This window comes from Salvia miltiorrhiza, chromosome 8 (genome assembly GCF_028751815.1).
Source record: "Salvia miltiorrhiza cultivar Shanhuang (shh) chromosome 8, IMPLAD_Smil_shh, whole genome shotgun sequence".
Classification (NCBI taxonomy): Eukaryota; Viridiplantae; Streptophyta; class Magnoliopsida; order Lamiales; family Lamiaceae; genus Salvia; species Salvia miltiorrhiza.
In genome coordinates this window covers 28294649-28366280 of record NC_080394.1, presented here as the reverse complement: position 1 = coordinate 28366280, position 71632 = coordinate 28294649, and the positions used below count along the sequence as shown (strand labels likewise).

The following is a 71632-nucleotide window of genomic DNA, read 5'->3' as shown; positions in this document are numbered from 1 at the left end:
TAATAATAATAATAATAATAATAATAATAATAATAATAATAATAATAATAATAATAATAATAATAGAAACATTAAATTCCAACTAAATAAAAATTATAATTTACATTTTATTATAAAATAATACAAATAAATAAGAATCCTGAGAATGGGGAAAAAGAATACCTAAGAAAAGCTAGGGAATAAGAATCCTGGAAAGTTGCACTACTTTCCTTGTTTTCAGGATTCTTATTACTTTCCTTGACTCATAAAAATTTAACCAAACACATGAATTTAATATTTTGGAATCAGATTACTTTCCCAGGCCAGAATCCGTGCCAAACAAACATGCCCTTAGGGTGTGTTTGTTTTTTTATCCCTCTAAATAGAGGGATAACAAAAATCAAGTGTGATAATATTATCCCTCCTTGAAGTGAAAATAAGGAAGAAAAAATGGTGTTTGTGTAAAATGTGGGATAAGAAAACACACATTTAAAGGCACAAATTTTTGTTATCCCTCCATTTAGAGGGATAAAAAGCAAACACACCCTTAAAATTTAAAATTCATTATCTATATATGGTAGATCATTAATTATTTAAAAGCTTGACTAATTTAACCCTCAACTAAACGGTTCTTTTTTCTTTTTCTATAAATATTTTAGGAAACAAATTATTTGATTATTTTAAAATAACCACCACTACAAAAAAACGCGTGTTTACCGGCGTAAACTACCGGCGGCGCTATTGCCGTCGGTACACAACGGCGGCACGGCGGCGGCATTTCAGGCGACCCGAACCTTCGAAATTACCGGCCAGTTACCGACGGCAAACCCGCCGACGTTAACTAGCGACGGCGACGCCGCCGTTAAGTTTTGAATATTCAATAAAACATTATTTTAACACAATTACCGACGGCGTTGTTGCCGTCGCTAGATAGCGGCGGCACTTGCCCTCGGTAATGTCTAATATTAGGGCACGCGTAACCTCCTTTTTTTAGTTCTGCGCAAAACAGATCCCCCCCACCCCCCGCCGCTTCTGCTGCTGCCTGCTGCTGCCACCAGCCGACCGCCGCCGCCGAACCCCGCCGCCGACCGCCGCCGTGCCCAGCCGCCCGGTAACTCTCTTTCTCTCTCTCTCTCTCTAGATATCATTTAATTTTAATTATATATATATATATATATAATTTTTAAATTTAATTTGACTTATATTCTTTATTTTAGTTCGACGATTTCGTTTCGCCGCTTTCTTCACGACACCCGCCGGAAACCACCACCGTACGTACGCTTCTCTTGTTTAATTATTTATTTATGAATTTTTTTATGTATTTATATGTTAATTAAATAGATTTATTTGTTATATATAGTTAATAATTAATTTATAATTAGCTTTGTTTATAAATAAATTATATGAAGCATGAATAATTTTAAATTATATCAAGCATGATTAATTTTAAATTATATATATTAATCAATTAGTATATGTTGTTAGTTTAATTTTAAATTATGAAGCATGATTAATTTTAAATTATATTTTAAGTTGTTAATTTGTTAGAATAATTTATATATGTTGGATAATTTTGTTAAATTAAATGTTATGTGCTATGTGTTTATGAAATGTTATATTATTATATATATATATATTGTGGGATAGATTTAATCAATTTCTTAAGGATCTTCTCCCTTTGGGATAGAAATTGATATAATCTTAAGGATCTTCTCCCTACAAATGATTGTTTTTAATTTAATTACCATGATTTTTATTGCTTTTATTTGTATTGTATTATTGCTTCGACATTGGGGGGTCGGGTAGACCTAGTATAGGCTTAGTAAATTAGGACCACTATGGTCACTATAGTTGCTGGTAGAGTCGAGCACTTGGTAGTTAGGATAGTGGGGTTATGCTGTCGAAATTTTGTTAGATTTCAAGTAATTTATTATGTTTTATTTGTTTTTTTCAATTAGAATTTGCAAGAATGAGTGATAATCGTACGTGGATGTACGCGAGATACAATGATCGTACCGCATTTGAAACGGGGCTTGAGTTTTTCCTTGAGTGGGCGTTCAATCAAACGGCGTACACAGATGGACAAGGTAACATTAGGTGCCCGTGTAAGAAGTGCAAGAATCAAGCGTATTTAGATGTACCTACGGTCAGAGAACATGTTAGTAGGCGTGGATTTGTCCTGAATTACAAAGTTTGGGTTTGTCACGGGGAAGCACCGCTGTCTATGCCGAGAGAACATGCTATAATGAATGAGGATGATGGATTATACAATAACTACGAAAGGATGGTGCATGACCATGCTGGACCTAGTAATTATCAAGATCCTCCAAATCTGGAGCAGCCGCCCAATAATGACGCTCAACAGATTTATAACATGTTGGATGCAGCGGATACTCCATTGTACGCAGGATGTGACACGTACTCACAATTAAGTTGGATGACTCAATTCATGAGCATAAAGACTGAAAGCCACATGTCAGAGAGGACTTACAATCAGATGTCTTCGATGATGAAAGCTGCTTTACCAGAGGGTAACAACTGTCCAGAAGACTTCTATAGTACGAAAAGAAATCTACGTGGTTTGGGTTTGCCAGTAGAGAAGATCGATTGCTGTGTTAATAACTGCATGTTGTATTGGGGGGAAACTAGTGAGCTACATAGTTGTATGTTCTGTGACCAATCACGATATAAGGACAGCTTGCGTGCATCTGGGAGTCGCAGAAAGAAACAAGTGCCCGCTAAACAGATGCACTATTTTCCCTTGACGCCCCGATTGCAGAGATTGTTTGCATCTCCTGCAACTGCTGAACATATGCGGTGGCATGCGACCTCCACAGACGATGGGATAATGCGCCACCCGGCCGACTCTCCGGCATGGAAACATTTGAATTCAGTCTTTCCTGGATTCGCCGATGAGATCAGAAATGTGAGATTGGGCCTCTCTACAGATGGTTTTGCCCCATTTGCACAATCAGGGCGTCAATATTCTTCTTGGCCAGTTATTGTCACGCCGTATAACCTGCCTCCGTGGTTGTGCATGAAAGAACAATTCATGTTCCTCACAGTCCTCGTGCCTGGCCCATCAAACCCAAAGATGAAGTTGGACGTATTCTTACAGCCATTGATACACGAGTTAAAATCTCTGTGGGAGGTTGGTGTGAACACTTACGACATATCGTTGAAGCAAAATTTCCAGATGCGAGCAGCTCTGATATGGACTATCAGTGATTTTCCAGCGTACGCTATGTTGTCTGGGTGGGGTACAGCTGGGAAATTGGCATGTCCACATTGCATGGAGAATACAGAAGCATTCACTTTGCCGATGAGTGGAAAACAATCGTGGTTTGATAATCATCGGAAGTTCTTACCTCCTAACCATGTGTTTAGGAGAAACAAAACTTCATTCTTGAGGAATAAGACATGCAATGTTGGTCCACCAGAACAAAGATCAGGAATACAAATCTTGAATCAAATCGAGGGGTTAGGCTTCGTGAAGGTTACCGAAGACTTCGATGGCAGGAACGCTCAACTCGCCAAATATCAAGATGTAGGGTGGAAAAAGAAAAGCATATTTTGGGATCTACCCTATTGGAGATATCTTTTGATTCGACATAATCTGGATGTTATGCACATTGAGAAAAATGTGTTTGATAACGTGTTTATTACTGTCCTGAATGTGAAGGGGAAGACAAAAGATACAGAAAAATCTAGAGAAGAATTGAACACCTTCTGCAAGCGGAAAGAGTTGAAGAAAGTGGCTGGAACTCGAGGGTATCCGAAAGCATGTTATACGCTTGACAGGGAAGAGAAGAAGATCTTACTCCAATGGATCAAGAGTCTGAAGTTTCCCGATGGGTACGTGTCAAATATTAGTAGATGCGTTGACATGAACGCCCTGAAGATGCACAACATGAAAAGTCACGACTGTCACGTGTTCATGCAAATCCTTCTGCCTGTTGCATTTAAAGAACTTCTTCCTAAGAATGTTTGGGAGGCAATTACAGAGTTAAGTTTCTTCTTCAGAGAATTAACATCCCGCAACGTGGCCATATATGACATGAGAATACTGAGTGAGAAGATAGCTGTTACTCTTTGCAAACTTGAGCGTATCTTCCCGCCTAGTTTATTTGATTCAATGGAGCACCTACCAGTTCATTTGGCAGATGAGGCACGATTGGCTGGTCCAGTGCAATATCGGTGGATGTATCCTTTTGAAAGATATTTGAGGACATTAAAAAATCATATAAAGAACAAAGCCAAGGTTGAGGCGTCCATCGCCAATGCATACTTACATGCAGAAATGTCAACCTTCTCTTCGTTTTACTTTGAAGATCAAATATCTACAAAGTGGACAACTTTGCCTCGCAATATTGAGATGCCCGTTGCTGAAAATGATGATCCTCTTTGTCTCGCCATATTCAAACCTATTGGGCGTTCACTTGGCCGAGGGACGAAGAGATACATGGATGAGCGCGAATGGCATGCTGCACACATGTATATTTTGAGCAATTGTGCAGAGGTTGCAGAGACATATAGCAAGTGAGTATTCTCGTTCAATTTACGTATAAGAAGTGTTCATCATATATAGGTGTTAACATATTTATTTGATTCTTTGTATCCAAGGATCTTCAAGGAGGAAAAACGATATGCAAATCCTTACATGACTGATGCAGAGTTTGAAGTCGCGTTTCACAACGAGTTTATTCTGTGGTTTAACCATTACGTAAGAGACGATAAATTTATGTTAAATATACATTTACTTACTCTAAAATTGGCTAGCAAACTTAAATGATATTTGTGTGAAACAGGTTTGTCGTCCTTGTAACGACGAGTTGAACCCTTATATTAGATCGCTTGCAGCTGGACCATTAAGGGAGATTGAAACATACTCCGGCTATTTCGTGAATGGCTACAGGTTTCACACAACTGATCATGATAGAGAGAGTGCGACTGTGAACAGTGGCGTTTGCATAAAAGGTTCGGTCTATGGTAGTGATAGAGATGTGCTAGACTTTTATGGGCGTCTGCAAGAGGTTTGCGTGCTGGAGTATCCGGGGTATCCAATTAAGCAGACAGTCTTGTTCAACTGTGAATGGTTTGACTTGTCGGCTCAGGGAACTTCTATTGATACAGACTTCAAGTTAGTTTCACTGAACCACACACGAAGATATAAGAAGTATGATCCCTTTGTTTTGGCGAGTCAAGTAGTTCAAGTGTTTTACTGTCCCTATCCCAGTACGAACCAATCAAAGAAAAATTGGTGGTCAGCATGCAAAGTCAACGCAAGATCTAAGGTTGAAGTGTCTACTGCAGCATCTACATCAACATTAGATCAACCATTTCAAGAAGAAGTGGTTACTATTATGCCTACTCACACAAGTGTAGGCATTGAACAACCACTTCTCCTTCATCCCCTCGGTGGAGTCGTTGAGATTGAAGATGACGATGAAGCAGAAGACGATGATTCCCCGTTGACATCTAACGATAGTGATGATGATAGTAGTGATGCTTATGAATAAATGTAAATGCACATTTTGGTTGAATTTGATTGCAAATTTGTTATGTTTGTTTGTTACTGTTAATGTTATGTGTCGCTATATATTTGTTAATTTAATTGTATGCAACAGGCATCATGTCTACCTCTCGAGGTTTGTTGGGATTTGGGAGGCGATATGGCGTTAATGCGCCAGAAGCTACAGCAGATACATCTGATGGGTCTGGGACGCATATTTCTGGGACTCCCGAGACTCCCCAGGCTTCTAGTAGTTCACGGGCTAGAAGGCCTAGGGGCCCTACAGCTGCCGCTATCAGAGAGAGAGAGGTTAAGGCACCTGATGGGAGGACGGTATTTCAGAGGCATCCTGAGACTGGGTAAGTACATTAGTTAAAATTATTGTTTCTCGTACACCATGATTAAGTTAATCAATTACTTGTACACAGTGTTTTGTTGGAGCCCACTGGCCTGTCCAAAGCTTGCACGTGCACATTTAAGATGTTTGAAAACCCAGGCGGGTACACATGGAAGTTGACGCCCCCGGCGATGAAGGATAAATTTTTTGATGAATTACAGGTACAATTAAATTTATAATACATATAAATATATCATATTAAATTGTTAAAATGTTTGATATTAAATTAATTCTCTTTCTTTCAACAGAAAGAGTTTACGTGGCAGCCCGATGATGAGCATGACGTGAGGATCATGTGGGAGACAAAAGCCCGCAAAAGGTACTCCGACATGATGAGCGACTACAAGACAACTCTCAAGCAGTGTATCAGCCAAGGGAGAGAGATGTCTAGGCCCGCCTGGATGACTCCCGATTTCTGGACTGGACTCCGGGATTACTGGCATCAGCCCGAGGTTGAGGCTGTTTCAACTCGAGCTCGTGCCAACCGGATGTCCGAGCCCGATGGGGAGGGTACAGGGATCAGTAGGCACGTGGGCGGGTCCCAGTCGACTCGTATCCTGCAGCAGTATATGGTATGTAATTAACAAATAATTAAGTATATAAATTAAATTAATATATTGACTAATATAACTTATTTATCTTATATAAATGCATATACAGAGCTTGGATCCTGGTACTCCCCAGGATGCACCGAACTATGCCACCTTCCTCCGCCTCCACACGTACGCCGACGGAAGTTATACGTCGGAGAGAGATGCTAGAATTGACGTAAGTGTTTAAGTTTATTCAAATATTTAGTGAATGTATTTATTTTCTAACAATTATGCATTGTTATGTATGTATTAGGCCGAGGTTCATCGACTGGCCGCTGCCACAGGACGACAGGAGCGGCTAGACGAGGTGTATTTGGAGGTGGTGCAAATTGATAGGTCACGGATCTACGGCGTCGGGAGTGCCGGGCAGAGTCAGGCTAGTAGGGGGTCTATCCGCAGCACGGGCACTTCTGCGGTGTCTCAGCAGCTTTATGAGACACGGATCTCCACGCTGGAGGAGCGATTGGCGGCAGAGCAAGCACAACGCCAACAGATAGAGGAGCGCATGGCGGCAGAGCAAGCAGAACGCCAACAGATGCAGGACCGCGTGGCTCAATTGGAGGCGTTGCTCCGCCACCTCCACACCCTGATGCCGATGATGATGATGATGATGATGCTTAGACTTATGTTTATGTTTTCAAACAAAATTACATTTGCACTTTCTTTTCAAATTTATGTTTTATTGAACTATATATTTCAAGTGCTTTAATTATTAAAACTATAAATGTTTTATATATTTATGGCAATGATGATGATGATTGCATTTAACATAAACAAATAAATTCAAATCACATTATAATAACCAAATTAAAACACTTTTGGTGTATTAATGTTAAAAAAAAAAATTAATTAATTAATTAATTAATTAATTAATTAATTATTAAATATTAATTAAATATTTTACCGACGATAAAAATAAGGACCGAAACGAACTCGCTCACTAATTAACAACATATTTAAGGTATTATCTCCACATATTCAAAAATTATAATTATATGAGTGAGTATATAGCATTTAAATGAATTAATAGATGTAGATATATCAATAATACGAGTGTTCTGTACTGGTGATCACTCGAAAAGAATTTCAAAGTTAAGCGTGCTTGACACATAGCACAAGCAAGATGGGTGACCCACTGGGAAGTCGGGTCGCCGACTGGGAAGTTCGTCTAAAGTATACAATACCGTATAAATACGGAAATAAATTGTGGATATACAATATACAATAAAATAAATAAATAAATAAATAAATAAATAAATAAATAAATAAATAAAATAAAATAAAATAAAAAAATAAAATAAAAAATATTACCGTGGGCAAAACGCCGTCGGTAGTTACCGACGGCAATTTCCCCTCGGTAAATACCCGGCCATCCTCCGGCGTGAACCACCGGCCGGCGGTTGATTTTTACCGACGGCGATTCGCCGCCGCTAGTTAGCGGCGGTAATCGCCGTCGGTAGTTTTCCGGCAAGGTCAGCCGGACTCCGGTGGCTCTCTACCGACGGCAAGATAGCCCTCGGTAACTAGCGGCGGTGTCTGCCGCCGCTATTTCTCCGGCTAGGCTCCGCCGTTTAACGGCGACAATTCCGGCGGCAGCGCCGCCGTTAACTGCCGACGGCGGATGTTCGCCGCCGTTATTGTCGTTGCCGACGAACCGTTTAGCGGCGGGAGATTGCCGCCGTTATCGCCGCCGGTAACACTATTTACCGGCGGCCGTCTTTTTTTACCGACGGCATTTAGCCGTCGGTAATCAGCGCTTTTTTTGTAGTGCACTATCATAATTCATACATATTCGGTAATATACAATTTAATCGTGCATAGCATTAATTTGTATTTTCAACAATTAATCAATATGAGTATACAAAACAACATAAATTAAATATCCACTTAAATGTTTTTTATAATTTTTATTACATTTTTTCTTTGTGAATTTTTTTGTGAGTATGTGTGCAAGGTAAAAATAATGTACTTATTAAAATAGTGAAAATAATACTCCCTCTGCCATGCTAGAAGTGGCTCGTATTTTTTTTTTTTTGGTTTGTCTCTTTAAAAATGACTCAGTCTATAAAAAATAGTGAAAAATGTGGATCCTACCACTTTTATTTAATTTACACATTTTTTTAAATCTCCATATATATATAAAAAAAAGACAATTTTAGTGGGATGAGCGAGTAATTTATATGAATTAAATGATGAGAATCTGGCATATATTCATCAATGATTGGTTATACTTCCCCCATCCAACGAAATTAGTTCCTTATTCCATTTTGAAATGTCCCAAAAAGATAATATACTTTTAAATAAGATTATATAAAAATGGTCTTGATCCATGATGATAAAAGGTAGTACTTAGTAATATTATTCAAATGTGTTAAAAATTATAAACTACTCAGAAAATAAAATAAAATTATGAGTACTACCTATATTACAAAATTATAGTATATTAATAAAAAAATTGAAAAAAATATAAAATAAAAAAAATTAATATAATTGTGACAAAGTACCACATATTATTCGAGTATTATATAAATCATAATATAGTAGTACAAAAAAGTTTGTATAAGATATTAGTGAAATTAAGCTCAAAGATTATAAACATGAAAGAAATCACTACTGTCACATGTTAGCCACATTATTCGAATGTTTCATAAAATTATTTTACAATACAAAATATATTATATTATTAAAGTTGGAAATTTAAAAAAAATAGAAAAATTGTAAGAATCACTATAAAATTGAAGCCGCGTAGCTTTATTATGCATATTCACGAGTGTCTACATCATACATTTTCATAATACAATCTAATACATGCAATATTTTGAGATATAATACATAATCATATTTTATTAAATTTAATATTATTTTAAAACTAAACTGTAAGACCAATAATGTAAATTAATGTTTAGATATATATCATAACTAAATTAAATTAATATTACAATTAATTATTGTTGGGATTTTAATAACAATGAAAATATATGTATGAAGGCAACGAACATAAAATTTATAACAAAAAAAGGACCCAAAAAAAAATTAGTTGCCCCGCAAACCACATAAATAAAACAAACCAAATAAATCACATAAAAAAATCATGATGGAGTTGCATATCATTATTTTTTATATTAGTGGAATTAGTTATTTTAATTTATGAATATAAAATATTTTATTATTAAAGAAATTTGAAATTTAAATTGGAAATGCTTTTGTTGATTCCTTAACTGCCGTGAAGGATAATTATGTAACATATAGTTTCAATTAAAAGGGATTAATTTTTTATTTTTGAAAATATGGTAAATTGTCAACAATATCCAATTATGTATATACATAATATGTACATTTAGCACTACTCTTAATAAAATTTAAACCTAAGATATTTGATTTGAAAAATACTCCTTGAGACTGTTTTCATGAAAGAATGCATACATCATCTCTTATTTCATTGGACATCCACAATAAAAGAAGAAAAGAGAAACATAATTTATCCACAAATATATTATTTTAATTCCTAAAAAGAGGCTTTATTTTAATGGGATGATATATTTAAATAAATAGACCTCATCTAAAGTCGCTATGCTTAACTTGCATTTATAGAAACGCTCACACACAGAGAGAGGAGAGAGAGAGAGAGATGGAGGGGATTGAGCACAGAAGAGTGAGCGTAAACGGCATAAACATGCACGTAGCGGAGAAAGGGGAAGGCCCCACGGTGCTTCTCCTCCACGGCTTTCCCGAGCTCTGGTACACGTGGCGCCACCAGATTGTGGCGCTGGCCGCCCTCGGATACCGCGCCGTCGCCCCCGATCTCCGCGGCTTCGGCGACACGGACGCGCCGCCCCACGCGTCCAGCTACTCCTGCCTCCACGTCGCCGGCGATATCGTAGCCCTCATAGAGTCTCTCGGCGGCCAACCGGTTTTCCTCGTGGCTCACGACTGGGGCGCCATGGTGGCTTGGTACCTCTGCCAATTCCGCCCAGATTTGGTCAAGGCCTTCGTCTCCTTAACGGTGCCCTTTCGCCCCCGCCATCCCACCGTCAAGCCCATCGCCGCCATGCGAGCTTTCTTCGGAGATGAATATTATATGTGCAGATTCCAGGTTTAATTCCTTCTCCCCACTCTTTTTTCGATTAATTGCATATAAATTAAAGGACTTTCAACAAACTCTTTTACTCGCAAAATTTAATTTTTTTTATTTAAAATTGCTCAATTACTATTAATTTTTTTTCCATACATCTCTCAATTTTCATTGTTGTGATATGACATGGATATATTCCTTTGATATAAATATGCTCGTGTGATATAAATATAATCATGTGAGAAGGTAGAGCAGACATCGTATTGATAATTGAATTGAAATGACAGTATTTTAGGTCCAAAGTTTGGCTAAGAAATTGACAAGTAACATGCGAAATTTAGAAAAAATTAATAATTAAGTAATTTAATAAAGATTTTAAAGCTCATTTACAGAATAAAAATTAATTAAAAGTTATATACGATTAACTTTTTTTTTTTTGAATATTTGAATTCTTCGCATCATATTATATTTAAAAAATATTTTAAGACCACCATGTATCACCAATTAATTTCAACAATTTTCTAAACAGCTGGCAGAGAAATTAGCATTTTACGCGGGCATTTTTATACATGAACGAATGAACGTATACAAAATCTTGATTTTGAAATTTTCATTTTGAATCCTTGTAGTAGGTCCGCTTCAAGTTTGAATTCGTATAGTAATATAAGTGTAATCGTATAGATAGTGACTGATGAAATGATGAAATAGATTATCGACATTAATGCATGTACGACTATTGATGATTGATAAATTGAAATTTAAAAGGTATAATTGGTGAATTAGGGTGGCAGGGGGTTGGACTTCTACACTAAATTTTCATTAAAGTTACAGCTGGCAAACCCCAAAGTTGTGATCGTATTTCTGTGTGTTGTCTGTCTATGTCGCTTTGTTTTGGAATAGCTAAATAAATGACTTCCCGCAACTACCTCCTTTATTTTACTATTATTTCCCAATATTTAATGATCATCCAGATAGTCAAGTGTCACTTTCACCTATAACTTATCGATTTATTAGTAAAACATAATTTCTCATTTACTCTCTAATTTATTTCCCAGTGTTGACTCTATAATTTTGGCGACCAACCACGTGGCTCCATTACTAAATTGTTTTTTTTCTTTTTCATCCTCCTTTGCTTTTCTGTTTTCAACTTGTACTCATGGTAGTGGATTATGTTTTATTTTATCAAATACACTTAAGTCCAATTTTGGTGCTCAGTAAATATGATAGTATACATATTTTTGGGCTTAGTAATTTTATTCTCCTATCTAATGGCCCAATTTTTGATGTATTAGGTGTCCAACACAATATCTGTATCATAATGAAGTTTCAGAACTTAACAAACCACCTTTTTTTTCTTGATAAAACTGAATATATATTATAATAAATTAATCAAAAATTCGGTAAAACTTAAAACAATGAAAAAAGGATTAAATTAAGAAATAGTAAAATGTACTAAAAATGACTTAAACCCAACAGGAATAGTAAAATGTACTAAAAATGACTTAAACCCAACAGGAAGTGGGAAAAGTAGAATCAGAGATGGCAGAATACGGAGCGGAAGCAGTGATAAAGAAGATCCTAAGCGACCGAACACCCGGGCCGACCCGTATGCCGAAGGAAAAGCCATTCGGAGCGGACCCGAAAAGCATCAAGCTGCCGCAGTGGTTCACTGAAGAAGACCTCAAATACTACGCCGATAAATACGAGCAGAAGGGGTTCACCGGCGGCCTCAATTACTACCGGGCGCTGGATCTGAACTGGGAGCTGACGGCGGCGTGGACGGCGGCGAAGGTGAGAGTGCCGGTGAAGTTCATGGTGGGAGATCTGGACATGGTGTATACGACGCCGGGAGTGAAGGAGTACGTGCACGGCGGCGGATTCAAGCAGGACGTGCCGTTGCTGGAGGAGTGCGTGGTGGTTGAGGATACTGGCCACTTCATCAATCAGGAGAGACCTAATCAAGTCAATGCTTGTCTTCATCAATTCTTCACCAAGTTTGCAGCTTAATTACCCTATGCTTTCTTCTACTACTGGCTACTGCTGTCTGTCTAATTTCCAAATTCATCTCTAAATATATCTTAATCCAAATTATCATTCAAACAATTACAATCCAAATAATCGCGATTACTAATTAGATATGTACTTTTAATAATGAAATGATATTGGATATGGATGAGAGTGGTCGACTAAAATTAAATGCGCGCCCGCCAACCATCGATCATCTTAATTAAATGTACATTACATTTGTATATACTATATGCCCAACTTGATTCCTAAACTTAACATTTTCTTTAAGATCAATTGTTTAATTTAATGTATAGTAATAGATATAATAAATCTACACACACACACACACACATATATATATATATATATATATATGATTTATGTTTTATATTTTAATAAAGCAGTAGTATAATTTAGAACTCTTCATCCACGTAAATTATTGTTTTTATTATGTAAATATAATATTTTGGAATTACAATACAAATGATTTATTTATTAGTTTTATTATATAGAAGTTTAAATTACTAGAATCTTTGGAATTAAAATTAAAATTAATTATGTAAAGATGAAACCTAATAAATAAACATGAATTGTATATCAATTTTCTTTTCTTTTTGGTCATTTTTTATAGAAAAAATTAAGTGATACTTAATTAATTAAAATTGTTTATATTAAATTTTATGATTTTTTTATCAAACTTTATTCAGTAATTGGTTAAAAAAATACTATATTAAAATAATAAATTTTACTATAAATTAAAATAAAATAAAAATTTATATTCATAGAAAATTATTTATTAAAATAATTTATTTTTACATGTGATACAAGGCGTCTCTTCTAGTAATACATAAATAAAGGTATGCATGTAAAGTTATACTCCTTAGCATGTTTAATTTTATGTCATATGACCGTTATATATTTGAAAATAGAGGGTGTATCTCTTTCTTGTTCGCGATGCCTAATTAATTAGTTTAAGTTACACTCCTTTCGTCTTTGAAAATTGTGACCTTATTAACATATCGGGACATCTCTGAAAATTATAACGTTTTTTTATTTGGAAATGACTCCACAAACTTTTTCTCTCACTATTTACAAAAAAATGTAGAACTCAATCTCCACTCAAATACAACTATCATATTTTTTCTTAAAACCAGTACTATCTTCTTTGGATTACAATTTTTAGGGAGTATAAAACACAAACGTGACACGATATTTATTTATATTGTGAAAACAGATTGCATCGTCAACTCTTTGAGTAACTTAATCGGTGGAGCACCGATCTCATGTGTATATTCACTTTAAATATCTCATAAAAGAAAAAGAAAAAATATTACTCTCTCCGTTTCATTCTATTTTCATTCTATTGATAATGGCCCAATTGATAATGGCCTACTTCAAAAATAATATTTATTTTACACTATAAACTTACTTTACACCTCATTTTTATATGTAGTCTCTAATTATCTCTATGTACTTTACACTGTAAAACACTTTTTATTTAATTTTTGTGTCCAAATCAAATGAGTCATTATCAATGAGGGAGGAGTACATAAACAAAAAGCAGCGTAATGACAAATTAATTAGTGATTACACTACAAAAAAATCGTTGATTACCGACGGCGAAATGCCGTCGGTAACAAAAGACGGCCGCCGATAAATAGTGTTACCGGCGGCGATAACGGCGGCAAGCTCCCGTCGCTAAACGGTTCGTCGGCAACGAAAATAACAGCGGCGAACATCCGCCGTCGGCAGTTAACGACGGCGATGCCGCCGGAATTGTCGCCGTTAAACGGCGGAGCCTAGCCGGAGAATTAGCGGCGGCAGCCATCGCCGCTAGTTACCGAGGGCGATTTTGCCGTCGGTAGAGAGCCACCGGAGTCCGGCAGTCCCTGCCGGAAAACTAGCGACGGCGATTACCGCCGCTAACTAGCGGCGGCAAAATGCCGTCGGTAACAGGCTACCGCCGTCCGGTGGGTCTTTGCCGGAGGATGGCCGGGTATTTACCGAGGGCAAAAGCCGTCGGTAACTACCGACGGCGTTTTGCCCACGGTAATATTTTTAATTTTATTTATTTTATTTTATTTTATTTTATTTATTTATTTATTTATTTTATTGTATATTGTATATCCACAATTTATTTCCGTATTTATACGGTATTGCATACTTTAGACGAACTTCCCAGTCGGCGACCCGACTTCCCAGTGGGTCACCCATCTTGCTTGTTCTCTGTGTCAAGCACGCTTAACTTTGAAATTCTTTTCGAGTGATCACCAGTACAGAACACTCGTATTATTGATATATCTACATCTATTAATTCATTTAAATGCTATATACTCACTCATATAATTATAATCTTTGAATATGTGGAGATAATACCTGAAATATGTTGTTAATTAGTGATCGAGTTCGTTTCGGTCCTTATTTTTATCGTCGGTAAAATATTTAATTAATATTTAATAATTAATTAATTAATTTTTTTTAACATTAATACACCAAAAGTGTTTTAATTTGGTTATTATAATGTGATTTGAATTTATTTTTTTATGTTAAATGCAATCATCATCATCATCATTGCCATAAATATATAAAACATATATAGTTTTAATAATTAAAGCACTTGAAATATATAGTTCAATAAAACATAAATTTGAAAAGAAAGTGCAAATGTAATTTTGTTTGAAAACATAAATATATAGTTTTAATAATTCTAAGCATCATCATCATCATCATCATCGGCATCAGGCCCTGGAGGTGGCTGAGCATTATACATCCTCATAAACGCCTCCAATTGAGCCATGCGGTCCTGCATCTGTTGGCGTGCTGCTTGCTCTGCCGCCATGCGCTCCTCCATCTGTTGGCGTTGTGCTTGCTCTGCCGCCATGCGGTCCTCCATCTGTTGGCGTTGTGCTTGCTCTGCCGCCAATCGCTCCTCCAGCGTGGAGATCCGTGTCTCATAAAGCTGCTGAGACACCGCAGAACTGCCCGTGCTGCGGATAGACCCCCTACTAGCCTGACTCTGCCCGGTACTCCCGACGCCGTAGATCCGTGACCTATCCTGATGCACCACCTCCAAATACACCTCGTCTAGCCGGTCCTGTCGTCCTGTGGCAGCGGCCAGTTGATGAACCTCCGCCTAATTCATACATAACAATGCATAATTGTTAGAAAATAAATACATTCACTAGATATTTGAATAAACTTAAACACTTACGTCAATTCTTGCATCTCTCAGAGACGTAAAACTTCCGTCGGGGTACATGTGGAAGCGGAGGAATGTGGCATAGTTCGGTGAATCCTGGGAAAAATCAGGCTCCAAGCCCTGTAGATGCATTTATATAAGATAAATAATTTATATTAGTCAAGATATTAATATAATTTGCATACCATATACTGCTGCAGGATACGAGTCGACTGGGACCCGCCCATGTGCCTACTGATCCCTGTACCCTCCCCATCGGGCTCGGACATCCGGTTGGCACGTGCTCGATTTGAAACAGCCTCAACCTCGGGCTGATGCCAGTAATCCCGGAGTTCAGTCCAAAAATCGGGAGTCATCCAGACGGGTCTAGACATCTCTCTCCCTTGGCGGGTACACTGCTTGAGCTCTTTCTTGTAGTCGCTCATCATGTCGGAGTACCTTTTGCGGGCGTTTGTCTCCCACATTTTCCTCACGTCACGCTCATCGTCGGGCTGCCACATAAAATCTTTCTGTTGAAAGAAAGAGAATTAATTTAATATCAAACATTTTAACAATTTAATATGATATATTTATATGTATTATAAATTTAATTGTACCTGTAATTCATCAAAAAATTTATCCTTCATCGCCGGGGGCGTCAACTTCCATGTGTACCCGCCTGGGTTATTAAACATCTTAAATGTGCGCGTGCAAGCTTTGGACAGGCCACTGGGCTCCAACAAAACACTGTGTACAAATTATTTTATCACTTAATCATGGTGTACGGGAAACAGTAATTTAAACTAAAATACTTACCCAGTCGTAGGATGCCTCTGAAATACCGTCCTCCCATCAGGTGCCTTAACCTCTCTCTCTCTAATAGCGGTAGCTGTAGGGCCCCTAGGCCTTCTAGCCCGTGAACTACTAGAAGCCTGGGGAGTCCCAGAAATATGCGTCCCAGACCCATCAGATGTATCTGCTGTAGCTTCTGGCGCATTAACGCCAGATCGCCTCCCAAATCCCAAGAAACCTCGAGAGGTAGACATGATGCCTGTTGCATACAATTAAATTAACAAATATATAGCGAAACATAACATTAACAGTAACTAACAAACATAACAAATTTGCAATCAAATTCAACCAAAATGTGCATTTACATTTATTCATAAGCATCACTACTATCATCATCACTATCGTTAGATGTCAACGGGGGATCATCGTCTTCTGCTTCATCGTCATCTTCAATCTCAACGACTCCACCGAGGGGATGAAGGAGAAGTGGTTGTTCAATGCCTACACTTGTGTGAGTAGGCATAATAGTAACAACTTCTTCTTGAAATGGTTGATGTAATGTTGATGTAGATGCTGCAGTAGACACTTCAACCTTTGATCTTGCGTTGACTTTGCATGCTGACCACCAATTTTTCTTTGATTGGTTCGTACTGGGATAGGGACAGTAAAACACTTGAACTACTTGACTCGCCAAAACAAAGGGATCATACTTCTTATATCTTCGTGTGTGGTTCAGTGAAACTAACTTGAAGTCTGTATCAATAGAAGTTCCCTGAGCCGACAAGTCAAACCATTCACTGTTGAACAAGACTGTCTGCTTAATTGGATACCCCGGATACTCCAGCACGCAAACCTCTTGCAGACGCCCATAAAAGTCTAGCACATCTCTATCACTACCATAGACCGAGCCTTTTATGCAAACGCCACTGTTCACAGTCGCACTCTCTCTATCATGATCAGTTGTGTGAAACCTGTAGCCATTCACGAAATAGCCGTAGTATGTTTCAATCTCCCTTAATGGTCCAGCTGCAAGCGACCTAATATAAGGGTTCAACTCGTCGTTACAAGGACGACAAACCTGTTTCACACAAATATCATTTAAGTTTGCTAGCCAATTTTAGAGTAAGTAAATGTATATTTAACATAAATTTATCGTCTCTTACGTAATGGCTAAACCACACAATAAACTCGTTGTGAAACGCGACTTCAAACTCTGCATCAGTCATGTAAGGATTTGCATATCGTTTTTCCTCCTCGAAGATCCTTGGATACAAAGAATCAAATAAATATGTTAACACCTATATATGATGAACACTTCTTATACGTAAATTGAACGAGAATACTCACTTGCTATATGTCTCTGCAACCTCTGCACAATTGCTCAATATATACATGTGTGCAGCAAGCCATTCGCGCTCATCCATGTATCTCTTCGTCCCTCGGCCAAGTGAACGCCCAATAGGTTTGAATATGGCGAGACAAAGAGGATCATCATTTTCAGCAACGGGCATCTCAATATTGCGAGGCAAAGTTGTCCACTTTGTAGATATTTGATCTTCAAAGTAAAACGAAGAGAAGGTTGACATTTCTGCAAGTAAGTATGCATTGGCGATGGACCCCTCAACCTTGGCTTTGTTTTTTATATGATTTTTTAATGTCCTCAAATATCGTTCAAAAGGATACATCCACCGATATTGCACTGGACCAGCCAATCGTACCTCATCTGCCAAATGAACTGGTAGGTGCTCCATTGAATCAAATAAACTAGGAGGGAAGATACGCTCAAGTTTGCAAAGAGTAACAGCTATATTCTCACTCAGTATTCTCATGTCATATATGGCCACGTTGCGGGATGTTAATTCTCTGAAGAAGAAACTTAACTCTGTAATTGCCTCCCAAACATTCTTAGGAAGAAGTTCTTTAAATGCAACAGGCAGAAGGATTTGCATGAACACGTGACAGTCGTGACTTTTCATGTTGTGCATCTTCAGGGCGTTCATGTCAACGCATCTACTAATATTTGACACGTACCCATCGGGAAACTTAAGACTCTTGATCCATTGAAGTAAGATCTTCTTCTCTTCCCTGTCAAGCGTATAACATGCTTTCGGATACCCTCGAGTTCCATCCACTTTCTTCAACTCTTTCCGCTTGCAGAATGTGTTCAATTTTTCTCTAGATTTTTCTGTATCTTTTGTCTTCCCCTTCACATTCAGGACAGTATTAAACACGTTATCAAACACATTTTTCTCAATGTGCATGACATCCAGATTATGTCGAATCAAAAGATGTCTCCAATAGGGTAGATCCCAAAATATGCTTTTCTTTTTCCACCCTACATCTTGATATTTGGCGAGTTGAGCGTTCCTGCCATCGAAGTCTTCTGTAACCTTCACGAAGCCTAACCCCTCGATTTGATTCAAGATTTGTATTCCTGATCTTTGTTCTGGTGGACCAACATTGCATGTCTTATTCCTCAAGAATGAAGTTTTGTTTCTCCTAAACACATGGTTAGGAGGTAAGAACTTCTGATGATTATCAAACCACGATTGTTTTCCACTCATCGGCAAAGTGAATGCTTCTGTATTCTCCATGCAATGTGGACATGCCAATTTCCCAGCTGTACCCCACCCAGACAACATAGCGTACGCTGGAAAATCACTGATAGTCCATATCAGAGCTGCTCGCATCTGGAAAATTTGCTTCAACGATATGTCGTAAGTGTTCACACCAACCTCCCACAGAGATTTTAACTCGTGTATCAATAGCTGTAAGAATACGTCCAACTTCATCTTTGGGTTTGATGGGCCAGGCACGAGGACTGTGAGGAACATGAATTGTTCTTTCATGCACAACCACGGAGGCAGGTTATACGGCGTGACAATAACTGGCCAAGAAGAATATTGACGCCCTGATTGTGCAAATGGGGCAAAACCATCTGTAGAGAGGCCCAATCTCACATTTCTGATCTCCTCGGCGAATCCAGGAAAGACTGAATTCAAATGTTTCCATGCCGGAGAGTCGACCGGGTGGCGCATTATCCCATCGTCTGTGGAGGTCGCATGCCACCACATATGTTCAGCAGTTGCAGGAGATGCAAACAATCTCTGCAATCAGGGCGTCAAGGGAAAATAGTGCATCTGTTTGGCGGGCACTTGTTTCTTTCTGCGACTCCCAGATGCACGCAAGCTGTCCTTATATCGTGATTGGTCACAGAACATACAACTATGTAGCTCACTAGTTTCCCCCCAATACAACATGCAGTTATTAACACAGCAATCGATCTTCTCTACTGGCAAACCCAAACCACGTAGATTTCTTTTCGTACTATAGAAGTCTTCTGGACAGTTGTTACCCTCTGGTAAAGCAGCTTTCATCATCGAAGACATCTGATTGTAAGTCCTCTCTGACAGGTGGCTTTCAGTCTTTATGCTCATGAATTGAGTCATCCAACTTAATTGTGTGTACGTGTCACATCCTGCGTACAATGGAGTATCCGCTGCATCCAACATGTTATAAATCTGTTGAGCGTCATTATTGGGCGGCTGCTCCAGATTTGGAGGATCTTGATAATTACTAGGTCCAGCATGGTCATGCACCATCCTTTCGTAGTTATTGTATAATCCATCATCCTCATTCATTATAGCATGTTCTCTCGGCATATACAGCGGTGCTTCCCCGTGACAAACCCAAACTTTGTAATTCAGGACAAATCCACGCCTACTAACATGTTTTCTGACCGTAGGTACATCTAAATACGCTTGATTCTTGCACTTCTTACACGGGCACCTAATGTTACCTTGTCCATCTGTGTACGCCGTTTGATTGAACGCCCACTCAAGGAAAAACTCAAGCCCCGTTTCAAATGCAGTACGATCATTGTATCTCGCGTACATCCACGTACGATTATCACTCATTCTTGCAAATTCTAATTGAAAAAAACAAATAAAATATAATAAATTACTTGAAATCTAACAAAATTTCGACAGCATAACCCCACTATCCTAACTACCAAGTGCTCGACTCTACCAGCAACTATAGTGACCATAGTGGTCCTAATTTACTAAGCCTATACTAGGTCTACCCGGCCCCCCAATGTCGAAGCAATAATACAATACAAATAAAAGCAATAAAAATCATGGTAATTAAATTAAAAACAATCATTTGTTGGGAGAAGATCCTTAAGAAATAATCAATTTCTATCCCAAAGGGAGAAGATCCTTAAGAAATTGATTAAATCTATCCCACAATATTATCCAACATATATAAATTATTCTAACAAACAACTTAAACTAAATTGATTAAAATTAATATAATTTAAAATTAATCATGCTTCATAATTTAAAACTAAACTAACAACATATACTAATTGATTAATATAATTTAAAATTAATCATGCTTCAATTGATATAATTTAAAATTATTCATGCTTCATATAATTTATTTATAAACAAAGCCAATTATAAATTAATTATTAACTATATATAACAAATAAATCTATTTAATTAACATATAAATACATAAATAATTAAATAAATAATTAAACAAGAGAGCGTACGGTGGTGGTTTCCGGCGGGTGTCGTGAAGAAAGCGGCGAAACGAAGTCGTCGAACTAAAATAAATTAATAATATAAGTCAAAATTTAAAAATTATATATATATATATATATATATATAGAGAGAGAGAGAGAGAGAGAGAGAGAGAGAGAGAGAGAAAGAGAGTTACCTGGGCGGCTGGGCACGGCGGCGGGGTTCGGCGGCGGCTGTCGGCGGCGGTGGTCGGCTGGTGGAAGCAGCAGGCAGCAGCAGCAGGGGCGAAGCGGCGGGGGGGTGGGAGGATCTGTTCTGCGCAAAAGTGAAAAAAGGAGGTTACGCGTGCCCTAATATTGGCCATTACCGACGGCAATTGCCGCCGCTAGCTAGCGACGGCATAAACGCCGTCGGTAATTGTGTAAATTTAATGTTTTATTATATATTCGAAACTTACCGGCGGCGTCGCCGTCGCTAGTTAACGGCGGCGAGTTTGCCGTCGGTAACTGGCCGGTAATTTCGAAAGCTCGGGTCGCCTGGAATGCCGCCGCCGTGCCGCCGTTAATTACCGACGGCAAAATCGCCGCCGGTAATTTTCGCCGGTAATTACGCGTTTTTTTGTAGTGTTAGTGACAAATTAATTAGTGATGAAACTTACGAAATTCATTGACAGAGTTTTCAAGTATCAGCATTTTTTAGATACTTCATTTCAAAACCTAATGAAGTGGAAACATCCAAATTTTGGCATCCATAAACAAACCTATATATGTATATATATAAAAGCAACACCAGATTCAAATTTCATTTAACAAGTTGCATAATCAATTTGAAACTCGAACTATAATCTTTCTTAATATTTTCTTTATTTGTATCTATTACTCTGCATTACAATCTTATAAGTTCCAATGGTTGCCGCAGATTTCATCGTCGGGATCATAGGTGTTCATTTTGAATAATTATTTGCATGCAATCTTTACTTAATTAGCTACCTCTAATTAACTTCTTCCTTTTCACATAAACAATTGTCAATATTGCTTGTTGCAGGCAACATCGTGTCGATTATAAGCTTCGCCTCTTCAATGTGAGTAGGAACATAAAATACTATTCACTCTGTTCCATTAATAAGGACTTTTTTTTCCGTCTATCCTCATTGATAATATGACTCGATCCGAAAAAGAAACTCACACAAAAAGTTGTGGGTTCCATCACTCTTCTATCATTTTTATTCTTTAATCACTTTTCTTTGTTGTTGTTATTATTATTATTATTATTGTTATTATTATTATTATTATTATTATTATTATTATTATTATTATTATTATTATTATTATTATTATTATTATTATTATTGTTGTTGTTATTGTTATTGTTATGGTTATTATTATTATTGTTATTATTATTATTATTGTTATTGTTGTTGTTGTTGTTATTATTATTATTATTATTATTATTATTATTGTTAAATGTCTTTAAGCTAATGAAAAAATTAGTAAAAGTAATCAAAACACATTAACACTACCCTTTTAGTCTTTTACACCACCTTTACACCACTTTTTTCAGCTTTCTTAGTTTCCGTGCCGAACACCAAGTGTGAACTTGTTTCGTGGACGGAGAGAGTAATTGTTTTTGTGTGCAGAGGTACATTCATGGAAATTGTGAAGAAGAAATCGTCTGAAAATTACAAAGGCGTGCCATACGTAACAACGCTGCTGAGCACGAGTCTTTGGACGTTGTACGGTGCAGTGGACCCAGACGACGGGGTGCTCATCGTGACAGTGAATTCCGTTGGCATTGCATCACAGGCGGCCTACCTTCTCCTCTTCCTCTTCTACGCTTCCAAGGAGAGAAAGGTACTAATCAAACTCAACACTCTGAAATTGATGATTTTAATTAATTCCAATAAAAATGGATCAGGTGAAGTATTTAGGGCTGGTGGTGTTGGAGCTGCTCTTCCTGGGAATAGTGATAGCTGCAACCCTGGGTGTGTTTCATGGAGATTTGAGGCGAACTTTTGTTGGAGTTTTGTGTGCAACGTTTACTATTGCCATGTATGCTGCACCTTTATCAGCTGTGGTAAGAAAACTTATGTTAATTATTATTCTACCTCTCCATAAGAAATATAGTTTATTTTTATTATTTTGGGACGTCCATAAAAATTAGTCAATTTTCATTTTCAAAAACTTTTTATCTTATGGTGGACTCCTTTTTCTACTCATAATACATCATTATTAACATTGTTTTTTTGGTGAGATCATTTTTCCACTCGCAATAGTCAAATAAGTCTCGATTTTTGAAATAATAAACTAGTAGTATGTTTGAACAGAGAAATGTGGTGCGGACAAAGAGCGTGGAGTACATGCCGTTTTGGCTGTGTTTGTCCCTTGTTGTGAATGCTGCAGTTTGGTTTAGCTTCGCAATGCTTCTGAAAGACTATTATGTCCTTGTACCAAATGCAGTTGGAATTGTGTTTGGTTCATTGCAGCTAAGTGTCTACTTTGTGTACAACACCAAGTCTGATAAATTGGGTGTTAAAGAAGAAGATCTGGAGCAGCCACCCAATCAATTAGCGTCATAAAACAATAGTGGTCTACTAGCTTATGCAAAATTCAGATTGATTTGGATTAGTAATAAGTTTATTGAGATTCTTGAAACCAAACTACCACTTGTGTGCATCACCACAGCATCAAAATCATTCCTGTATTTGGATTTTTCTAACTACCCAAAATTCATTCTTTTTTATCAATATCAAATCATGTCTCATTTTTAATCGCAATTTCATGGAGTAAACTGAATGCGAGGCGATGATTTTGATCCAATGGAATATGCAAATATTGGCGTATTCGTTCATGTATGCGATGGTCCAATATATGATTCAACAACCAGACAAATTAATTAATAGCATCTTCGCATGGTGGGCCCAAAGAATAACATAATACTTCCTCCGTCCCACGAGTCTTGACACGTTTTCCTTTTTGGGCCGTCCCACGAATCTTGACACGTTTCCTTTTTTGGCAAATAATTATTACCTTCTCTCTCCTACTTTATCACCTTTATTATACTCTCTCTCCTACTTTATCACTTTTATTACCTTCTCTCTCCTACTTTATCAATTTTATACTTTATTAATTACACACTTAAAACACTAATCTACAACTCCTTAATTCCCGTGCCGAACCCAAACGTGTCAAGACTCGCGGGACGGAGGGAGTATCTTCTAGTAACGAATATTAACTTTGATTTGTTTAAAAAGTGGATTTGGTGGTTTTTTTAAGTTAAATTACACATTATCTATTATCATGTAATTACATTGCACCTCATGCCCTAATTAGAAAATTTGTTTATAAGATCTTTAACCTAATCATTAAATAAAAGAAGAAAATCGCATTAATTCAATTTCTTCTTCATTGATGGCTCTTAATGTAAACCATGACGAAGCAAAAGGCGCGCGAAAAGTGAAAATGAATTATAGTATTACATATTGATCATCTCCATTCATGGTTCATACACAAATTAGAATAATGAAATATATAGATAAGTTGCATCGAGGAAAATTTGATAAATGGTTTAAGTATTTTGTGAGACCACATCCTACTCACTTATATGTACTATGCATGATATATTCCCATCTCCAACCATTTACACCAAATCCAAACTCATTTTACAGTATATGCCACTTCCAACAGTAATTCTTCTCCAACCATTTACACTAAACTCAAACCCAAAAGAATATTATTTCATTATTTTCTTTCCACTTACTTTTTATATTTTTCAATCATACCTATATATTTCTTTCAAATTATACATTTGCCCCCAATTTTTTAATTAATAATTTCATATTAAAATAAATACTATACGAAAATTAATTTATTATTATTATTATTATTAGTATTAAATAAGCAAAAAAATACTAAACTTTATTATAAAATTCATTAAATATTACATAACTTGAAAGTTAAAATACAACAAATAAACCAACATACACATAAAATAAGACTCGGAATTAGTATGTTCTTCTTCGACAAGTCGACGTCTTCTCAATATTCACCAAGAAGAGGGATTAGTTTGCAATTTAAAGATCTCAATAAAGTGATTTGGTGTAATGAATTGTGCAACACCAAATTTGGTGAAGTACTGTTGATATGGTGGCCCCAAACCCATTTTGGGTTTGAGTTTGGAGTACCATTGGAGAGGTTTTGGTACATCAAAATGGGATTTGGTGTATCATTGGAGATGCCTTTTGAGACTTTACTTTGAGTGATAGAATAGATAGATAAAATAATTTAATTTGGTTTATTATTTATTTTAATAAATTAAATTATTTTTGAGCTTGTTTGAATATTTTATGTTTCAAATATTCAATTATATATTCTGTCAATTTATCCTAGCACTCGAAAAAGTAACGTACCCTTTATATAAATTAGAAATAAGTTTCAATGTTCCAACTTGAAAGACATACCTTTTTACGACAAAACTAACCACCAAGAGGTGGGGGAAAAAGAATCGAAGTACGTAGGTCATATAAATGCGCCAAATGTCCACTACGTGAGAGTAGAGATAATGAGTGGAATATATTACTTTGGAATAATTAGAGCATCCACAATGGTGAGCCAAGGTGGGTGGGTGCATAATTGTGGTCCTCATTCCTATTGCACCCATTCTCAACAATGGGAGAGTCCACCTTTGGCTCAGTAAATTTAATTTTTATTTTCTATTTACTTTTATTCTTATTTTTAATTAAAAAATTGACAACTTTTAAATTTAATAACTTAAATTTCATTAATATTAAAAACCTAAACATTACAAATTTAAAAAAAATGAAAAATATTAAAATATTACATCATTTTCGAAATAATTAAATCTACGAGCTATTGGTTGACGGGACCAAAGCGTGCCCATATATGCTCGACTAAATCATCGCGGAGACGAGCGTGCAGTCGACTATCCTTCAAGCTTGCACTCCGGGCCATATAAGCGGCGAATTCCGGTGGTGCTCCGGAATTGAACTGTGTCTGAGGAAGGGAACTTGATCCCTCACCTCCGTCTCCATCAAAAGTTGCACCGGTTTCTCCTTCATCCTCGATTATCATGTTGTGCAATATGATGCACGTAAACATGATAGCGCTCATGTGCTCCTGCTTCCATAGACGAGACGAACCTTTGATAATACCCTAACGAGCCTGAAGAACATCGAAAGCTCGTCCCACATTCTTCCTTGCAGCTTCTTGCATCAACTTAAACCTCCGCTTCTTCTCATCGTTTGAAAATTGGAAGCTTTTAACGAACACCGACCAATCAGGATAGATGCCATCAGTTAAGTAGTAGCCTCTAGTGTGGTGAGCATTGTTGGCGACGAAGTGCACCGCCGCTTCAGTGCCCGATAAAACGTCATTGAACAGCGTGGACTGGTGGAGTACGTTGATGTCGTTGTTTGAGCCAGCGACTCTGAAGAAGGCGTGCCAGATCCACAAATCTTGTGAAGCAACGGCCTCTAGTATAATTGTTAGCTCGCCTTGATCCCATCGAGTGTACGCACCGTGTCAAGCCACAGGGCAATTCTTTCATCCCCAATGCATGCAGCCTAGGCTCCCCAACATTCCCAGGAATCCATGTTTGGCTTCGTGCATTGCAGTGAGTCGTTGAACATCGACAGTTGTTGGCCTCCTCAAATAAGTGCAACTAAAATTACGAATAACAGCTTTACAAAATTTCTTCAGGCACGTCAACGCCGTCGTCTCTCCTATACGGAGGTATTCATCACAACAATCAGCAGCAGTGCCATACGCCAATTGTCGAATTGCGACCGTGCACTTCTGGATCGGAGAGAAGCCGAAGCGGCCACAAGCATCGAGACGTTGTTGAAAGTAAGGATCGACTTCTAGCGCATTCACAATGCGTAGAAATAACGACCGGCTCATGCGAAAACGACGTCAGAAGAATTGTGGCCCATAAACGGGATCACGAGCAAAATAATCACGATGGAGGTGCTCGGCTCCACCTTCACGATCACGGACAACAACTCTCCGCTTCTTCTTCGGTAGCGGAGGAGGCTCGAAACGATAAGAACTCGCTACTTGCATGAAATTCACAGCACATCTCATAAAAAATAAATCGGGATGTAGAGTAGGGTCGGGAAGAGGAGGAAGTTGTGCATGATCGACATGAATTTCTTCGTCTGATGAAGAATTTGAGGAAGAATGATTTGAAGAATTAGTGGATGATGACATTTTTTTGAAGAAAAAGGGGAAGGAAAAGAGTGAATTGAGTATGATATATGAATGAATGTATGAATTGGGGTTGGGGTATATATAGATGAATATTGAATTAAAAAAAAATAAAAATAAAGGGAAAACAGCCGTTGAGCAATGGCTGTCCCCCAACGGCTCTCAAATTTTTCATTTTGCAATTTGCTTATTTTTTTTTTCTTTTTTTTTTTCAGGCGTGAAGACACGCGCGCGGCCTTGCACTCGGAGCGCCCCAACGCTTCGCCTTATTGCACTGCTTGTGTAGCATTGGGGAGGGGTGCAATAAATGGGGGCTCGCACCGGTTATTGAACCCCCATTGTGGGTGCTCTTAGTGGTAACACTTACTTTTCTATAATTTTTAATATTTTTAAAATATCAATTTTATAGGAAATTAAGTGCTTGTTATTTATTTTGTGCTCTAATTACTTTATCTTGTGAAATATAATACTTATATTTTGATGAATTTTTTCAAAATATTAAAGTTGAATTAGGAAACATGTTCTTAATAAAAATTGTAAATCGTCTCGATACGAGTTCCTAAGCGCAAACGGATCGTAAATCAAAGTTCAAACGAGAATGATAGAGCCAAAACAAGAAATCTGCGCGGAGCAGTGCAAAAACGACAACGAAAATGACGAGCGCTGTTTTTACACAGAGAGGGTCGGTTTCACTCTGGTAATTTCAACAAAAACGTCATCGAAAACAGTGGGCGCCGTTTTTGTACTTTTTCATGAACAAAAATGACGAGAGATGGAGTTGGCCGCCGTTTTTGTCTCAGATTGAGTTATATTCGAATTTTTCTCTTTATTTTCGAGTTTTGTACCGTGTTTTTCCCTATGCCTATATATAGGTCATTTTGTTGGCATATTAGACACCTTTTCACCCTTTTACAAACTCTAACTTTAGAATTTATTATTTTTTCAGTTTATTCATGGCTTAGATTTATTTTCAATAAGGATTGAAGATTCAAGACTTGCTAATCTTGAATTCTTTTTGGGTTTTATCTGTTTTATTTATTTTAATTACTTGACGATGAAGCGCAGTCTGTTGGTAAGACGCTTCCCCTCCAACCAATAGGTCGGGGGTTCGAGTCACCTTAGGAGCTAGAGTGTGAGTGGGTTTTTTTCTTTCTTTGGTTGTAACAATTTTTTTTTTTTTAAAAATTACTTTTATTATATTTTGTCTTCTGTTTATTTTATTGGGTCTAGTTAGTTTTGTTTTTTGATTTAAGGTTTGCAAAGTTGATTGAATTTATGTGATTGATTTATTAATATCATATTACCTTCCGGTTCCTGATTTATAATTTCTAGTGCTTATTTCTTGTGGATTATCTGTTCAATAATTTACATATTTTGTTATTCAGTTTGAAACCTTTGCGAAGATAATTGTTTAGACGATTCAACAATGTGTGATATGATTTTAACCTTGAAACTTAACAAAGATAGGTGGATCATATGAAACTCACTACAAAAAAATCGGGATTACCGGCGGCGATTGCCTTCGGTAATTGGGAGGCGGCCGCCGAAAAGAAGTTTACCGGCGCCGCCGGCACATTACTCGTCGGTGAGTCGATTACCGACGGCAAACGGATGCCGCCTGCAATTAACGGCGGCGACGGCGTCGATAATTATCGCCGTTGAACGGCGGAGCAAAGCTGGCATTTTAACGGCATCGACTGCCGTTGGTAATTAGCGGCGGCTCTACTGCCGCCAGTAATTGTGACCAGACGGCGGTGGCGCCTTTCGCCGGAATGCCGGAGCAATACCGGCGGCGGTTACCGCCGTTGATGAGTGGCGGCGTTTTGCCGCCGACAATTTTATTTATTTATGTTTTATTTTATTTATTTATTTTATTTATTTATACCCACAATTTATTTTTGTATTTATACAGCATTGCATAAGTTAGACGAACTTCCCAGTCGGTCACCCATTTTAGTTGTGCTCTAAGTCAAGCACGCTTAACCTTGAAGTTCCTTTTCGAGTGGTCACCAGTACATAACACTCGTATTATTGATATATCTAGTGCCTATTAATTCATTTAAAGTCTACTTCAATATACAATGTCATATATTCATAACCTTACAATATGTCGAGATAATATCCAAGAGAAGTTGTTAATTACGGATCGGTCTCGGTTCCGTCCTTATTTTTATGTCCTTATTTTTATGTCAAAAAAATATTTATTTATTAATTTATTATTAATATATTTTTTTTATCAATCTAGTTTATACACCATAAATATTTTAATTTGGTAATTGTAATGTATTTTGAATTTATTTCCATACGTCCTAATTTTTATGTCGAAAATTCATTTATTTATTAATTTATTATTAATGATTTTTTTTATCAATCTAGTTTATACACCATAAGTATTTTAATTTGGTAATTGTAATGTATTTTGAATTTATTTCCACACGTCCTTATTTTTATGTCGAAAAAATATTTCTTTATTAATTTATTATTAATATTATTTATCAATCTAGTTTATAGACCTTAAGTATTTTAATTTGGTAATTATAATGTATTTTGAATTTATTTTCATATGTCCTTATTTTTCTGTCAAAAAATATTTATTTATTAATTTATTATTAATATTTTTTTATCAATCTAGTTTATACACCATAAGTATTTTAATTTGAAAATTATAATGTATTTTGAATTCATTTGCACACGTTGAATTCGATCACAATAAATAAATAAATAAATAAAACGAGGCAAACGAAAGCGTACAGTGGTAGTCGGCGCCGGAGAGGCATCGTCGAACTGAGACAAGAAAGAGAGAACGAGTGAGATATGTGAAAGAGAGAGAGAGAGAGAGAGAGAGAGAGAGAGAGAGAGAGAGAGGACCTGGGCGGTGGCCGGATGGCGGCGGCGGCGGCGGCAAGCGACTGGGGGTGGGGGAGATGCGCCCTAATTCTATTCAGCAATTATCGGCGATATTTTGCCGTTGGTAATAGACGACCCGAGCTTCGTTGCCGGTAATGCCGTCGGCATCTTTAAAGATACGGGTCGGCTGCGTTGCTGTTGCTGTGCCGCCACTAATTACCAGCAACGGCTTTGCCGTCGGTAATTCTGGCCGGCAAAAATGCATTTTTTTGTAGTGACTATTCTTATGTGATTTTGAGAGTTAATATATTTTCTTGAGACCTAACGGACCTAGAAAATGTATTGATTAATGTGTGATTATTTATGTGCAGTGATCTCTCATCAGGATTGAATTAAATTAATAATTTGAATTAACAGTTTAATTATGTAAATTTATTTAGTGTAATTGCATGCCCTTTGATTAGTCTTTTATCTTTGTCTTTTTTTTTTCCTTTCATCCTTTACTTTGATTTGATTTGATTTGATTTTAGTCTAATTTTAGTTCATCATCATTCTATTTGTTTCTTTAATTGAATATTGAGTGTGTGTTTGGGCTTTCGTCATATCAGTTCATGTGAATATAATATTCGATTTATTACTTGCTATTAATTACAATGTATTAATTGCGATATTTTATTATTCGTATTTTAGTGATCAAGTTTTTTGTGTGGTATCCGAAATAATTAAGATGATGATATATAGATTAGGAAAATGGGTAATTGCCCCTAAATACATTATTTTTCCCCATTTTCTAGAATTGCACATCACCTTTAAAATCCATCTCATAATACATAACCTTTCTTTTTCTTCTGGAATTGCACATGGTCAACCAACTACCAACCGGAAAAATGACGTGGATGCCGGAAACGCCACATATACACGCCGGAAAAAAAAATTAATTGATGTGGCAGCCATGTAGGAAATTATAATTTTTTTTGCTATTAAATTTGAATTTCCAGAATATAGAATTAAGGTATTAATTTTCCAAATCTCCAATTTTCCCCTAAATTCCATAATTTTACAATTTCCCCCATTTTACAATTGCCCTAGCGTTCGGACTTGAATTTCGATCTGCTCCATAATTGCCCTAGCGTCCAGCGATCTGCTCCACATTGCCCTAGCTCCAGCGATTATCCAGGGTCTACTGTGCTGAAAACTTAGTTGATATGATCATTTTTTGGCTAGTTTAAATGCATTTATCGTTGTCGTATTGTTGATTATGGTAGAACTGTAGGGCTGATGGGAAATTGTTGTTTTCGTTTGATCTAGTGATGCAAGGTTGCGAGCAGCGATGTCAGGAGGCCAATCATCGGGTTCGGCGCAAGCCGATAAAGATCTGTCCGTTCGACAATTTGTTGCGAATGGGAAAATTGTAAAACTAGGGGATTTAGGGGAAAATTGGGGATTTGAGAAATTAATGCCTTAATTTATATTCTGGAAATTCAAATTTAATAGCAAAAAAAAAATTATAATTTCCTACATGGCTGCCACATCAATTAATTTTTTTTCCGGCGTTTTCGGCATCCACGTCATTTTTCCTATTGGTGGTTGGCTGACCATGTGCAATTTCAGAAGAAAAAGAAAGGTTATGTATTATGAGGCGGAGTTTAAAGGTGATGTGCAATTCCAGAAAATAGAGAAAGATAATGTATTTAGGGGCAATTACCCTTGAGGAAAACATCAAACGTTAGGCAAAAGATGCTCCACTCCGAAAGCCACAATGACAAGTAAACCACTCCCCACCGCAAAACTTCCACATACCTAATTATAGACAATTCAATTCCCTTTCAACCATAACCACCACTCCATTTTCTTTTTCGGGAAAGTTGGTGACATGATTTATATCAAACTTATGAATAAAACATGTCCATCATTTAGCTCAAATACTACTGAAAAGAAGGAATTTTATCAACTGCAAACCGTGAATAGTGATCATAGCTAGGGTTATAAAAAATGTGTCTATCTATTGATTCACCTGTACTGCATTACATAAACAAAATACACACAATTAGCTCAGTACTGGCACACCGATAATATTCGTATAAAAAGATCCATGTGACACGATAAAAAACATTACAAACATATCATGTTAACTCATAAATAATATTATACAACTACAATGATTAAATATATAATAAAAATGATTAATTTAATTAAAGAAACTATTTAATAAATATAAGTGGTATATTTAACACACTCGCTTAATATATATATGTTACACGTAAGATATTTAACACACTCGCTTAATATATATAGCTCAGTAAATGCTTTTTTTAAGGGATTAATAAATGCTACCTATCTTATGAACACGTGTCGTTCCCTCCTTGGATCATATGCCGTACTGCCCATTTGCCAAAACCAATTTCTATATGTATGAATCCGAAAATAGTGAATTGAAATTTACGGACTTCAAAATTATAAATTTTGAGTCTTCGATTAAACAACAAGAATTTAAACACAAAATACAACAAGAAGAAGAACATGTGCATCTGTTCCAAGAAGAAGAAATGTAGTGTTTTACGGAGTGAAGACCATACTAGAAATGAATATTTTATGCATACGCATTGATAAAATTTATGTGTTATTTTTCATTTTAATGTGATAATAATATTTAAGTGTTTTTGTTCAAGGGTTTCATGCATTGTGCAACACCAAATTTATGCGAATTCTATCTAGTGCATGAAACTGTTTCACGTGTTATTTCATTCATAAACACATCACGGGAAAGAAATCAAGCAGTCACATATGGTAAACTTCTTGAAAATTTGCAAGCTAATCTGGTAAGAGTTTCCTCCTAGTTAAGACCTATCACATGCATGCTCGAATTTGAATTAACTAAAAAGGTCTGCAAGAAATGTAGTATGGATTGAATTCAAACACAAAATTAGGTCGATGCTTGCTCATTTATCCATCGCTTGCTCATCATTCATATTTTTCATGCATTAATTACAATTTATATGCATCCTTTGTTTTACATAAAAATTACTATATTATTTCAAAATAAAAACACTTGCTAAATTTACTTCTTCTTAATTTTCTCAATGTATTTGGCCACAAGACATATAAATCCCTAGTTCCTTACTACTATATAGATGCTAAAGTAAGCAATGCAAATCAGGTAATGAGATTTTCTATCATATTTTATGTATTATTCTTTTTATTGCGTGTACAATTGGTTTGTCAATGTGCCTTGTCATTACACGTTTATATTAGTAACTAACAAACCGACTATAAATTACTAGTAGATAAATGGTTTAGAAATAACTAATTTTCTTACAAAAACGTGGTCTAACTTCTTTCCTGAGAAAAAGCAATTGCTGAGCAAGATAATGCGCATATATAGAATCTCGAATTGAATTAAGGTGATTCTTACTTGAATTTCTCTCTCTATATATAATATGAGCTTATAAAATTAATGAAAACATAAAATCACTATAACTTTATATTAATCCTGCAGGACTCTAATAAATACAAGGCAGCCGACATAACTAGAATTATATATGAAAATACTTATATATATATACACAAAATTTGGATGTATTCTAAGTTTATAGAGGTTTGATTCTTTACGTTTTTAGTTGATATTTCACTGCAGTTTGCACCTTTTGCAAAAGTTTGAGAGCAACTTTTCCCCCACATTGAATTGAAATGACAATTTTCTGCTGAGAAGAATCAATCTAAAACAAAACCCAGTCGACATTTATCCACGACACAAACAGATAAGTAAACAAATTGGTTTCACACTTGGATATCAAATTGAACAATGCGACCATATACTAAATTAATAATAATACTTGATTGAGAATTAGACCCAAATGATTCTTATGATTTTTACATCATCGTCAAAGTGTATATATTGGACCGAAACGATTCTTATGATTTACATAATCAATTTAGCCACCATTTAGTATATATGGGTCACATTCATATAGGTGGTGGAAACAAAAGATGCCACTGAAACCATTTATTTAATCTAGAGATATACGTACAGAAAGAATAAAATGTAAGTAAACAATTAACAACTACAGTATAAGCTAAATGAAATAAAAATTTGATTGAAGTCCAAGTAGGCCCCGCATTATAAGACCTTCGGCGTGTCATGATTTGAGTATTCCCATGTGCAACATTAAATTCTTTTATCCTTACATTTGAGGATATCTTATCAAAAACAGGAGAAATTAAAGTTAAATTAATCCACTGCAATTTGGTTTTGTTGCGCAAGGGTTTAATTTGTTTTGTAAATCAGCAATCATATATAACTATACATTCGAAATTTGTTACATAAAAAAAGGAGAGTGATTGGAAAGTGGTGTTTGTGACATGCATGAATTGATGATGAGATAGAAAAAGGAGGCGGCGAAATGGCGATGGATCGAAAATGCAACACGCGTTTCATTATCACAAAATCTGTTTGATATTTTTTACTTTTGAAGAAAATCTATTTGATTGAAAGTGGAATTAGTGGAGTATAAAGACGTGGCAACATTCTGTTGAAGAATATTTATAGTTGAAATATGAATATAGGATCTCCTAACCCTATTAATTCATTAAAAATGCTAAGCTTTAAGCTACCTTTATATACATTCTAGCCTTACACCTTCCCATCTCTCTCTCTCTTCCATATGCCTATATATCAGAATACATACACGAAAAAAGTAACATTTGCACTCACCAAAAAAAAAAAGGAGAGACACATTTGCTTGCTTTTCTTGTGCTCCTTCATTTCTCCAAGTTTTATTCCTTTCATTATAATAATTGCAGCTCTCCATGGGTAGCTTAAGCTTAATTCTTGGGATTATTGGTAATCGGTTACTGTATATTTACCACGTTTAACTATTTTCCTTTTATACTGATTGCATGGTTATATCAAATTTTAGATTTCGGTTAAAATCTGACGACTTCTTTTCTGATGGACGCAGGAAATGTGATTTCTATACTTATGTTTGCGTCTCCAATGTAAGTCTTCTTTTTTTTTTCCTTTTATTTGTTTCCATTTGCTCACCTACACTACTTCACTATTCCCTTTAATTATTTTTTCACATCTACTTAATATATACATATATATAAGAAGTTTACAAGGCATATTTTTAATTAATTAATTAATAGGTATGTGCGAACATGGAGAGAGAAAACAGAAATGTATTTGTAGCCACCCGTTTCTTAGCCAAAAAGGTGTCTAGATAAGTTTATGCATGCATAATTTCTTTCCAAGTTTGGCCGACTAATTAATTATGTCTAGAATAAATTATACTTTTTTTTCTTGATAAGTTTCGATTTATTGGTTGTCAAAGTGCAATTTGAATAATAATGTTATATTGCGAGAAAACAGACATTGCCACTGTTTAATCAAAATCATGAGTGATATATATAGTGTTAGGTTATAGTATTTCATGACGTACTAGTATAAATATTTGTTGTTATTTATTAGTAGCATTTTTGATGATGATATATATAACATACATCTAGTTATTATTGGAATTAAAAAAATTTGTAGCCATCAAGTTAGGCAGGCGATTTGCAAAAATAAATCACATTTTTTCGTACATACATAGTTGAGCCATTTATTTTTAGTTTTTGGTATTCATAGGTCATATTTGGGTCCGATCGGGCCTAAATATGACCCACTGATATCAAAATTAATAATAAATGACTCAATTATGCAAGCTCGAAAAAATGTGGCGTATTTTTGCAGACCATCCTAATTTAGTGGCCTAAATTTCTTTAACTCTTATTATTGTGTGGCAAATCAAGAAATGATTAATTAGGTGAGATTGGTTATTATTCCAGAAAAACATTCAAGCAGGTAGTGAAAAAGAAATCAACAGAGAATTACAATGGACTCCCTTACATAACCACATTATTGAGTACAAGTTTATGGACATTTTACGGACTCCTTAAGACCGGAGGTTTGCTCATCGTCACCGTCAATGGCGCTGGAGCTGCTTTGCACGTCGTCTACGTCGTCATCTTCCTCATCTATGCCCCCGGAAACATCAAGGTCATTCATATATATATTTCTCGAATTAAACTATAAATCTAAATGAAGTACTAGTATATATATATGGTGATTAATGTTGTTGAATTGGTTTTTAATTATAGATGAGATCGGTGAAGTTGGTAGCAGCATTGAATGTTGCGTTTCTTGGGGTTGTGATAATGGCAACCCTATTAGCTTTGAAAGGAGATATTCGGATCACATTTGTTGGACTATTATGTGCTGGATTAACCATTGGCATGTATGCTGCACCTCTCTCCGCCGTGGTAATTATTTCTCATTTTCTCTACTATTTTTACCTTAATTACCACCCTTTTTACACTTTTCTTTTCTTCTCAACAATACTACTCTTTTTCCCACCACACTCAAAATTTTGGGGTTATTGATAGTTATGTTTGGAAATTAGCTGACTAACAAAAGTAAGATAGGTAATACAGATAGGAATATTGAATAGTTACTGTATCGTTAAGATTAATTAATTTATCTTAGGGGTGAGATGAAGTTGTTTTCCAAAGAGGAATAAAAAAATAAGAGATGGTCTTGATTTTGTCTCGGGCCTTTTTGATTAATAATCTCAAGTATCAAATGCATAAATATAGAATTCCAGATTATTTAGCTATCAAAACTTATAAGGCCTATATTCTCAAAATAAAATAAAATTATAAGGCCTTTCAAACATACACTTGATGTTAAATATTAGGGGTTATGGAAGTGGCTGGAGTTGGAATTAGCGAAGTGGGCCGATTGAAACAGTGGGCCAGCTTGGGTTTTTGGGTTGCATTTACTAAGTGTGCAAAATCATTACTTATTTAGTCCATATGACTTTTTTTTTTTTTTTTGTATTGATAATATATTAATATGTGAATTAATGAGCTAAAATTAATAGGGCCATGTTTAGTCTACCAAACACTTAACTTCGTCTGAAATTAATTATTGTAATACACCAAATTGTAAGTACTATCGATACAAAAGCCATAAGAAAATAATGGAGTAATTTTTTTGATAGAGTGGTGATGTTAGGTTCATTTTCTTCGATAGAAAATGAGGGAAAATATATATTTTGCACAATTTTTAAATGTTTATTATGATTGAAAAAAAATTCTTGGTACAATACAACTTCTTTTCACTCATTCTCTCTTCAATGTTGAATAATATTATCTTTGAATAGCGGTGTGTAAATATTTTCTAACATTTTTCATCTTTTCATCTCTAGTAAACATGATAGAAAATGAGAAAAAAAAAATATTTTCTTATTTTTTCTTATCCACCCGTTATTTTTGAGAAATAAAGTAAAGGCAGTGTTATAATAAAAATAGGTGAATTCGCATTCATGAATTAACGTATACTCCATTTGTGTTGCAGAGAACAGTGATTAAGATGAAAAGCGTAAAGTATATGCCATTCCTCCTTTCCTTTTTCCAATTTCTCAACGGAGGCGTGTGGTCGGCCTACGCCGTACTCGTTGAAGACTACTATATTGGAGTAAGGTTCTTGAATCTCAATCTCACCCAACCTTTTGCTTTCTAAATTATTTCCTATTTAATTTTGAAAAATAATGTAGGTGCCCAATGGAATTGGATTCGTATTGGGCTCGGTCCAATTGATGTTATACATGATGTACAAAAATAAGGCGGGGTCGGATGATGAGACTGAGAGGAAGGAGAAGGAAGGCTCGGCCCACCTCGTGAAAAATAGGAGCAGCCTATACAAAGGCAATAGCCTTCCCATTCCCAACCCATCAACCATTCGTGAATATGGCCAAAATCTTATGAAAACGCGTTCTTTTGAATTGGAGAAATTCACTCAGAGAGACGTCGAGACAGGTTTTGACGAGGCTCCATGAATTATTCGGCTTTCATTCGACTCGACTCGACTCGAATTCAAAGCTCAATTGTATTTTATCTTCCACTTCTTTTCTTTTTTATAATTAATACAGAAGCATATTACTAGTAATGGCATTGATCCTTTCTTTATTCATTTTGGATGCATGCCTGCTTTATTCATTCGGATCAACTAGGGTTCATCAATCTCCAATTAGAATTTATTAGTCATAATTATGATTTAATTTAGCAAATGCACCGGAATGTATACCTCTTTTCTTATTGGAGACTTCGAATTTTCAAGTGACGATAAAAACAATTATATGTATAGATGATGATCATAATTTTTGTATGTTTTTGGAACCCGTAGTCACTATCTTTAATGTGCATGAGCAGCGGCCGAGCCAGGGGTCTAGGAGGGAATGAAATTCAGTGTACTACATTTTATGTCTCATTTTGTGTCCCACTTTCAATTTTGTTTATTTTCTTATATATTTTTTCTTCAATTTCAACTTTGTATGCTTTAGTTTAATTTTGTGATTATTAACTGAGGTTTATTCCATCAATCTAGAGTATATATTTATTTTTTATCATTTAATTTCACTTTTATTAGCTAATAATAGGTTGATAAATTCAAAGTCATGGTATATACTTTTAAAAAAAATTAATTTTTAATAGGTTGATAAATTCAAAGTCATAGTATTATAATAAATTTTATTTTTATAAAAAGTATTTTTAAAATAATAGATACAAGCATGGGACACAGTGACACATATAAAATTGTGGGACATTGGATCTCATCTCGTCTAGGAGGGGCTGAAGCCCCCCATTTTTTAAAAATATATATTGTTAATTTATTATTTGGATTTTATTGTAAGCTAGGTAGAATATTGTAATTTGTGAATGTAATCATTAAGTTGTGAAAAAAAAAAATTTAAGTTGCGGTCAATTTGTGCATCTGCTCAATTTGTATCGGTTTGATGTAGTTAATTAGAATTAATGTCAATTTTTATAATTATTATTAATAAAAATTAGTTTACTTCTATTGGAAATGAAACGATATTTTTCCAAAAAAACATAGAAGTTGAACTATACGTACGGAATGCATTAAGTAAGAAAAACGTAGAGTTGGACAGTGACGGATTCGGGAGGGGGGGGGGTCCAAATTTTGAGTTATATATATATATATATATATATATATATATATATATATATGTGTGTGTGTGTGTCTGTGTGTAAATAAGAAATACAAGAAAAAATGTAATGCATTATTTATAGTATCCAATTATCCATATTTATTAATTGCTTAAGAGCATCCACAACTCTTACACGATAGCCCCTTACTCGTGTAAGTGTGCTATCGTGTAAGCGTTGCAGGAGCAGCTTACACGAGGGCTACACGTTCTATCGTGTAGTCCTTTAAACGGTGGATGATAGGCGCGTGTAGCCCTTTAAACGCGTGTAGCCCTTTACACGCGCCTCTATAAAAAAATTGAAAATTCGAATTTTGAATTAAAGTGGCAGCTTTGACTCTTCGGTTTGCGTGCAAAAATTTGACCGTTAGAATTTTTTTTTTAATTTTTTCTTCTCTTTATAAATCCTTCTTCCTTCTTCCTCTTCCTCACTTTCACTCCACAATTCTCCTTAGAGATGACGACGCGGGACATGGGGCGTCTAGCAGTGACTCGACGGAGAGTGGTCGAGCAACCCCAGTTTCATTCGATGAATATGTGCAAAGAGATGCCCTTCTCCAAGATAGGCAGTTGCACGTCGCGCTCCAATATGATTTGATGGAGCATGTTTGGGCACGTTTCGAACCTCTAGGGCCGGAATAGTTATTTGTAGGATTTGTTTTTATTTTATTAAATTTTATGTAATTTTTTGGATTTCAAAATTAATGCAATTTAAATTTGAAGTAAATTGTGTAATTTAAATTTATGAAATTAAACTTAAATGAAAAATGAAAAAAATCAAAACTAATGCTATTATGTAAGCTATCATGTAACCCCACTGCAACATCTTTACACCATGTGGTCCCCCCATCATAAAGTAGGCTATCATGTAAGCTATCATGTAACCCCATTGCGGATGCTCTAATACTGTCCATTGATTTGTTACATTTATGTTATTTTCATTCTTTTTTCTTTATTTGTTAAATTTTTAATGTTGAATTGGAGTCAATTCTTAAGTTAAAAGTAAAATTATTAATTATTAACAATGAAAATTAGTTTATTTGTTTAGAAAATGAAACATTTTAAAAAAATATGTCTTTATATGCTTTCAATCTACTTGATGTTGAATTAATTGTATTACGAATAATTATTTATTATATTAATTTATTGTATTAAAAAAAATGCATGAAAATGAAGTGTACGGAATGCTAAAAAAATTGCTTCGGAAGTTTTCGCCCCCGAAGCCCTGTGTAAATGTTTCAGACGTTGTAGTTCAACAAATCCAACCCTCCCTAATGTTAAATACTGGATCCGCCTTTGATTGGGTACCGTAATTTTATAGAAAATGGAACGAAAAAAGTGTTATTATTATTATGCCTATTTTTTAAGTGAGAAAAAAAAGCGAATTATACAGAATGTCTAATGAAAAATCCTGACTCCGCCGCTACGTAAAAGATAATGCCACGTTTCAATGTAATAGTCCGTAAACCTAATTATCGTAGTTTAGTTAGAAAGTTTAAAATAATATAGATTTTTGGATTTTGAGAGACGCTCAAAAGAATAAAATGAGAGAGAGCAACTTGAAAAAGAAGAGGCCAGCCGAGTAACCAGCTAGGCAACCAACACGATTATTTTCAATGGGTGGAAACTCTATATCACTTGTTTTATACAATTATTTCTAAAATTAAAAGGAAGTGCATAATCGTATGTATGTTCATTTTTTAGTACTATTATATTATAAATGAGATTAAGATGGGGACACAAAGATTTCCGAATCTTTTTAGTTAAATATAAATATAGATAAATCTTTCTTCCTATCCAACTATCCAGATATTTTTTGAGGGAAAATTATCCAAATTTTTAAATTAGCTATTTCACAAGTATAAATGTATACTTGCACCCTTATATGTGGACCTATTTGTACCCTTATATTTTTTTATATTTCTGTGAGGAGGAAACGTGCTGACTTTAACACAATAAGTGGAAATGAGAGCATCGTGCATAGACTAATTGCTAATTATTTTACTATATTTTTCCCTAAAGCAAATTACCGGTTAATTAAGCTGACAATAGTTTGATGTCTCTTCGAAATAATTTGGTAACTAATATTTTGAGACCATATATAAACACTTGTGTATTTGAGATATATATTTTATTAATGGGAAGAAAAAAAAAGATATATAACAGCAATATTTATTTATATTTTTAGTTGGAAATTCATTATGTTGTGCAAAATAACTATGTGGTGATCGAATACTCAAATTACAAATGATTTGGCTATTAGTTTTAATTTTTGGTTGTCTTTTCATTGCTATGGAGCATTACAGTTGTGCATATTTATAATTTTAACGGTAATAGGCTTTTACATTTAGTCAACCTAAATGAGATGATTAATTATTGTTTTGGTTCGTAAATTTATGTGTGATTAATATATTCTCCACGTGAATTGCAGCAGAAGCGTTCCTGTTAATTAATAAAGATATAGAACGTGAACATCATCATATCTCTCATCCAATCCAATTATGAAAATAAAAATAACTTTTTTCTCGATTTAGTTTCCCTTTATATTTTGCTTCGCTTGTCTTGAAAGATCAGAGATAATCTTTCCGGCAATATGGAGGCTCTAATTTTCTTGGTTGGTGTTATAGGTATGTATATGATCTTGTGCTAATCTAATAAGTATATACTTAGCTTGATCATCGTGATTTGATTTAATTTGCAGGGAACATAATCTCAGTTCTCGTGTTTCTTTCTCCAGTGTAAGTGGCTAATTAATATATATTTATTGATTAAAAGAAAAAAAGAGATGGAGTAGATAATGTTGCAGGAAGACGTTTGCGAGGATAGTGAAACATGGGACAACGGAGGAGTTCGAGAGCCTTCCGTACATTTGTACGCTGTTGAATTCATGTCTCTGGACATATTACGGCGTTATTAAGCCTGACGCTTACCTCGTAGCCACTGTCAACGCCTTCGGCCTCCTCGTCGAGCTCGCATATGTTGCTTTGTTCATTTTTTTTGCACCTCCTTCCAAAAAGGTACACTAATTCATTTTTTTCTAATTATTCTATCCCTCCCATTTTCTTATTTAAGTCATTCAATAACTCATTATTTACATCATATATCTCTCTTTTCATTTAAAAATAAATATCTTAATTTCTCTTTGCTATTTTTTTTACAAATATATTCTTAAAATCTTTTTATTATAAATTATTCGTCACTTTATCAAATTTATTTCCACCTTCTTTACATAGATAATCTATCTGTAAATGAGTGTTTAATTAGAATCCATTTGAATGAGTGTATTAACAATGCAGGCTAAGGCAGCAATACTATTTGGAGTTATAGATGTTGGATTTTTAGTTGCAGCTGTATTAACCACATACTTGATGTTGCAAGGGGATGCCAGGATTGATGCAATTGGCTTCATCTCCTCAGCCCTCAATATTATTATGTATGCTTCACCTCTTGCAGCCATGGTAACCATTTCTTTTCATTTTCAAATTTTTATTTATAATTACTAGAGAAAATGAATATGTTTTAAATAGACTTCTTTCTGAATCGAATAGTTTAATTCATTTTTTTTTTGGAAAGTTATTTATTGATTAATTAAGCCTCGTTGAAGTCGTCAGGTTCGGCATTTAATTTGATTACTTCACTAAACAGTTATGTCAACCATAGTTGAAAAAAAAATAGTAGTAATGAATAATGAAATGTTTTTGCGTGCAGAAAAGGGTTTTGAGAAGAAAGAGTGTGGAGTATATGCCTTTCCTTCTCACATTTTTCCTCTTCTTGAACGGAGGAGTTTGGACTTTCTACGCAGTGCTCGCACATGACTGGTTCCTTGGAGTATGTTGTATCCTATTTTCCATAATTATATTTGATTTTACAAGAAAAATTTATAATCCTTTTTCATTGGTGACAGGTGCCAAATGCGATTGGATTATTGCTGGGAATACTTCAGTTGTCGCTCTACGCGATTTATTACACTCCACCATCAAACCATTCTCACCACACAGATCCACTGCTTCCCGTTTCTCATCATTGAAAATTTCTGCATTTTTATTTGTTTCTTTGGAGTACGATTGAAGAAATTGAAGTTTTGCTTGGAATGTAAATGGCGGGTTTTGTTATTTTTTTTTATTAATGATAGATTTCAATGAAAGCTCAAACAAGGAAAGCTCATGTCACAATATTAGAGAGGGAGAGAGATGTGACATTTGAAGGGCAAATTAAGCAAGAAAATGTATAATATAATCATCTACAGACAGCAATTGTAATGCACATGAACATGAAATAATTCCTGCAAATACATTCTAAAGGTAGATGCATGTTTGAGTGGGATTATGGAGAAAATTAAAATACAATGAGTGAGAAAGGGATACACAAACACATGCCACTGCGTTTCAAGTTTCTCAACCCTAAAGCAACACCTTATATTTCTCTTCAACCAACTGATGCACCTTTCCTTCTCTTCCAATTTACACATCTTTTCTTTGAATGCTGACGCTATATATGTACGAAACAGAGAAAGAAAAGTGGCCGTCTCCTCGTCCTACTCCCTGTTACATCTACGATTTCTGGTCTACATGCTGCCTCCAATTTTGGGAGGCTGTTGAAACAGAATGTAAAGAAAAGAGATAATTAAGTCATGAGGCCAACAAAGGATCAAATTTTCAGTTTTGAAACGGGACGCCATACCTTCTTTAGAGGAACCTTTGAATTGCTTGGTGTAGGTTTTAGTATCTCAAACGAACATATTAGCGATTCATCCACGTTTAAAAGGGCGCCAGCATTGTCGAATTCTCCACCATAGTTTGGGGCAGAAAATATAGTCACAAGTCTTCTTTGGGCAAAGAATTCATATCCATCTTCCACAACCTTCAAAAATAAAATGATTACAACATAAAAACTGCAGCGATCAAAAGAATTAGACACGCAACAGCACAAATGGGCTTCAACCTAAATGCAAATGTTAAACGCGTTTATTCAGAAAACAGAGTAAACATTTCTAGCCATCTATATCATCTATCTGCTGTGGCTTCTGCTATAATGCAAATGTTAAATGCGTTTCTTGAACATATATGACATGGAAAGCAGAAAATGAGACAAAACATGGTAACGAAAAAGTAATGTTTACCTGATGACCCCTGCATATGAGGTCCAACTCATTCTTATCCAAAAATTCAGCAACTGCACCAGCCCCAAAAGTACAAGAAACGCCCCTATCGCTATCAGCCCAGCCATCTATCTTGGAATCAGGATCAGACCAAAGCAAATCACATAGTAGACCACTGTCGGGGATCTCAGTTGGCCTCGAAAGCTCTCTAATCTGGTCCAAATTTTTGAGCTCTGGAGAAAGCCCTCCATGCATGCAAAGTATCTTTTCGTCTATGAGTGCAGCAACGGGCAAACAATTAAAGCAGTCAGTGAATATCTTCCAAAGCCGAACATTGAATCTCCTCTTACATTCATCATAAAATCCATAAATACGGTTGATCTTTGCATCTTCATGGTTTCCCCTCAAGAGGAAAACTTTACTGGGATACCTTATTTTGTAAGCCAATAGTAAGCATATTGTTTCCAAACTCTGCTTGCCTCTATCAACGTAATCTCCAAGAAAGAGGTAAGTTACAGATGGGGGATATCCACCATACTCCAAAAGCCTCAAAAGGTCTTGATACTGTCCGTGTATGTCACCTGTACAAATTATTTCCTCATTAAGGCCAAGATAGATAAACATATCTATAATAAATAAACAAGTATGAAAAATGACACCAGATAGACAGAAAAGAAAATTTTGAAGTTCAATATTTTCGAGTTTATACTATTCTACTTTGTGACTTGAGTTTAGTTGCCACCTACACATCCTGTCTCAAGTATCAGTTTTCTCCTCACGTTGAATGAAAATGCACGATGTATTATATGAAGATGGGATGACAATTTTAAACAGATAAGATAACCTAATTTCATATACTGTCTCTGTCTGCATATACAGTTGAGGTGTCGATATGGAGAGAAGGATGAATTTGCTTTGCATTCTTCATGGCCCCTATCTTCTCAAATGCATCTATAGATTCATTCAATGCACAAATGGATAGAACTAAGTGCAAGAATATATATATATAGGGTGAGAAGAATAAATCAAAATATATAAACACATGAATATGATGGTGAAAAGAGAAAGGAGAAACCACCTGCAGTATATCATTTGAGTAATTCGTTTGCTAAAAACAAGAGAAATCTCAAACATCGAATCTAATCTCAGTAACATCAAATTATTTGAACTTGTAGAGACAATGTGAACCAGACACTAAGAACATGAGACCTAATGCAACCATCTAATTTAACCTCATTCCAATCCATTGCCATTCAGCATATGTTTTGGTAAACAACAACCAAAGAGGAAGATAAATCTCATTATATTTAATTGTCATAGATAAAACCTGGTCAGATTGACCCCACACAACCTCAATTTCACCAAACATTTTTTTTAACTCCATGATTTCGGCCATGTATATGAAAATTTCTTCGGATACAATCCAAAATAATCAATTCCCAACACCAAACATCTTTGATCAATAAATTTACCAAACAAAACGCACATACATATGCAATAAGTCCGGATACACACACACGCCCCAATAAATACATATAAACAACCATATCCAATATTGAGAGAGAGAGAGAGAGACCGCAGATCCTGATGGGGGCATGGACAGGGAGGAGATTGGGCTGAGAGAGGAAGATTTGGCGGGCGTTGACGCAGAGCTGCCGAATCTCCACCTCCGACAGCTTCACCTGTTTCCCTCCTTTCCCTTCCAATAGGCGCCTGATTATATCATCCAGCACCCCCGCATCCATCATACCCTCCATTGTCATCATTTTCTCTCTCTCCCTCTCTCTCTCTAGAATTCAATCAAATCGCAGCAAAACAAAGAGGATTGTCATCTGCTCGTGTCGTGTGTTTGGCGCTCACAATATTGGTATGATTGGATTGGATTAGAATTTTTGGGTTGAAAGGGAAATGAGAGATGATGATTGCATTAATGATTACGAAGCAAAGTAATGGCTCTCTCTCTCTCTCTCTCTCTCTCTGTTTTTGTTTTATTGCTTGGTTTAAACTTGTGTTTGAAGACACAATATTTGGTTTGGTCGTTTGGCCATGCTGTCGTTGTCCTTCGATGCGTGCTCTGCTCGTTACTCCCTATCACGGATTACTTTCGCTTTACTATTTTTTATTTGAGTACTGCTAAATACACATAATATGTGCGCACATAATGCCCTTGAAATTTTATTTCCTAATTTGAATTATTATTATCACTAAATTACCCTTAATTAATATTGGAAATTTTCTAAAGAATTTTTTCCCTTTATTTATTGCAACAATTTTGGAAACAAAATATTGATATGGCCACTAATCAAGATCCTATACATAGAAATTGGCACTTCATTTTAGGAAAAGATATAAACACGATTTTGTTGTTTTTTTTATATTTAAAATACAATTATTTTGATTTATCATGATCATATTTACTGATATTGTTTTTAAGAATAAAAATTCATAGATAAAATAATACTACGATTTATTTTTTTAAATATACTTTAACAAATGTCACGATATTCCTCTAAAATTTAATATACATTATACTATAATATAGGATAATACTTTTTGTTTCGTTTTTCCTTTCCATGTCCTTTTTCATTTTTGTTTTGTTTTTTCTTTTTGTTATTTTTATTAATTTATTTTTGCAATTATAATAATTCCTTCATATTTTTAATTTTTAATTTTGAGTTCATTAAATTTATTATGATATAATTTTATTGAGTAACTGATCGATGTGCTCAATGTATTTTCATAATCATATATATTTTTTAATTTATTATTTTGAATTTACTAATTTATTTATAATATATTGTCCTATAGCATATTTTTATTGAGATATGGATTGATGTGCTCAAGGTATGACATTATTCCTACAATTATAACCATACATTTATATTTTATAAGTTTTATTCTAATTTCACTAATTTGTTATGATTTATTCATTAACATATACTACATTTATAAAATAATGAAAGAATGTAGTTAACGTACGAGATTATTCTAACATTTTAGCTATTCTTTCCTATTTTATATAAATTCTTTTTATTTCAAGTCCACTAATTTATTGTGATGTAATGTTCTATAGGATAATTTTATTTACTAATTGATCGGTGTGTTAGCGTATGACATTATTTTTGTTATTATAGTGATTTTTTATGTTTTTATTTTTTATTTTTTAAGTTCACTAATTTATTATGATATATTTTCCTGTAGTGTATTTTTAGTAGTTATCAATCGATGTGCTCAACGTATGATTATATTATAGTCATTTATTTGTATTTTTTTAATTTTTACATTAATTTCACAATTGTTATTATTTTTTCATTAACTTGTACTTTTATAAAATAATCAGAGAATGTAACTAACGTATGAAATTATTCTAACCATTTTTGCTATTCCTTCATATTTTATATTTTTTATTTAGTTGCTCTTAATTTTTTAACTTATTAACCTATAATTATTTTAATATTTATTAATTTAAGCAAATAATTATTCAATTCAATAAAAATGGATCCACATATTATTATCTTAAAAATATTTGAAAATATTCCATTGTAATGTGAAAACTTTGTACATTTCCTCTATATCTTATAGTTATACAATGCACTTCAATACTATGTTTTTCTTTTTCTTTCCCTTCCTTTGTCATTTGTGTTTTGTTTTTTCTTTTCGATACTTATCTTTTTTTTTTATATTTATTTAATCTATTATCTTATAATATAATTTTATGAAATGATGATATTAGACTATTTTCACAATTATAATAATTTTTATTTTTTATTTTGAGTTCTCTAGTTTATTATAATATATACTGTCTTATAGTATACTCCATCCGTCCCGCAAAACTTGAGCGATTTCTTTCTGACACAAATTTTAAAGAGTTAGTATTTTGTGTATTATGTGTGGTAGGTGAAAAAAAATAAAAAAATGAATGAAGGGAAAAAAAAACTTGTCATATAAGGAAAGTGCTCAAGTTTCGCGGGACGCAGGGAGTATTATTCTTACAATTATAGTAACTTCTTTATATTTTCTATTTTTTTTTTCTATTTTCACAATTTCTTTATGAATTTTTTTCATATTAACCTATACTCATATGAAATTATCAAAGAAGGTAGGTAACAAATTCTATTATTCTCACAATTATAGTCATATATTCTTATATTTTTTTTTTTCAAAATTTTAGGTAAATTTCACTATGTTATTATGATTTTTTCTAATAATAATCCATAGTTTTATGAAATAATAATTTAATATCCTATAGTATAGTTTTATTGAGTAGTCAATTTATGTGCTCAACATATGATATTATTCCCACAATTATAGTATATCCTTTATATTTTCTATTCTATTTAAATTTCCTTAATTTCTTATTATTTTTCATAATAACCTATAGTTTTATGAAATAAATGAAGATTGTAGCTAGCATATGATATTATATTCACCATTAAAGTACTTCATTCCTTTTAATTTATACGAGGTATTTTTATTATTTCAAATTCACCAATTCACTTTATATTTTGTTTTCATTCGTAATCGATCAACGTATGACATTATTCTCGCAATTATAGTCATTCCTTTATATTTTCTATTTTAATTTCACTAATTCATAAAATATAATATACTGTGATAGAATTTTATGATTTAATCCATCAATGCAATGTGGTCAACTTATCATATTTGTTTCTCAGATATAATAATTCATTTCTATTTTATAATGTCATAATAATCAAATAATATAGCTAGCCTATTGTTAGGGGTGAGCATCGAATCGGACCCACTCGTCGGGACCAACGACCCGAAAATTTTTAAATCGTAGACCGACTCGAACCGAATTGTAAGGGAGGACCGACCACCCAGGACCGCACCGAACCCGAATATCGGGTCCAGATTGGTCCGGGTCCGACCTGCTGAAATTTCAAATTTTTATTTTTCCTATTTTACACTCAATTTTCCCGATTTAAAACTTAAAAAAATTCCATACAAACACATATTTTAGCTCAAATATTCTCAATCCACAATTACAACAAAAATACATAAATTAAAATCAATCCATTACATAATAATTCAAGCACAACAAGTTCATAAAAAGAAATGTTAAAGGTACGGGTCGGTACAAAACTACACAGATTACTTAATTTACTTACAGATATTAGATGAGTTATTATATTAGATAAAATTTAATTTATTTCTTAATATCATTAGAAATATATAAATTAAATAATTATTTTATAAAAGATACGAGTCGGTCCGGGTTCGGCGAGTTGGAGTGGGTTAAGACCTGGACCGACCCAAATATTTTTCGGTTCGAAAAATCATACCCGAACCACACCGCATATGTCTATTGAGTCGGTCTGGTCCGGACCAAACCCGTCGGTCCGGCTCGATGTAGCGAGTCCGATTTGAGTTTGCTTAGGGATTTATTATAGTCATCTATTTATATTTATATATATATTTTTTTTAATTCTAATTTCAACAAAAAAATAAAACACAAATTAAAATAGCAACAAAAGAAAAAGAAAATAAAAGAAAGACACTAATAATGAGCTATAAATTGGAACTTATCACTAACAGATTCAAAGATGTTACCTCTCAAACATCACTCTAATCCTTTGCTACATTACCCAATAGCGGTATCCGTAGCATAACATTCAACATAATTATTCTTATATTTCAAAATAATAATTATAATAATAAATTTGTAAAATAATAAATTTGAATTTAAATCTATATAATATATGAATTTAGAATGTTAAGTTGATGAGTTCATCAATTTTTTCATCAATACATATTAAATCATTAATTAGTCATGTAACGTTATTGAAGAAAAATAACTAACTAATTAAATAAGAATATGAAACAATAATTTGACTGCAATTTTAATTACTTGATTCTTCTAGTTGAGTTTGAGCTAATTTATAGGATGTAAATCATTGATAAATAAAGCTGTATAATGAAAATTGATTCATAATTTAATTTAAGGAAATAAATAATTTATTATTAAGGAAAGATATAAGATTGAAATTTGAATTGTACATTCCTTAATTATCTCAAAGGATGATTACGTAAATTAGAAATTCAATTGAAATTGTATTAACTCCATAATTTATGGAGATTTATAAAATGACAAAAATATCCAATTATGTGCGCACATATTATGTGCATTCAGCATTTTCCTTTTTATTTAATATCTCAACATTAGTAGTATTAAATAATTATATCTGATCGAATCAATAGTGACATTTCTGTAATATTACCCAAAAAATTAAATGTATATTTACCTAACTACCCTTCAATGAGTTAGTCTTTTTGTATTTTCCAAATAATCTTCTTATTTATACATCTAAATATATGTTTTACACCTTACTTTTATTTATTAAAAATTAAATAAATATTTATTTACTGCATCATAATATACACATTCATATACAAACTTTCATCAGCATTTTTTTTAGGGGCCACGGGAATAAAATTTATTAAATCACTTCCTCATGAGTAACTGAAACAAAGCATATTGACAGTGCGTCTCAAGATTAATGATGACTTTCCATTGGACTTAAAATTGATATTCTCTTTTTGATGAAAAAAAAAATATAATCATTATTCAATCTATACCTATTATAAAATAGCCTTATTTTATAAAATTTGATTTGCCTATTATATCCCTCGTATATATACTTAATTTAAAGTTAATTGTGTAATTTAATATATTATACATATAATATATCTATAAATATATTATGGTTTATCCTTTGTATTTTAATAGTTATTTAAGTAGTAGTATTCATTAGGACTCATTATCATATAAGTTACTATTTTGTATTATATAATTTTAATGATTTAGAATTATAATACAAATAAGTTTTTTTAGAAGTTTAATTTTGCTAGAATCTTTGAAATTAAAATTTATTATGTAAAGATGAAACCTATAAAATAAATATGAAGACAAAATTAGGTGATGTTTAATTTAATAAAATAAAATTTTAATTTTAATTTTATGAATTCCATAACATTATACTTTTAAAAATTAATCAATAATTGGTTCAAAAAATACATTAAAATGATAAATATTACTATAAAAAATAACATAACAATTTATTCATTAAAATAATTCATTTTTACGTGCGAACGCACGTTATTTATGCTAGTATTTAAAAAAAATGGTTTATTTTTCTCTTTTCTCATAATACATTGATGCATATTTATTTTCTATGCATATGACTAATTTACTATACTGAAATTAATAGTTGTGGATATAGAAAATGAATGAAATTTCTAAAGCCCAAATAATGCGAATGATTCCCTAAGAAAATGTGAATGATGAATTAGGCTTTCTGAGTTGGACTATGATGAGTTAGTGCTTTTGATCCGGATTAAATGGATCGGTAAGAATAAGTTATATCCAAAACCTCGAAAATTAAATGCTTATTTATAAATCATTGATATACTAGTACACGCCCATTCGTGCGATGCACAACGGACATCGAAATTAAGAAGTATTCAGACTATAAAATTTGAGGTTGGTAAATTTTAAATAAAAATATCCTTAAATTTTATGAAAAATCTTTTAATACATATAATTTTATGAAAAGTCTTTTAATACACATTCTTCATAATGTAGGGGATTCAAATATTATATGAAAATTATTTACATGCCTAGTTTATATATGGATTTGTTATTGTGAAAATTATATTTTTCGTAAGAATGTGAGAATATTGTATTGAATTTATAAAGTTATTGCATTTAAAAATATATATATTACAAAAAAAAATTATTGTTAGATTAAATAAATATAAATCATATGTTCAATTCTACTTTTTTTACATGAAAAATAAATTACAGATCTATGAATTTATCTTTTTTTTTTTCCTATTAGATTAAAGAATTCTAAAATAAATCAATATAAATTCCTACACCAAGTTGGATTTAAAAAAAAAGTATTAAAATTAAAACTCATGTAAAACTCAATTGTATATCATTAAATTTCATATTTTTACATACAACCAATACGAAATAATCTATTGAAGCAATCCAAACATACGAAAAAACATATGAAAATAATTAAATGCACTATGGTCCGTATCTCTCTACACTAATAACAATAAAAAAAACCATAAGTATAACACAAAAAGAAATTATGAAAAACCCTGCAAGTTTAAAACATGAATATAGTGAAAAAATAAAATAAAAACTTGAAATAAAAGAGTAATAAAAATAATTGCAGTCTTGCATAATAAAATGTACATAATTTTCATGATTTCATAAAATATTTTTTGCAAATAACAAAAAAGATGAAAAACTAACTTCCTTTATAAAATAAGAGAGAGAAAGAGATTAATTTAAAAAAATTTAATTTGAATATATTCTTTTTATTTTAAAGTTTTTTATATACTTTTATAAATTAAATTAAAGCTAATGTTATGATATTTAATTGATATGCGTATTAAATTTTTAATTAATTTAACTGTATATATTTTAGGAAAAACAAAAATTCTAAATATAAAAAAAAATTAAAGAAAAGAAAACAAAAATTGAAAACTTGCAAAGAGAAAGAAAAAGAAAAATAGAGAGAGAGACGGTAAGTTGGTTAGAAGTGAAAGAAGTTAGTTAAATTTAGAGAATAATAGAGAGAGAAAATTTGACGGTAAAAAGTTATCATTGTACTGATCTTTTATATTATATACAGATTTTAAAACGTGTGTGAATATGAACTATAAAATGGGTATGGATCGAAAGAATATCTATGAATCAAAATTCAAGGTCAAAGGTTGAAATTTCAATTCAAAATGATTTTCATACATTAGAGCATCTCCAATAAGGGGTTTTTAAAGGAGATGCATCTCCATAAGATACCATTGAGGGGTGGTATGTTGGGGAGGAGTGAGGAGAGAGGGGATGCAATATTCCACCCGCTGAATTCTGAAGAAATTGGGCTCCACTGAGTTTTCATTACCTTTATTTCTTTTAATGTTATTCCTTCTTTTGATTTTGCCAAATTAATCTTCTTCTTTTTTTTTAATCTCATCGTCAGTCTTTTTTCATTCATTTATATTAATTATTTTTTAATTATTCAATTTCAACAATTGTAGTTCTTTTTATATATTTTCATTATTTATTTCGAAACATTCTGCCAAATAGCACTTTGGCTTTAAATGAAAAAAATATTACTAGTATTTATAAAATAATAGTACAATGTATTTTTTATAGTGGACTAATACTTCATACACATACAGCAGTGTAATAATTTTTATTTTTATTTTTATTTTGAGGTTAGAGCTATGCCACGATTGAAGACTATTTTTTCTTAAATGAAATTAAAATTTGCATCCAAATACTTTTTTTAAATGAAATTAAATTTTTTAATTATATTAATTAAAAATAATTAATAAATTAATCTATATAAATTACAAAGAATAAATGTAAAATTTAAGTGAAATGTAAATAAATATTAAATGAATTGGAAGTGGGTCCATGGTGATATCAACAAAAACCTTAAATTGAGTAGATATTGTTGGAGGTGAAAATAAGAGAAGGAGAATATGGTGATATGTATGTAATGATGTCAGCAAAAACCTATAAATGGGGATGCATCACTGGAGATGGCCTTATTATTGTTTTTTATATGTTGAATCACATGATGATTTGAGATAGGGTGAAAATCGTATCCATTCATTGTGAAAGATAAAATACACAAAATATTTATTTTGTATATATGAAATATATCTAGAGGTGGTCTCATGTGCATCCGGGTGCACCGTGCACCGGAGTGCAAATGGCACTAACACTATATTGAAATAACACTAACATTAAATGACACTATCATGTTATCGAAATGACACTGTACACCCGGGTTCATAGGAGAATTTGTGATATATCTATTAGTGTATTTTTCACTAATGTTCGACTATTCAATTCGCGGTGATATCAAGTATGTCGAGCATGAATGCATTTTCTACGAATACGCGTGTAACACCCCGCATTTTCCTAGCTAAATTTAGAGTAATTTTGAACTTAGAAGTCAGGATGATTCACACCGGATATAAAGAAAATGAATTTATTTTAATTCCAACAAAAATAAATTTACAAAAACATTTGTAAATTTAGTTATTAAATTTATATGCATTGCATATTTATTTATATTAAGCATTTAGCATCTACACGAGCTATTTATTTAAGCAAACACTGAACGATTATTACAGTTTTCATAGTACAACCCGTAAGACTTTTTATTTTATTTTATTTTATATACTCACCTACTCCCTCCCACTACACCCACCTACTCCCTCCTTTTTAAAAAAAAGTTAACATCACTACCCACTCCCACCACCAACTCCCTGCCAAACCCACTGATATACTTCACCCATCCCCTTCCACTTTTACTCAATCTCCCACACAATTTGCCATATTTCACTTTCAAAAGGAAACCCAACGAACAAGTGCAGAGGTAAGAACTGCAATCATAATTTCATAATTTATTTCTTACAACACAAACTCTCCACCTCAATGAATATACGATATGTGAATCAATTTCAGCTGCCACACAAATTCAAACAAACCCATTCTTGAGTATCACATTCTGAAAATTTCAAACTTCACAAAACAAAGAATCATATGCATATATATGTTCATTGACCTTTATTATAACAAGCATTTATATGAATATACATATGTATACTAAGAGTTTATTTTTTTAAAAAAAATGAATGAACTTTGGGGTCTTGTTGTCGTCTGTTGTATGAGTGTGTAGCGGCGTCGGGACGGCAACGAGTTTTCTGCCGGTTGTCCGGCCGGATGTGTGAGAGGGTGATGGGCGAGCAGCTACTGCTGTTGGTGAGGCAAGAGAAAAATGGGAGGAACTTGAGGGCTGGAATCGGCAGGTGGCGACTTCTGGCTATCACTGCCGGAGTTAGAGAATAGGGGTCGATGGCGGTGGTGGTCTATTGACTGTTGTCGCCGGAGATCGAGACTAGGGTGGTGGTTGAAGGAGATAGAGTCGAGGGAGACGAGGAGAAAGGCGGCAATGGCTGCCAATAGTTGTTGTCATCGGTACAGAGAGAGAGAGTCGGCTGGATGGAGTGTCTCGCCGGGATTTTGGAGGCGACGGCAGTGGCTTCTCGCTGCTGACTCGCCGGAGTTCCAGAGAGGAATAGTGGCGGCGCGATTTGGTTAGGTTGGAGGGAGATGAGGCCGGTGGCCTTTCGCCGGAGGCGAAGGCCGCGGCAGCGGAACTTATGGCTGAGAGTGAGAGGGTCTGAGCGGACGGTGGAGCGGCAGCTTATCGCTGCTACTCGCCGGAGTCAGGGGAGAGAGAGAGCGGCTCTCGCTGCTGCTCGTTGGCGGAAGAGCAGTCGAGAGAGAACCGACTGATGGTGAGGATGACGGAGCGGCGCTCGTCGCCGGGGATGGTGGCACGCGGCGTGAACCGCGAGAGAGCAGTGAGGGAGACGAGCAGTGAGGGACTGAATGTGTGGCGCGGCTGATGGGGGGAGAAGAATTAAGGGAGAAAAGGGTGTTGGGCTAGGTTTGAGTTGGGGAGTGGGCTTGAGAATTGGACTCCTTGATTGGGCCGATTTTTATGAGATTGGGCCATGTCTATTTATTTAGTTGGGCTGTTACCTAATAATTTTAAATTGGGCTTTCTTATTTTTAATTAATTGAACTATTATTAGTTTGATATTTATTTAAAGGATAATTTTCATAATAATATTAAATTATTATTATGTGCATATTTTAAGTAATTACTTAGTATATGTTAAGCATGACATGAAATTGCATTTATTTTGCAATAAAAGTATTTATGATTTAATTGGTTTTAATTATAATTCCAATTTTTAAAGAAAATCGAGTAAGGATATTGTTGGTGTCCTTAACTCAAGAAATTTAGTTTTCAATTATTTATTCATTAAATTTTGAAAACCCGGCTAAGTGAATCATAGAATATTAAGCACTTCACCATGAATTAAGATTAGCTTCACGAGACCTATTAAGAATAGAATTTCTTGTAGGCTTTGTGACCAGGGGGATTAGCGCTGCTTTCCCAAGACAGGTTTATAAGTGATTATGATCTTCAGGCTTTGCCTAACCAGGTGGGCTTACTTTCCAAATGTATAAAGTATGATTGAGTTATTAAGCTCTAAATGTTTCAATGATATGCAAATTGTTTATTTAATAAAATGCAAACTGTTTATCCAATAAAATATTTTGTGCACTCTGCTCCGTTTAAGGCTCGCAACAATGAATCGATCGAGGTTCTCTCTTGACCTAACACGTTATTTGAGAATTGTGTACACCTATTAGCTGACCTGGTGGGTTGATCTCCATCGGGCACTAATCATGTATGAGGCGTTATAAGGGTGCTCGACGGGATGTGTTCCGGAGCATTGGGTCCCAAATGGGAACTTGACTGGGTTACGCCCTCAGTTCAAGTAAGAAGGAGAAATGGATCCGTCGGTGGCTAAAAGGTCCGGGATCACAGCGAGTAACGGAAAGGGAGTGTGACATGTGCGCACAAATGAAAAATGTTTTAACATGCTTAGAAGTACTTCTTTCATTTTAAAACCTTCTAAGTCATGTCAAGTATAATTGGATAAACTGCTCTTACGAAAATATGAAATGTTTATGAAAATGCATGCCCACTAAGTACATTAGTACTTAGCCCAAAAATACTTTCAAATGTTTTCAGGTTGGCTGGCTGGTGCTGACGGGACGGAGCTGAGGCTAGAGTTAAAATTCATATGTTAGACTTCCGCTGTAGCAATTACTCTTATACATCTTTTGTTTTCTCAACTTAAGATGACTTCATGTCGAGCTTAAATTTGAAATTCTAGTTTTATGTTAATGAATGTTGGTTGTCAGAAACATGAAACAAAACTTGTGATCCAAAGGGGCATAGCCCGACTCTCTATCTTATTATTCGGGTTTTAACAAGGTTGTTCCTTGTTTATTTCTATGAATTATTCACACCTCGATTATATTTATTCATTCAAGAATTGGGGTGTGACAGAATGGTATCAGAGCATGAGTTTTCTTTCATGTCTCTGATAACCATAAGCTTTTTGATGTCGAGTCTAGAATAGTATCTCTAAACTTCTAAGAATGTCAGTAGCCCTCAGCTCGCCGTCACACTGCCGCAACTAAGGTACGATAATAGTTTCAAAAATATATATGTATATTCAAAGTTATGAAAATTTTCAAGAAAATGTGCGCCTAATATTTATGATGTTATGTGAATGCAAATTATCCTTCATGTTGTTATTTTGGGTCTCTGACTCATATAACTAAGCTCAATGTCGTGTTTGGGACTACCCGAGCCCTTAACGAATCAATGTATGTATGTATGTATGGTCGAGTTAGATTTCTTGAATCTTTCCGGCATAAGCAAAGTTTTTCATGAAAGGGACATTTAATGTCCATATGACTCAAAATTTCAAAGAAAGCAAATATATGTATGTATGTATGTATGTATGAATGAATGATGAGAAAGCTTTATGTTATCATTTTAGGTTCACTGCCTATATGATTAGAATGATGAGTTCTTTTACAAACCGTAAGAGAACCACCCAAGAATGCCTTACGAATGTTAGTCGTGATAGTACCGCTTGATCGATTTAAGTAAAGACTGGTAAGATAGAAATGTTTAACATAGAGATGTTGTAACATAGAGGCAATGCCTTAAGACTAAGAATTCACTAGAGCTATTTCAATAGCGGTGAGATTAAGTTTTTCACATAAGAACTTATGTTTCTTATGATTATGATGATTAGTCGTGACAGCTTTGCTAGAACGGCATAGAATGGACTTTCATGGTACTAGTGACTTATGATGAAGTACTTGTTAGTAAGTGTTTTTAAGTTAGAAGTTTGACCAAAGCCTTACATGAATAAGACGTTGACATGATTGGGGGCGAAGCTCCCATTTGACTGAGTGATTCGTTGTGCTGGGTCTGGCCAGCCCACATGACTATGATCTCGGTGATTGTCAATTTAGTCATTCCAATGTATAAACTCGTACTATATAGTTGTCCCAATAAGATCTTCTTTGATCGCGATAAGCATAGTAAGATTAGAATGAGTTCGTTTGTCAACAGTTCTCGAGACTATAGACATGGTGTTCTCACAATTAGAAAGATGCGATAACAATCAAGCTATGTAGCCGCACTGATAGTGAAGTCTAGTATCCCAAACTAGATTACCAAGATATGCAATTTCGAGGACGAAATTTTTATAAGGAGGGAGGGATGTAACACCCCGCATTTTCCTAGCTAAATTTAGAGTAATTTTGAACTTAGAAGTCAGGATGATTCACACCGGATATAAAGAAAATGAATTTATTTTAATTCCAACAAAAATAAATTTACAAAAACATTTGTAAATTTAGTTATTAAATTTATATGCATTGCATATTTATTTATATTAAGCATTTAGCATCTACACGAGCTATTTATTTAACCAAACACTGAACGATTATTACAGTTTTCATAGTACAACCCGTAAGACTTTTTATTTTATTTTATTTTATATACTCACCTACTCCCTCCCACTACACCCACCTACTCCCTCCTTTTTAAAAAAAAGTTAACATCACTACCCACTCCCACCACCAACTCCCTGCCAAACCCACTGATATACTTCACCCATCCCCTTCCACTTTTACTCAATCTCCCACACAATTTGCCATATTTCACTTTCAAAAGGAAACCCAACGAACAAGTGCAGAGGTAAGAACTGCAATCATAATTTCATAATTTATTTCTTACAACACAAACTCTCCACCTCAATGAATATACGATATGTGAATCAATTTCAGCTGCCACACAAATTCAAACAAACCCATTCTTGAGTATCACATTCTGAAAATTTCAAACTTCACAAAACAAAGAATCATATGCATATATATGTTCATTGACCTTTATTATAACAAGCATTTATATGAATATACATATGTATACTAAGAGTTTATTTTTTTAAAAAAAATGAATGAACTTTGGGGTCTTGTTGTCGTCTGTTGTATGAGTGTGTAGCGGCGTCGGGACGGCAACGAGTTTTCTGCCGGTTGTCCGGCCGGATGTGTGAGAGGGTGATGGGCGAGCAGCTACTGCTGTTGGTGAGGCAAGAGAAAAATGGGAGGAACTTGAGGGCTGGAATCGGCAGGTGGCGACTTCTGGCTATCACTGCCGGAGTTAGAGAATAGGGGTCGATGGCGGTGGTGGTCTATTGACTGTTGTCGCCGGAGATCGAGACTAGGGTGGTGGTTGAAGGAGATAGAGTCGAGGGAGACGAGGAGAAAGGCGGCAATGGCTGCCAATAGTTGTTGTCATCGGTACAGAGAGAGAGAGTCGGCTGGATGGAGTGTCTCGCCGGGATTTTGGAGGCGACGGCAGTGGCTTCTCGCTGCTGACTCGCCGGAGTTCCAGAGAGGAATAGTGGCGGCGCGATTTGGTTAGGTTGGAGGGAGATGAGGCCGGTGGCCTTTCGCCGGAGGCGAAGGCCGCGGCAGCGGAACTTATGGCTGAGAGTGAGAGGGTCTGAGCGGACGGTGGAGCGGCAGCTTATCGCTGCTACTCGCCGGAGTCAGGGGAGAGAGAGAGCGGCTCTCGCTGCTGCTCGTTGGCGGAAGAGCAGTCGAGAGAGAACCGACTGATGGTGAGGATGACGGAGCGGCGCTCGTCGCCGGGGATGGTGGCACGCGGCGTGAACCGCGAGAGAGCAGTGAGGGAGACGAGCAGTGAGGGACTGAATGTGTGGCGCGGCTGATGGGGGGAGAAGAATTAAGGGAGAAAAGGGTGTTGGGCTAGGTTTGAGTTGGGGAGTGGGCTTGAGAATTGGACTCCTTGATTGGGCCGATTTTTATGAGATTGGGCCATGTCTATTTATTTAGTTGGGCTGTTACCTAATAATTTTAAATTGGGCTTTCTTATTTTTAATTAATTGAACTATTATTAGTTTGATTAATTTATTTAAAGGATAATTTTCATAATAATATTAAATTATTATTATGTGCATATTTTAAGTAATTACTTAGTATATGTTAAGCATGACATGAAATTGCATTTATTTTGCAATAAAAGTATTTATGATTTAATTGGTTTTAATTATAATTCCAATTTTTAAAGAAAATCGAGTAAGGATATTGTTGGTGTCCTTAACTCAAGAAATTTAGTTTTCAATTATTTATTCATTAAATTTTGAAAACCCGGCTAAGTGAATCATAGAATATTAAGCACTTCACCATGAATTAAGATTAGCTTCACGAGACCTATTAAGAATAGAATTTCTTGTAGGCTTTGTGACCAGGGGGATTAGCGCTGCTTTCCCAAGACAGGTTTATAAGTGATTATGATCTTCAGGCTTTGCCTAACCAGGTGGGCTTACTTTCCAAATGTATAAAGTATGATTGAGTTATTAAGCTCTAAATGTTTCAATGATATGCAAATTGTTTATTTAATAAAATGCAAACTGTTTATCCAATAAAATATTTTGTGCACTCTGCTCCGTTTAAGGCTCGCAACAATGAATCGATCGAGGTTCTCTCTTGACCTAACACGTTATTTGAGAATTGTGTACACCTATTAGCTGACCTGGTGGGTTGATCTCCATCGGGCACTAATCATGTATGAGGCGTTATAAGGGTGCTCGACGGGATGTGTTCCGGAGCATTGGGTCCCAAATGGGAACTTGACTGGGTTACGCCCTCAGTTCAAGTAAGAAGGAGAAATGGATCCGTCGGTGGCTAAAAGGTCCGGGATCACAGCGAGTAACGGAAAGGGAGTGTGACATGTGCGCACAAATGAAAAATGTTTTAACATGCTTAGAAGTACTTCTTTCATTTTAAAACCTTCTAAGTCATGTCAAGTATAATTGGATAAACTGCTCTTACGAAAATATGAAATGTTTATGAAAATGCATGCCCACTAAGTACATTAGTACTTAGCCCAAAAATACTTTCAAATGTTTTCAGGTTGGCTGGCTGGTGCTGACGGGACGGAGCTGAGGCTAGAGTTAAAATTCATATGTTAGACTTCCGCTGTAGCAATTACTCTTATACATCTTTTGTTTTCTCAACTTAAGATGACTTCATGTCGAGCTTAAATTTGAAATTCTAGTTTTATGTTAATGAATGTTGGTTGTCAGAAACATGAAACAAAACTTGTGATCCAAAGGGGCATAGCCCGACTCTCTATCTTATTATTCGGGTTTTAACAAGGTTGTTCCTTGTTTATTTCTATGAATTATTCACACCTCGATTATATTTATTCATTCAAGAATTGGGGTGTGACAGAATGGTATCAGAGCATGAGTTTTCTTTCATGTCTCTGATAACCATAAGCTTTTTGATGTCGAGTCTAGAATAGTATCTCTAAACTTCTAAGAATGTCAGTAGCCCTCAGCTCGCCGTCACACTGCCGCAACTAAGGTACGATAATAGTTTCAAAAATATATATGTATATTCAAAGTTATGAAAATTTTCAAGAAAATGTGCGCCTAATATTTATGATGTTATGTGAATGCAAATTATCCTTCATGTTGTTATTTTGGGTCTCTGACTCATATAACTAAGCTCAATGTCGTGTTTGGGACTACCCGAGCCCTTAACGAATCAATGTATGTATGTATGTATGGTCGAGTTAGATTTCTTGAATCTTTCCGGCATAAGCAAAGTTTTTCATGAAAGGGACATTTAATGTCCATATGACTCAAAATTTCAAAGAAAGCAAATATATGTATGTATGTATGTATGTATGAATGAATGATGAGAAAGCTTTATGTTATCATTTTAGGTTCACTGCCTATATGATTAGAATGATGAGTTCTTTTACAAACCGTAAGAGAACCACCCAAGAATGCCTTACGAATGTTAGTCGTGATAGTACCGCTTGATCGATTTAAGTAAAGACTGGTAAGATAGAAATGTTTAACATAGAGATGTTGTAACATAGAGGCAATGCCTTAAGACTAAGAATTCACTAGAGCTATTTCAATAGCGGTGAGATTAAGTTTTTCACATAAGAACTTATGTTTCTTATGATTATGATGATTAGTCGTGACAGCTTTGCTAGAACGGCATAGAATGGACTTTCATGGTACTAGTGACTTATGATGAAGTACTTGTTAGTAAGTGTTTTTAAGTTAGAAGTTTGACCAAAGCCTTACATGAATAAGACGTTGACATGATTGGGGGCGAAGCTCCCATTTGACTGAGTGATTCGTTGTGCTGGGTCTGGCCAGCCCACATGACTATGATCTCGGTGATTGTCAATTTAGTCATTCCAATGTATAAACTCGTACTATATAGTTGTCCCAATAAGATCTTCTTTGATCGCGATAAGCATAGTAAGATTAGAATGAGTTCGTTTGTCAACAGTTCTCGAGACTATAGACATGGTGTTCTCACAATTAGAAAGATGCGATAACAATCAAGCTATGTAGCCGCACTGATAGTGAAGTCTAGTATCCCAAACTAGATTACCAAGATATGCAATTTCGAGGACGAAATTTTTATAAGGAGGGAGGGATGTAACACCCCGCATTTTCCTAGCTAAATTTAGAGTAATTTTGAACTTAGAAGTCAGGATGATTCACACCGGATATAAAGAAAATGAATTTATTTTAATTCCAACAAAAATAAATTTACAAAAACATTTGTAAATTTAGTTATTAAATTTATATGCATTGCATATTTATTTATATTAAGCATTTAGCATCTACACGAGCTATTTATTTAAGCAAACACTGAACGATTATTACAGTTTTCATAGTACAACCCGTAAGACTTTTTATTTTATTTTATTTTATATACTCACCTACTCCCTCCCACTACACCCACCTACTCCCTCCTTTTTAAAAAAAAGTTAACATCACTACCCACTCCCACCACCAACTCCCTGCCAAACCCACTGATATACTTCACCCATCCCCTTCCACTTTTACTCAATCTCCCACACAATTTGCCATATTTCACTTTCAAAAGGAAACCCAACGAACAAGTGCAGAGGTAAGAACTGCAATCATAATTTCATAATTTATTTCTTACAACACAAACTCTCCACCTCAATGAATATACGATATGTGAATCAATTTCAGCTGCCACACAAATTCAAACAAACCCATTCTTGAGTATCACATTCTGAAAATTTCAAACTTCACAAAACAAAGAATCATATGCATATATATGTTCATTGACCTTTATTATAACAAGCATTTATATGAATATACATATGTATACTAAGAGTTTATTTTTTTAAAAAAAATGAATGAACTTTGGGGTCTTGTTGTCGTCTGTTGTATGAGTGTGTAGCGGCGTCGGGACGGCAACGAGTTTTCTGCCGGTTGTCCGGCCGGATGTGTGAGAGGGTGATGGGCGAGCAGCTACTGCTGTTGGTGAGGCAAGAGAAAAATGGGAGGAACTTGAGGGCTGGAATCGGCAGGTGGCGACTTCTGGCTATCACTGCCGGAGTTAGAGAATAGGGGTCGATGGCGGTGGTGGTCTATTGACTGTTGTCGCCGGAGATCGAGACTAGGGTGGTGGTTGAAGGAGATAGAGTCGAGGGAGACGAGGAGAAAGGCGGCAATGGCTGCCAATAGTTGTTGTCATCGGTACAGAGAGAGAGAGTCGGCTGGATGGAGTGTCTCGCCGGGATTTTGGAGGCGACGGCAGTGGCTTCTCGCTGCTGACTCGCCGGAGTTCCAGAGAGGAATAGTGGCGGCGCGATTTGGTTAGGTTGGAGGGAGATGAGGCCGGTGGCCTTTCGCCGGAGGCGAAGGCCGCGGCAGCGGAACTTATGGCTGAGAGTGAGAGGGTCTGAGCGGACGGTGGAGCGGCAGCTTATCGCTGCTACTCGCCGGAGTCAGGGGAGAGAGAGAGCGGCTCTCGCTGCTGCTCGTTGGCGGAAGAGCAGTCGAGAGAGAACCGACTGATGGTGAGGATGACGGAGCGGCGCTCGTCGCCGGGGATGGTGGCACGCGGCGTGAACCGCGAGAGAGCAGTGAGGGAGACGAGCAGTGAGGGACTGAATGTGTGGCGCGGCTGATGGGGGGAGAAGAATTAAGGGAGAAAAGGGTGTTGGGCTAGGTTTGAGTTGGGGAGTGGGCTTGAGAATTGGACTCCTTGATTGGGCCGATTTTTATGAGATTGGGCCATGTCTATTTATTTAGTTGGGCTGTTACCTAATAATTTTAAATTGGGCTTTCTTATTTTTAATTAATTGAACTATTATTAGTTTGATTAATTTATTTAAAGGATAATTTTCATAATAATATTAAATTATTATTATGTGCATATTTTAAGTAATTACTTAGTATATGTTAAGCATGACATGAAATTGCATTTATTTTGCAATAAAAGTATTTATGATTTAATTGGTTTTAATTATAATTCCAATTTTTAAAGAAAATCGAGTAAGGATATTGTTGGTGTCCTTAACTCAAGAAATTTAGTTTTCAATTATTTATTCATTAAATTTTGAAAACCCGGCTAAGTGAATCATAGAATATTAAGCACTTCACCATGAATTAAGATTAGCTTCACGAGACCTATTAAGAATAGAATTTCTTGTAGGCTTTGTGACCAGGGGGATTAGCGCTGCTTTCCCAAGACAGGTTTATAAGTGATTATGATCTTCAGGCTTTGCCTAACCAGGTGGGCTTACTTTCCAAATGTATAAAGTATGATTGAGTTATTAAGCTCTAAATGTTTCAATGATATGCAAATTGTTTATTTAATAAAATGCAAACTGTTTATCCAATAAAATATTTTGTGCACTCTGCTCCGTTTAAGGCTCGCAACAATGAATCGATCGAGGTTCTCTCTTGACCTAACACGTTATTTGAGAATTGTGTACACCTATTAGCTGACCTGGTGGGTTGATCTCCATCGGGCACTAATCATGTATGAGGCGTTATAAGGGTGCTCGACGGGATGTGTTCCGGAGCATTGGGTCCCAAATGGGAACTTGACTGGGTTACGCCCTCAGTTCAAGTAAGAAGGAGAAATGGATCCGTCGGTGGCTAAAAGGTCCGGGATCACAGCGAGTAACGGAAAGGGAGTGTGACATGTGCGCACAAATGAAAAATGTTTTAACATGCTTAGAAGTACTTCTTTCATTTTAAAACCTTCTAAGTCATGTCAAGTATAATTGGATAAACTGCTCTTACGAAAATATGAAATGTTTATGAAAATGCATGCCCACTAAGTACATTAGTACTTAGCCCAAAAATACTTTCAAATGTTTTCAGGTTGGCTGGCTGGTGCTGACGGGACGGAGCTGAGGCTAGAGTTAAAATTCATATGTTAGACTTCCGCTGTAGCAATTACTCTTATACATCTTTTGTTTTCTCAACTTAAGATGACTTCATGTCGAGCTTAAATTTGAAATTCTAGTTTTATGTTAATGAATGTTGGTTGTCAGAAACATGAAACAAAACTTGTGATCCAAAGGGGCATAGCCCGACTCTCTATCTTATTATTCGGGTTTTAACAAGGTTGTTCCTTGTTTATTTCTATGAATTATTCACACCTCGATTATATTTATTCATTCAAGAATTGGGGTGTGACAGAATGGTATCAGAGCATGAGTTTTCTTTCATGTCTCTGATAACCATAAGCTTTTTGATGTCGAGTCTAGAATAGTATCTCTAAACTTCTAAGAATGTCAGTAGCCCTCAGCTCGCCGTCACACTGCCGCAACTAAGGTACGATAATAGTTTCAAAAATATATATGTATATTCAAAGTTATGAAAATTTTCAAGAAAATGTGCGCCTAATATTTATGATGTTATGTGAATGCAAATTATCCTTCATGTTGTTATTTTGGGTCTCTGACTCATATAACTAAGCTCAATGTCGTGTTTGGGACTACCCGAGCCCTTAACGAATCAATGTATGTATGTATGTATGGTCGAGTTAGATTTCTTGAATCTTTCCGGCATAAGCAAAGTTTTTCATGAAAGGGACATTTAATGTCCATATGACTCAAAATTTCAAAGAAAGCAAATATATGTATGTATGTATGTATGTATGAATGAATGATGAGAAAGCTTTATGTTATCATTTTAGGTTCACTGCCTATATGATTAGAATGATGAGTTCTTTTACAAACCGTAAGAGAACCACCCAAGAATGCCTTACGAATGTTAGTCGTGATAGTACCGCTTGATCGATTTAAGTAAAGACTGGTAAGATAGAAATGTTTAACATAGAGATGTTGTAACATAGAGGCAATGCCTTAAGACTAAGAATTCACTAGAGCTATTTCAATAGCGGTGAGATTAAGTTTTTCACATAAGAACTTATGTTTCTTATGATTATGATGATTAGTCGTGACAGCTTTGCTAGAACGGCATAGAATGGACTTTCATGGTACTAGTGACTTATGATGAAGTACTTGTTAGTAAGTGTTTTTAAGTTAGAAGTTTGACCAAAGCCTTACATGAATAAGACGTTGACATGATTGGGGGCGAAGCTCCCATTTGACTGAGTGATTCGTTGTGCTGGGTCTGGCCAGCCCACATGACTATGATCTCGGTGATTGTCAATTTAGTCATTCCAATGTATAAACTCGTACTATATAGTTGTCCCAATAAGATCTTCTTTGATCGCGATAAGCATAGTAAGATTAGAATGAGTTCGTTTGTCAACAGTTCTCGAGACTATAGACATGGTGTTCTCACAATTAGAAAGATGCGATAACAATCAAGCTATGTAGCCGCACTGATAGTGAAGTCTAGTATCCCAAACTAGATTACCAAGATATGCAATTTCGAGGACGAAATTTTTATAAGGAGGGAGGGATGTAACACCCCGCATTTTCCTAGCTAAATTTAGAGTAATTTTGAACTTAGAAGTCAGGATGATTCACACCGGATATAAAGAAAATGAATTTATTTTAATTCCAACAAAAATAAATTTACAAAAACATTTGTAAATTTAGTTATTAAATTTATATGCATTGCATATTTATTTATATTAAGCATTTAGCATCTACACGAGCTATTTATTTAAGCAAACACTGAACGATTATTACAGTTTTCATAGTACAACCCGTAAGACTTTTTATTTTATTTTATTTTATATACTCACCTACTCCCTCCCACTACACCCACCTACTCCCTCCTTTTTAAAAAAAAGTTAACATCACTACCCACTCCCACCACCAACTCCCTGCCAAACCCACTGATATACTTCACCCATCCCCTTCCACTTTTACTCAATCTCCCACACAATTTGCCATATTTCACTTTCAAAAGGAAACCCAACGAACAAGTGCAGAGGTAAGAACTGCAATCATAATTTCATAATTTATTTCTTACAACACAAACTCTCCACCTCAATGAATATACGATATGTGAATCAATTTCAGCTGCCACACAAATTCAAACAAACCCATTCTTGAGTATCACATTCTGAAAATTTCAAACTTCACAAAACAAAGAATCATATGCATATATGTTCATTGACCTTTATTATAACAAGCATTTATATGAATATACATATGTATACTAAGAGTTTATTTTTTTAAAAAAAATGAATGAACTTTGGGGTCTTGTTGTCGTCTGTTGTATGAGTGTGTAGCGGCGTCGGGACGGCAACGAGTTTTCTGCCGGTTGTCCGGCCGGATGTGTGAGAGGGTGATGGGCGAGCAGCTACTGCTGTTGGTGAGGCAAGAGAAAAATGGGAGGAACTTGAGGGCTGGAATCGGCAGGTGGCGACTTCTGGCTATCACTGCCGGAGTTAGAGAATAGGGGTCGATGGCGGTGGTGGTCTATTGACTGTTGTCGCCGGAGATCGAGACTAGGGTGGTGGTTGAAGGAGATAGAGTCGAGGGAGACGAGGAGAAAGGCGGCAATGGCTGCCAATAGTTGTTGTCATTGGTACAGAGAGAGAGAGTCGGCTGGATGGAGTGTCTCGCCGGGATTTTGGAGGCGACGGCAGTGGCTTCTCGCTGCTGACTCGCCGGAGTTCCAGAGAGGAATAGTGGCGGCGCGATTTGGTTAGGTTGGAGGGAGATGAGGCCGGTGGCCTTTCGCCGGAGGCGAAGGCCGCGGCAGCGGAACTTATGGCTGAGAGTGAGAGGGTCTGAGCGGACGGTGGAGCGGCAGCTTATCGCTGCTACTCGCCGGAGTCAGGGGAGAGAGAGAGCGGCTCTCGCTGCTGCTCGTTGGCGGAAGAGCAGTCGAGAGAGAACCGACTGATGGTGAGGATGACGGAGCGGCGCTCGTCGCCGGGGATGGTGGCACGCGGCGTGAACCGCGAGAGAGCAGTGAGGGAGACGAGCAGTGAGGGACTGAATGTGTGGCGCGGCTGATGGGGGGAGAAGAATTAAGGGAGAAAAGGGTGTTGGGCTAGGTTTGAGTTGGGGAGTGGGCTTGAGAATTGGACTCCTTGATTGGGCCGATTTTTATGAGATTGGGCCATGTCTATTTATTTAGTTGGGCTGTTACCTAATAATTTTAAATTGGGCTTTCTTATTTTTAATTAATTGAACTATTATTAGTTTGATTAATTTATTTAAAGGATAATTTTCATAATAATATTAAATTATTATTATGTGCATATTTTAAGTAATTACTTAGTATATGTTAAGCATGACATGAAATTGCATTTATTTTGCAATAAAAGTATTTATGATTTAATTGGTTTTAATTATAATTCCAATTTTTAAAGAAAATCGAGTAAGGATATTGTTGGTGTCCTTAACTCAAGAAATTTAGTTTTCAATTATTTATTCATTAAATTTTGAAAACCCGGCTAAGTGAATCATAGAATATTAAGCACTTCACCATGAATTAAGATTAGCTTCACGAGACCTATTAAGAATAGAATTTCTTGTAGGCTTTGTGACCAGGGGGATTAGCGCTGCTTTCCCAAGACAGGTTTATAAGTGATTATGATCTTCAGGCTTTGCCTAACCAGGTGGGCTTACTTTCCAAATGTATAAAGTATGATTGAGTTATTAAGCTCTAAATGTTTCAATGATATGCAAATTGTTTATTTAATAAAATGCAAACTGTTTATCCAATAAAATATTTTGTGCACTCTGCTCCGTTTAAGGCTCGCAACAATGAATCGATCGAGGTTCTCTCTTGACCTAACACGTTATTTGAGAATTGTGTACACCTATTAGCTGACCTGGTGGGTTGATCTCCATCGGGCACTAATCATGTATGAGGCGTTATAAGGGTGCTCGACGGGATGTGTTCCGGAGCATTGGGTCCCAAATGGGAACTTGACTGGGTTACGCCCTCAGTTCAAGTAAGAAGGAGAAATGGATCCGTCGGTGGCTAAAAGGTCCGGGATCACAGCGAGTAACGGAAAGGGAGTGTGACATGTGCGCACAAATGAAAAATGTTTTAACATGCTTAGAAGTACTTCTTTCATTTTAAAACCTTCTAAGTCATGTCAAGTATAATTGGATAAACTGCTCTTACGAAAATATGAAATGTTTATGAAAATGCATGCCCACTAAGTACATTAGTACTTAGCCCAAAAATACTTTCAAATGTTTTCAGGTTGGCTGGCTGGTGCTGACGGGACGGAGCTGAGGCTAGAGTTAAAATTCATATGTTAGACTTCCGCTGTAGCAATTACTCTTATACATCTTTTGTTTTCTCAACTTAAGATGACTTCATGTCGAGCTTAAATTTGAAATTCTAGTTTTATGTTAATGAATGTTGGTTGTCAGAAACATGAAACAAAACTTGTGATCCAAAGGGGCATAGCCCGACTCTCTATCTTATTATTCGGGTTTTAACAAGGTTGTTCCTTGTTTATTTCTATGAATTATTCACACCTCGATTATATTTATTCATTCAAGAATTGGGGTGTGACAACGCGCTCATTAATGCTCAATTCGTAGTGGTCGAGCATGTTGAGCATTAGTGCATTCATAATTAATTAAGTACTCAATTACCTTTATTCGCATTAGATGAACAAATTAAAGTTCACGATTTAAGTATAAAACAGTTAAAATAAAGCTTCAAATATATACTAATTATGTGAAATTTTCTCATTTCAAGTAAAAAAATGGATAGTTTTTTAGTAAATAATTTTTCTCTTTTAATTTTGGAGGTGGATAAACAGTTCGGATCCTTTGTCCCCAATTCCTGTCCCACCCCATGTCCCACTCATAAAACTACATCGTTTTGGATTATACGCATAACCCCTTCTTAATTGCTTAAATTCGTTGAATATCGGCTCGGCTTGTTCAAGCATTGAAACCTTTTCTTCTACTTTCCTTCAGCAGATCAAATACTCCCACTTCTCTTTCGGAAATTTTCTATCTTCATCGAAAAATAGGGATTTCGTTCGCATCACAGGATTTGGCTAGGGATCCATCACCAATCTTATTCTTCCGTCAATCTTTTGTTGTTCTTCTTCTTCCCAAACTTTCAAACTCAATTTTCGGTGCTTTTATTCTACCGCAAGAACCAACTTACTGACGGGAACATCACGACGTCCATCGTCGGTGCAATCAAACTTCTTGATTTTGCTTCTTTTTCTTTGGTTTTGCCTTAATTAGTTTACTCTTTTGTCTTTTCAGTGTAAGTGTGTAACTGAATGTCGTGTTTCTCCAATGTTTGTTGAACATTCACTACAAAAAAATATGAAAATAACGAGGACAATTAGCGACGGTGGCGTATTGCCGCCGGTAATACCTCGGTCAAGTCCGGCAAGTATGTCACCGCCGTCCGGCCAACGATTATCGACAGCGGTGGTGCCACCGCTAATTAGTGACGGCAACTGTCGTCGCAAATGCTCTGGCAACTCTCTGCCGGTCAACGGCGATAATACCGACGAGGACTTTACCGGCGGTAGCTTGCCGTCGGAAACGTGTTTACCGGCCGCCGTGTCCCGATTACCGACGACAAATACCGTCGGTAATTTGTAGTGATTTAACTTGATAGAAATTTATCTTAACTCAATTAATTAATATATTTTTTATTTGATTATAATGGTAATTGGAACTGTGAATATATAATCCATGAATTTGAGATGGTAATCGAGATTGCATAAGATAGTGGTGAATTTTGTTTTTTCTCTTTGTCTTTTTTGAAGAACCTCAAATTCTCAAGAATTATGGACGGAGAAAGTATGTTTCAAGAATTGGAGAGACTACCTGGTTTAATTAAATTTGGTGAAACATGTTAAAAGAATTTTAATTAGTTGATATAATGTTTCATAATGTAAGCTGCTAATTGTCTGATTTTCATATAGAACTTCTTGTTTAGTTAACTTGTACATAAACTTGCACTACGAAATATGAGCTGTTGGTGAAGGTGATTTTCGTGCTCCAATTCTTCAAGTCCCTCTTGCATTTAAATGATTAGAAATAGCAGTCACCAAGGAAATTTTTATTACAAATCAAATAAGTAGAACCTTAG

At 35.2% G+C, this 71632-nt stretch overlaps 6 protein-coding genes and 4 long non-coding RNA genes across 11 annotated transcripts; 9 read left to right on the top strand and 1 right to left on the bottom strand.

Annotated features, from left to right (window-relative positions):
- Positions 1-670: 670 nt before the first annotated feature.
- Positions 671-5745, top strand: LOC130997466 (uncharacterized). Its single transcript, XM_057922778.1, has 6 exons — positions 671-1090; positions 1197-1250; positions 1938-4518; positions 4603-4702; positions 4788-5500; positions 5607-5745. The coding sequence occupies exons 3-5, from the start codon at positions 1949-1951 to the stop codon at positions 5496-5498; spliced, it is 3381 nt and encodes a 1126-aa protein (XP_057778761.1). The 5' UTR covers positions 671-1090; positions 1197-1250; positions 1938-1948; the 3' UTR covers positions 5499-5500; positions 5607-5745.
- Positions 5746-9982: 4237 nt separating this feature from the next.
- On the top strand, positions 9983-12656 carry LOC130997465 (uncharacterized). The gene is made up of 2 exons (XM_057922777.1): positions 9983-10574; positions 12069-12656. Exons 1-2 carry the CDS (start codon positions 10110-10112, stop codon positions 12558-12560), a joined length of 957 nt encoding a protein of 318 aa, XP_057778760.1. The 5' UTR covers positions 9983-10109; the 3' UTR covers positions 12561-12656.
- A 9444-nt stretch (positions 12657-22100) lies between these two features.
- On the top strand, positions 22101-23710 carry LOC130997464 (bidirectional sugar transporter SWEET16-like). The gene is made up of 4 exons (XM_057922776.1): positions 22101-22140; positions 22696-22909; positions 22974-23132; positions 23383-23710. The coding sequence occupies exons 2-4, from the start codon at positions 22706-22708 to the stop codon at positions 23632-23634; spliced, it is 615 nt and encodes a 204-aa protein (XP_057778759.1). The 5' UTR covers positions 22101-22140; positions 22696-22705; the 3' UTR covers positions 23635-23710.
- A 10939-nt stretch (positions 23711-34649) lies between these two features.
- LOC130997463 (bidirectional sugar transporter SWEET16-like) lies at positions 34650-38138 on the top strand. The gene is made up of 6 exons (XM_057922775.1): positions 34650-34967; positions 35086-35122; positions 35954-36164; positions 36266-36427; positions 37524-37643; positions 37723-38138. Exons 1-6 carry the CDS (start codon positions 34934-34936, stop codon positions 38002-38004), a joined length of 846 nt encoding a protein of 281 aa, XP_057778758.1. The 5' UTR covers positions 34650-34933; the 3' UTR covers positions 38005-38138.
- Positions 38139-41639: 3501 nt separating this feature from the next.
- Positions 41640-43316, top strand: LOC130997462 (bidirectional sugar transporter SWEET17-like). Its single transcript, XM_057922773.1, has 6 exons — positions 41640-41801; positions 41876-41912; positions 41981-42191; positions 42471-42632; positions 42883-43002; positions 43079-43316. Exons 1-6 carry the CDS (start codon positions 41768-41770, stop codon positions 43199-43201), a joined length of 687 nt encoding a protein of 228 aa, XP_057778756.1. The 5' UTR covers positions 41640-41767; the 3' UTR covers positions 43202-43316.
- A 51-nt stretch (positions 43317-43367) lies between these two features.
- LOC130997461 (serine/threonine-protein phosphatase PP1 isozyme 9) lies at positions 43368-46362 on the bottom strand. Of its 2 annotated transcripts, XM_057922772.1 has the most exons (4): positions 45849-46362; positions 44294-44853; positions 43855-44034; positions 43368-43765 (listed from the first exon to the last, which is right to left on the bottom strand). In XM_057922772.1, exons 1-4 carry the CDS (start codon positions 46036-46038, stop codon positions 43739-43741), a joined length of 957 nt encoding a protein of 318 aa, XP_057778755.1. In that variant the 5' UTR covers positions 46039-46362; the 3' UTR covers positions 43368-43738. The 2 variants fall into 2 exon arrangements, with proteins under 2 accessions (XP_057778755.1, XP_057778754.1); XM_057922771.1 differs by having other exon boundaries at positions 43368-44034.
- Positions 46363-54494: 8132 nt separating this feature from the next.
- LOC130997455 (uncharacterized) lies at positions 54495-57207 on the top strand. The gene is made up of 3 exons (XR_009093092.1): positions 54495-54702; positions 56264-56344; positions 56941-57207. It is a non-coding gene; the product is annotated as an uncharacterized LOC130997455 (long non-coding RNA).
- A 1650-nt stretch (positions 57208-58857) lies between these two features.
- LOC130997453 (uncharacterized) lies at positions 58858-61481 on the top strand. The gene is made up of 3 exons (XR_009093089.1): positions 58858-58974; positions 60538-60618; positions 61215-61481. It is a non-coding gene; the product is annotated as an uncharacterized LOC130997453 (long non-coding RNA).
- A 1562-nt stretch (positions 61482-63043) lies between these two features.
- Positions 63044-65755, top strand: LOC130997452 (uncharacterized). Its single transcript, XR_009093088.1, has 3 exons — positions 63044-63248; positions 64812-64892; positions 65489-65755. It is a non-coding gene; the product is annotated as an uncharacterized LOC130997452 (long non-coding RNA).
- A 1561-nt stretch (positions 65756-67316) lies between these two features.
- Positions 67317-70027, top strand: LOC130997454 (uncharacterized). Its single transcript, XR_009093091.1, has 3 exons — positions 67317-67522; positions 69084-69164; positions 69761-70027. It is a non-coding gene; the product is annotated as an uncharacterized LOC130997454 (long non-coding RNA).
- Positions 70028-71632: the final 1605 nt, after the last annotated feature.

Bases quoted from the DNA above. Each gene is read 5' to 3' on its own strand.
- LOC130997462 (XM_057922773.1), top strand. From the start codon at position 41,768: ATGGAGGCTCTAATTTTCTTGGTTGGTGTTATAG. The intron at 42,633-42,882 runs GTAACCATTTCT...TTTTGCGTGCAG, and splicing joins CTTCACCTCTTGCAGCCATG to AAAAGGGTTTTGAGAAGAAA. The intron at 43,003-43,078 runs GTATGTTGTATC...CATTGGTGACAG, and splicing joins CACATGACTGGTTCCTTGGA to GTGCCAAATGCGATTGGATT.
- LOC130997466 (XM_057922778.1), top strand. From the start codon at position 1,949: ATGAGTGATAATCGTACGTGGATGTACGCGAGATACAATGATCGTACC. The intron at 4,519-4,602 runs GTGAGTATTCTC...TTTGTATCCAAG, and splicing joins GTTGCAGAGACATATAGCAA to GATCTTCAAGGAGGAAAAAC. The intron at 4,703-4,787 runs GTAAGAGACGAT...TGTGTGAAACAG, and splicing joins TTCTGTGGTTTAACCATTAC to GTTTGTCGTCCTTGTAACGA.
- LOC130997464 (XM_057922776.1), top strand. From the start codon at position 22,706: ATGGAAATTGTGAAGAAGAAATCGTCTGAAAATTACAAAGGCGTGCCA. The intron at 22,910-22,973 runs GTACTAATCAAA...AAAATGGATCAG, and splicing joins ACGCTTCCAAGGAGAGAAAG to GTGAAGTATTTAGGGCTGGT. The intron at 23,133-23,382 runs GTAAGAAAACTT...ATGTTTGAACAG, and splicing joins CTGCACCTTTATCAGCTGTG to AGAAATGTGGTGCGGACAAA.
- LOC130997463 (XM_057922775.1), top strand. From the start codon at position 34,934: ATGGGTAGCTTAAGCTTAATTCTTGGGATTATTG. The intron at 34,968-35,085 runs GTAATCGGTTAC...TGATGGACGCAG, and splicing joins CTTAATTCTTGGGATTATTG to GAAATGTGATTTCTATACTT. The intron at 35,123-35,953 runs GTAAGTCTTCTT...TTATTATTCCAG, and splicing joins CTTATGTTTGCGTCTCCAAT to AAAAACATTCAAGCAGGTAG.
- LOC130997465 (XM_057922777.1), top strand. From the start codon at position 10,110: ATGGAGGGGATTGAGCACAGAAGAGTGAGCGTAAACGGCATAAACATG. The intron at 10,575-12,068 runs GTTTAATTCCTT...TAAACCCAACAG, and splicing joins ATTATATGTGCAGATTCCAG to GAAGTGGGAAAAGTAGAATC.
- LOC130997461 (XM_057922771.1), bottom strand. From the start codon at position 46,038: ATGATGACAATGGAGGGTATGATGGATGCGGGGGTGCTGGATGATATA. The intron at 44,854-45,848 runs GTCTCTCTCTCT...TAATTTGTACAG, and splicing joins TGCCCCCATCAGGATCTGCG to GTGACATACACGGACAGTAT. The intron at 44,035-44,293 runs GTAAACATTACT...TTATTTTTGAAG, and splicing joins TCATATGCAGGGGTCATCAG to GTTGTGGAAGATGGATATGA.